At 40.2% G+C, this 72,089-nt stretch overlaps 1 protein-coding gene across 2 annotated transcripts; it reads left to right on the top strand.

Annotated features, from left to right (window-relative positions):
• Positions 1–3,408: 3,408 nt before the first annotated feature.
• On the top strand, positions 3,409–58,017 carry TMEM119 (transmembrane protein 119). Of its 2 annotated transcripts, none has more exons than XM_044068405.1 (2): positions 3,409–3,756; positions 56,216–58,017. In XM_044068405.1, exon 2 carries the CDS (start codon positions 56,241–56,243, stop codon positions 57,102–57,104), a length of 864 nt encoding a protein of 287 aa, XP_043924340.1. In that variant the 5' UTR covers positions 3,409–3,756; positions 56,216–56,240; the 3' UTR covers positions 57,105–58,017. The 2 variants fall into 2 exon arrangements, with proteins under 2 accessions (XP_043924340.1, XP_043924341.1); XM_044068406.1 differs by lacking the exon at positions 3,409–3,756 and adding an exon at positions 13,159–13,182.
• Positions 58,018–72,089: the final 14,072 nt, after the last annotated feature.

The raw sequence follows: 72,089 nt of genomic DNA on the forward strand, positions 1-72,089 counted from the left end.
TGGATTTTTTTTTTTTTTTTTGCTCTTGAACTTAAATTTGAGGGGCAAGGTCAGGAAGAATGGATCTGGCTTGAGAGCTAAGTCAGGGAATGGACTTTTTTTTGAGGGTTGACAGATCGAGGAATGGCATTGAACACTAAATGATCCAATTACAGCTCTGCTTAATGGTGTGGTTTCAGATAGCCAATTACCTAATCATTGAATAATATATGGATTAATACTGAATTGAGCAAATTTCTCAATAATCCCAATGGGGGGATAGCATCAAAGGCCTTGGCAAGATCCATGTAAACAGTGTGGATTGTATGCACCTTATGCATAGCCTCAGTAACCCTTCTGAAGAACTCAGCTAGGTTGAGCAGGCATGATATACATTTTACAAAGCCAAACTGGTGTGGTCACCTGTATCATTATTATTTCAGTAATATGCTCCATGGCCTTGTAAACAATACTAGCTAGACAAATAAACCTGTACTTCTCAGGGTCAGAAGAGGAGCCACCTTTATGTAAGGCCACCACAATAGCTACTGTCCACATCTTGGGCATGTAACTAGTGGACAGATTTGTATTAAACAGCTGATGGAGGAGTTTGCTTGGTGGGACTTGGCAATTCTCGGTGGATATGCAAGGATATTGCCAAGGCCAATGGAAGGTTTTTTTGTTTTTTTTTTTTTAATTATTTTTTTTTACAGTGTCAGAAGGAATTGGCCTACGGTGATTTTAGCAGACAAGATATAAGAAGGCACAGCAGGAAGAGTGGGGTGAAGATGAATGAAAATGTGTCCACTGGAGCATTAATAGTAGCTTTAGGGGGTCAGAGAAGGAGGTAGCACTAGAAAATAGATCAGTACAGATTTTTTTTCACTTTTAAGCTTCTTAATATAGCCGAAAATGGCCTTATGGTTGCCTTTTGAAATACTTGCAGACTTAAGTTCATAGCCATCCACAAAGTGTCCCGACCTGAGCACAAAGCAATTTAGAGGAGCGAAAAGCAGCATTTCTATATTTTGCCCTAGGAGCCAAGTTACCCAGAAATGGATGTGTGTTTGTGTGCAAGTGTGTGTTTCTGTGTTATTAAAATAAACTTGTCAGGTCAAAAATAGTCAGTAAAAAAAAAAAATTAAAAATCATGTTAAACTTTCATAGTACTCCAATAAAAGGTGGTATGCTGCTGTGAAAAAATTAGAAAGAGACATACAGGCTTGTAAATATGCAAAGCTCCTTGTTTTTGTGAGCTGTGGCAAGAAATCCTCATTTGGGTCATGAAGTGAAGAGATCGTCTCTGAGGATTCCCAGCAGTCTGTGAGCAGGAACTTATATTATTCATAGTTCTCAATCAAGTCAGGGGTTAGCTGAGTAGTTTATGTAACCCTGTTAATCAGCTCTCAGTGCAAGTATAACAGAAAACATCCTATCGGTTTGCATCGGTGAAGAAATTGCCACAGTCTGATATTTGGTAGCATAGAAAAAAACTCTTGGACAATGTATCTGAGTACTCAAGTTTACTGCATTGTTCCTTGGTATTTCATTTTTTTTTTCAAAGAAAATACACACTGTGAAGCAAGTTCATTTCCCAAGGATATTTTTAAAAGTAGCCTGTTGAGAAAGTGGGTTTTGTGTCAAAATTTCAGGAGATATTGCTACAGAGTTCAAACTACCAAAATGATTGCTTTGAACTTGGACCTAAAATTCCAAGCTGAAATCAACAAGCTAACGTTCTTTATAAAACTTAGAGATTCATAAGTAGGCTAACACTTGTGTGTGTGTTTTCAGTGCGGTTATCCTTAATATCTGAGTGAGTGTCTTGGTTTATTTCATTATATACATAAACCACAGTGACACAAAGGTAAAGGGTAACCTATAAATTTGTGTAAATAGTAAGGGAGTGTGTTATTTCTGACAGTAGTTCTCTTTCCCTAAAAAAAAATCTTGTTTGCTGCAGTGTTCCTTTAAATACTGTCTGGGAAAGTACATCTTAGTATGGTGATGTTGCAAGCTTCGGAGAATTTCATCTCTTGCTGGATTACTCTGCCTCTCACTGGTGTTTTCTAATTACCTCTAGTAACCTTATAGCAAGTTTTATCCCTAATGCATCCCATCATGTGCTTCCCATTAATATCATGCCCAGCATAGCTCCCACCCACCCCTAGGATGTGGAATATTGTTCTAACACCCAGAATGAAGAGCATTCCTGGTGAGGTACTCTTGGCAGGAATGTACCCCCACCATAAGCGTCGCTTTAAACTTTTATTTGCCTTCTTCTGAACCGTTATATCACTGCATGGCAGATCGTCTCATCTTTCATCCCCAGCCAGCAAGCTTGCAGCTTGTGATCTGCTTCCTCCTCTGAACATTTTTTTGGGAGCACCCACCACCATTTTATAGGTACATCTAATAAGCAACGTTTCAATTACCTCCATTAAAATCCACTTGTCTCTCATGCGTAGTGAACGAAGTTAATTGCCTCAGAAAATCCCCTATGCAGTGAAGGCACCCTATGAGGAAGCACTGAGCTGTATAAACGTGCAGATTTCATGGCTAAGAAACTGTGTCCACAGTCCTTTTCCTTCATGGACTGTGCTTTGATACTATGCTGATAAATGTGTCCTTGTTTTTGTGCCAGAATTGTGATTTGCAAAAATGTACTCGTGCCCAAATCTTCTTCCTCTTCAGTGTTCCCATGGATAGCAGTCATCACCTAACCTGGTACAATCATAACGCAATGTATTTATTCTTTATATTAAGTAGAAGTCTTCTACCTCACTCCCTTATATATATATATGTGTGTGTGTGTGTGTGTGTAGAGTGAGAGCAAAGCTCAACAAAATATCGCAGAGGCATGCAGTAATGAAGTAGGGAAGATAAATTGGCAATTCTACATAGTAACGCGTTTAACTGGGACAATCAGAAGGATGGTGGAGCGAGAGTAAATTTAAGGGTGCAGAATAAACTCTTTCACCATACGAAAGCAGCGTAAAATCGTTTTAGGAATAACCTTTACTGAGACTATAGGCATAATCTGAGAAAAAAAAGGTGCAATGCAGTTGTTTTAGTTACCTGTATTTGACTTTTGCAAAGTATTTCAGTTAAGGTATTTTGAACAAATAATTTGGATAAACAGTGCCAGTGTCTAGATTTGGCATCTTTAAGAATTAGATAACAGAAAGGTCCAGTGAAAACATATGCAGCTACCTTTGACAAAAAGTTTAATAGTTAAAGTTGTTAATTCTGTCTAGCCACTCTACTAGTGTTAAATCAAAGTCATTAGCTAGGTGTGAATGTCTTTAAGTCGTCACTGTAATGGGTTTCCCGATAGATATCCAAAACACGCCCCTGTCCTCAGATTTATGTCTGAATTAAAATACATTATTTAAAAAACTGCTCGGTGGAATGAGAATCAAAGAAAGAGAGGGGACAAAGCGCGGTGGAGCATCAGGCAGCAGCCCCCGCCCCGGTGCGCATGCCTGCTCCCCACCCCCACACTGCTGAGTTAATGAGAACCATATGAGTGAGAGCCTGCAAACTCAGTGGTTGTGTCCCACTGGTGAATTGTGCTTCATCCTGCCGCGAGCTTCTGTGCACTTTTACTGAGTAGCACAGTGTTGTGCAGGTAAAACAAGCTGCAGGGACAGCAGTCAGCGTTTCCAGCTTTTTTATAACTTGAGCTGCGAGAGAACCAATCTCAGGAGATTTCAGACTAAGTTTGTAGCATCTTAACAAAGAGAAGACTTCTTCAAACAGAAGACTTTATTAAGGGTAAGTGTTCCGTTGGTTTGGCACATTTAGTCAAGACCACTTTCTACATCTGATACAATGTGTGCAGATGGATTTGCTGCTGAGACGTGCAACGTGCACTTATGATGTAAAAGGAACTTATTTGTACCTTTGTTTTCAGTTCTCTAGCGTTTTTGACATCACGGTTATGATCAATGGGTCGAACTTTCTTTTCTTTTGAAACAGATTATTTGGAAATATATTGGGGGCACGACAATGGATGATGAGTTCTACGAAACAACTTCAAGTCCCTGCTTTCTTCAATAACAGTTTGGGGCTACTGGTGAAATTTAAACGTGATCATGTTGTACAGTTTTGCTCATTTATATTTTAGGGTGCTTTTTAAGTCCAGAAGATACGCCAACAGGAAAGCGCATTCGGTAGTTCAGAGCTCATTAATTACTATCCTGCAAAGGACAACTTTTTTAAAATACCAGTTCTGTAGCATACACTTTTTTTACTGATAAGTAAAATAGCATAATAGGTGTTGCATGGAAGCTGTGCTTTTTTTGAAGTGACAGACATATATACCCATGGAATTTGCTGTTCTCGCTTCATATCATCATGTGTGATCACAAGTTTCTGATGGAGTGAAAACTGTTTTCCATAATACAGTTATGGAGTGCTTGAGGACATGGCTCTCCACCAGTCAGGGACAAATCTCAACAGAATCTGGGACAAATCCACAAATAATCCGGGACAGTCAGGGATACTTTTTAAAATATCAGTACTATTAACTTGATACATTGACAGAATAAGAGAATGTGAATTAGTATACAGTTTCTGAAGTAAAAAGTCTCTAACTCTAAGTGCAATTCACTGTCTTTTCTTCAAAAGCCCCTGGTTTTAAGAGGGATTAGGAGGGACAGAGCTAAAATTTGAGTCAAAATCGGGGTCATTCATGAAAATTGGTGACCGTTGAGAGGTACACTTGAGGGAGAAGGAGTAACTGTATGTGTGGATGTACAGGAGTAGATTGACAGCCCCAGTGAGGGAAGAAATGTAATGTGTGTAGTTGACAAAGCAAATAGTTGTATTGCTATTTTATTCCTTTGTTGTGAATAGTCTAGACTATAATAGCTTTTATCACATGTTCTACTGTAGGGTTCTGGGTTTGTGTTGTTGGTGCTTAGGCAAGCAGCTTTTGTCATAGCATACCAATGCAGAACTTGTTGGTCTAAAACAGTATTTAAAATCTGTCCCTGAGGTTTGGGCCTTTGTTTCTACATTATCGTTGGCTTTGTCTAGCATTATTGTGCTAAGAGGTTCCAAGGTATGGAGGCAGTGGTGAGATAACAGTGTAGCATACACAGAAACACCTATAAAAGTATTAGAAGGAGCAATCACATGAGAATAGTTTTGTTCTGATAGATTTCCCTGAATTTGGTATTCATTTTAGTCGGCATAACTTAAGTTTAATCTTATCTGTATGTTTTATCTGTACATTTTAAAAGATGCTTTGCAGAGTTGTAAGGATGCTCATAAACCTTAAATTACTCTGGTTTAGTAGCATGTCTACCATGAGTATGTTTCACACTTGGTGGACTCCGAGTTACTTAGTAGCAAAATGCATCTGCTTCATTGGAATCAAGAGAGAACTTCTGTAGTCTGTTTGGAACCATGGAACACGTTTAGCAGAGGGAACAGTCCCAGGATTTGTATAAAAAGAAATTAACAACAGTGGTAACTAAGTGGAAGATGTTTTTAAACAGTGTTATAGTCGTGGAGTCTGTTATGTAATGAATGGGTGATACTGAGCGTTAAAATGTCTAGGTCTAAGTAAGTTAATGAATTAAAAAGGCTCAGAATCTTAGTAAACCGAAAGATCAGATGTTTCAAGTTAACTGCTGACAACAGCTGAATGCCTATGACTGAAAGGAGAATAATTCTTTAGTCAGGGGGAAACTTGGTATGCACTATATTATCCTGTTATTAGATTGCCACCGGGTGACAACTGACATCTGAGATTTTCAGGGTCTTTGTAAATATTCTGCTTATGTCTGTCTTCTGCGATGAGATTTTCAGTGTCTTTGTTTGTAAATGTTCTGCTTACGTCTGTCTTCTGCGATGGTTATAGAGCTAGTTTAACTCTATTAGTTCAGCACTTTAACTGCCATTTGTACATACCCTTGTTTATGTTTAGATGGTGACACTGTGCTTATGTATTTTTTTGTTTAGCCTGTGAAGCATGGCTGATGTTGGTCCTTAACTGGATGACTTGTTTACTCCTTAACCGGCTACATTGAGGTCCTGGCTGAAATGGGTTCTCAGTGGTTGTACTTTTCTTTTAACTCTAGTATGTAAGTTGCAGTGAACTTTAGTAAGTGATTTGTATAAATAGTGGAAGGGGCACTTTGTGTTATCTGACCAACCAGCTGGGGGTGTAAATATTCCAAAACGTATGTGATTGCTGTATTGCATTCAGCCATGTGATTGGTAGACACAAATGAAATGTTAAAGCTAAGCAGGGGCTGCTGTGGTACACATGGATAGGACCAGAAATAACACTCATGAAGTACTTTAATGTTTTTATGATAAGTGAACTCTCTAATGATCATTCTGTTTATGTTGGTGGGCCAGCCAGAGATATCATTCTTAATGTATTATTGTTTTCAATGGACACAGTATAATGCCAGGTCATAATTTTCAACTGCCTAGAGAAATGGCCCCGTATTCCAGTGGACAGCAGTAGTGCTTTGTCAGCTGTGAACTGAAGTGCCACTGTGCAGTAGCTGAGTGCTACAAAGAGGTTGGCAGTGAAAACTAGGGATAGGGACTTGTAGGTCTTGCATGGGTAAATCTGATGACCAGTAAGACAGGAGTGATAGTTCTGTGTCCATGCACTGGAGTGTGGTTTTTTTTTTTTTTTTTTTTTTTTTTTTTTTAATAGTTCTATAAAGGGCAATAATATAACAGAATAATCTCTCTAGTTTTTTATCGTATTTTTTGTAAATGTGGATCATCTAGGACCTGAACATTTTATGTCTAAAAATGACTGGTTGTCTGGCAAACTGTAAAGGATTTAGTCTGAGGGACCAAAACATTGAGCTAAACAGCCAAACATTTGCTTACAAGTTAGAAGGCTGGAGTTATGAAAAGTTTTATCCTGAAATCTTGGCTTTAATTATTTGTCTCCACTTGCAAAGTGATTTTGAACTAGTCACTTAACCATGCAGTGCTCCCTGGTTACCCCTGAAATGAGATATATGGGCTTGGTTGGTTTACCTGGTTAACACATGTAGCCCTGCTTAAAGATAAATGGGGGGGGGGGGGTGAACTTGGCAAGTTTTGTGACACTGCAAAAGGATGTATAGGGTGGTCATTACTTGCAGAACCTCTTAAAAGAGAGAATATTGTGTACTTAATTTAATTACTGAAAAGTTGTAGAAATTACACGTTTTGTTTATGTTCGTTGCCAAGGGATTTGATTCTAGTTTATAAAGCAACACAGGAAAACTACTTGTGGAAATGCTTAGGACTAATGATAAGAACAGATTATATGTCAGATGTGTCTCATTAGATCAGTGAAAAAGAACAATAAAGACATTAACTGTTTCCCTGGAAATAATGCACCCAAACAAACTATTATATTGCATTGTCCCAAATTGCAAACACATTTTACGGGGGTATTATGGGGGTTCATCCCTATTCTGGAAGGAAGTTATGATCCATAACCTGGGGTCATCTGACCCATGTTGTAACATCTACACCCCACTATGAGGTATTGCTGAGCCACTTCATCTCTGGAGTTCATATAAATGTATTCTTTGTGTACTACTTCTCTCTGTACACTGTTTTATTTTTGCTGAATATGTTAAGGTACTGATGTGCGTACAGATGCCCTCCTTAATCTTGGGGTATGTACATGCTGATCCTTAATATCTCGTGTAGTTTTATGAGTAGAGCACTGCCCTGCCCCCCTTCTCTTCTTGCTGCCATTGCTTGTGTTCTAGTAATGTATAAAAGTAGAGGTCAACAAGGGTACTGCATTGCTCGCCAAGCACAAACCTGTACATTTTAAGTGGCATTTGTACTATAGCTGTACGGGAATTAAATTAGGCTTTTAAATGTTTCACAGCCTGCCAAGTGCATGGAACAGTAATGCATTGGTTAGCATTGCAGCCTTGTACCACTTGGTTCTACATTTAGTTCTTGGCTGGGGTACCATTTAGGTGGAGTCTACATTTGTACTATAGCTGTACGGGAATTAAATTAGGCTTTTAAATGTTTCACAGCCTGCCAAGTGCATGGAACAGTAATGCATTGGTTAGCATTGCAGCCTTGTACCACTTGGTTCTACATTTAGTTCTTGGCTGGGGTACCATTTAGGTGGAGTCTACATGTTCTTGTATCCACATGGGTTTTTGCCAGGTGCTCTGATTTGTTCTTATATCCCAAAGACATAATGAACTGATGATGCATGTGTGTGTGCGCACACTTGCATTGAGTTTTATTAGAATGAGTTTCTCCGGATTCCACCCACTGAATTCTGGAATAGGCTGCAGCTTCCCCACAACCCTGAATGAGATTAAACAGGTGATCACAGAAGGAGTGGATAGCTAGAACTTTTGTGTCATGGAAACCATTAAAACTCATTTTATTTGTTTCCTAGTGTGTTTATTTATATAAAACACACACTGACGTGGTGTTTTATATAGTAAATACATGTTGCAGTAACTGTTTTGCACAATATACATTCTGATAACACTGCTGCTGAAATAATTCTTCATCCAGATAAGAAATGCTGTGTTTCTGTAGCATTAATTAATGGCTTATGTAAATTCTGAGGCTGTGTAAGCGTCTGCAATAAGAGTTTTTTGTGAGCTCGTATAGCAGGAAGAAAAGATGTTTGAAAGCAGGGAAAGCATTTATTATACATAGACTAGAAACTTGAACAGAATGGCTTCTCCAAACAGACAAAGTGAAGCCCCTTTACATGAAATAACACATTTGGGATATCCTAATGCTGAAAAGTCATGACAGTACAATATTTATTACCATCGTGTTTTTTTTCTCACCTACTTATGTAAAGTTATGATTTAAAAGTAATGTAAAACAACAGTTCCCGTTTTCCTCACTTGAAAGTTACTGTGGCATGAAGTTAGCAACAAACTGGAGAGGCTCGCAAGCTTAAGCAAAGTGACCTGCCTGTAAAAGGTTTCAGTTTGTATCCTGTTGCATTTTTCATAACATTTAAGATCTTAATATTCACATGTGTATTGTGTGATTTCTCAGATATGCATTTGTGCATGGAGGCATACTAACGCTTGATGGCTGCAAAGCCATTGCACTATTGGACCTTTTTTAAACACTAGAGTAATTACTAAGCTGCATCTATGTTTTTAAATTACTTCTGCTAGTAACTTAAACATATCTTGGGTTCATAGGTTAGTACTAGGTTAACTGCCTTGTGCGCCATTTTAAGCCTAGCAAATTACCCCTTTTGAGAATCAAACCATACACCTACAGTTTATAAGGTAAACACCTTGACCATTATGCCAGCCTTCCAACCCGTGTTTATGAAATGCCACACTGGCACAACACAGTGGTCCTACTGTATGGGAGGTACATCTTGTCTGTTCAGAAAGATGCTGGTAGCAGTGAACGTGGGATTCTAGATGTGAATGAATTATATAGCTGGGTAATGTTGTTGAGTAAAAATGGTTAAAAAGAAATGGTTTTCTGCAGAACTGATCTTTTATAGCAATATTACCTTGCATATATTCCCTTCATGGCATGTCTTGTTTGCAAAGGAGCACAGAGATAGTATTACAGTTGCTGAAGTTTTTGCACTACATAAGCTAAGCGCAGAAGTTCTTTGAGCAATATTTGTATTATTTGTGGCATTGTGAGCTTTTTCATTAATCTTATTATTCAGAGGTGAATAAGCTTCATCTGCTGAATACACATCTACATCTCTCCTGTTTTTCAGGAGTGCTTTTATTCATTTTGCAGTTCGGTTGTGCTTGTATCATATTTTGCTGTTTTTTTGCATTTGTGTAAGCACAGAAATTGATTATCTCTGATAAGTGATCAGTTTGAATACTTCTCTCAACTCCTTACTTGCCTCTGCCAGCTCTCACATATACCTGTGCTGAACACACGGCACTACACCCAAGATAGGATTTCACCTTGCCTTCCCCCAGTACCACAGGAAGGGGAGACCTTTACTCATATCTTTTAGAAGGTGGTGATTAGAAAATAGTTATCAGAGCTGTAAAGCTATTTAAAACAAGCCTATAATTAACTGTCCTTGAGATGAAATGTTAAAGTGAGGTCTCATCTGCTTGAGTTGGTGGAAGCTCGGGTAGATCACACTGCACCTATTAAAAAGAGTGAGGGAACTTCCCTGATACATGGGACAAATTTCTCGTCGTAGTAGAAACCACACCTTGGGTTTCTCTTGATTAGAGGCCACAAGCCTACCAGGACTAACCTCGTCAACAAAGGATAGATAGTATCTAAGCAGGTAGCAGGCTGTCCGTCGTAGCTCTTGGGTAGTATTTAAGCCTAATATAGCTTGATAGTCTTGACTGTAATGTTGCTAACTGAAAGCTTGTGTTTGTGCATTTTAGACCCGGGTACATCATTTTCTCTAGTAGTAGTCCACCTGACTACTACTGTCACATAGTACTAGAAAGGAATAATTAGTACAGATTGTTTCCACATTAAATATAATTATTCCCTGGTCTACACCTCCTGTTTCATCTTAAATTGCTAATTTCTGCACTGCAGCAATTTCTTTAAGATGACTAAATGCTCTACTTGTGTTTGCCTTTGCCACCCTCCAACTGAAGACCTCCCTCCTTTGTTGTTCCTAAGAGCAGTCCTTTTTACTGACAATCACTTCACCTTGTCCTTTGTACTGACCATCACTTCAATCCCCTTTATCTTCTGTGGTACTAATTTCAGAATTTTAAGAGCATTTTAAGAACAACTTAGAATTGTAATTATCCATATTATAATCAGTACTATATAAAAAGTTGCCATAATAATGCTCAACTACGTAAAACTAGTTCATTACACAACCACAGTTTTTTATAAACCTTGGCCCAAAAATTATAACAATGTTAGTGTTTCTGTTGCCTCTCGCATATCTCCAGTGACTTTTATATTAGTTTTCATTCGGAATAGTTTTTGAACTTGGAGTTCCTAATACACAGTTGCAAATTGTTTCATTTTTCAGAGAATGAAAAAAAAAAAAACCTGGAGTCTTCTCCAGCTTGGAGAGCAAAGGTCTGCAGGATGTAACAGAAGTGACTATTACGTGGGGGGGTGAATATTACTTGGGGGAGGGGGTGCTAAGGCAGCAGAGTTAATCCTGTGCTGCCACTGACCCATCTAAAATTAACAGACCTTGCATCAGCTACATAAATGGCATACCAGGTGCAGTCTATTCTGCCTAAAAACATAACACTGGTCCAGCTCTTAGCAGTTTAGTGTTTGTATAATCCATCAGAAAATGTACATATGGCCCCCTCACTTGGCCAGTTTACAGGCTGATTTCTGAATTCATTGTACCAGCATATAATGGAAAATGTTTTGTAAATAAATGTTTTAGTTGAACTTGTTATGGAGTATTGAGAGAGGAAAAACATCTTGCCGCAAGGTAGCTTGAGGGAAAAATTGTGTACACCTTTGAAGAAGTGTGCCTTTTTTTGCTGTTTATTTTTCTAGTGAGTAGCCTCATACACTGAGATAAACCCCTGGAGGAAGAGGAGGCTGGGTAAACCTCTGGATGAAGAGGATGATGGTAAATAAAATATATAATAAAGAACTGCAGAAAGTGGCAATTATGGGTGCACTGCAGGTACTGGAAGGGGACTCTCTTGCCCAAACATCAAAGATAAAAAAACAATAGTAATTTCTGGACCCATAGTCATGCCCTGACACAAGAATGGGGTCTGTTCCTGTCAGTGTTATAAACCTTAAACCTTTTGAAGAAATTAGAGAGCATATCTGCAAACAAGTAAAGGTCAAATAGATTTGACCATGGGGGTGTACATGGTTGTAAGTTAGTGTTTTCATTTAGGTGGTCTGGTTACCAGGAGGTAGAAAAGCATGGAGTATAATACTTTGCAGTCCTGCTGTATCTTTACTGTCATCATAACGACTGTCATGAAACAGCTGAACAGGAGAGAACCAGAGAAGAAAGAACTGAAGCTATCACCAGGGACCGTCTTTGTATCTATATTGCATTCCTTTTTCCTTTTTAATGACTGAGCTATAGCTTTACCAGCTTTGCCTGGTGTGTGCTAAAATACACATTTCTTATAATCTATTTTGGGAGTGTACTGCTAAAATCATGTAACATCCCTTTGGGTAATGTGACCAGACATATTTAAAATGGTTGTAAGATGTAGTTCTCATGTTACTACAACTGTTATTGACTACTCGGATGAGGTCTGCTGGTTTGCATATAGTTTATCAATCTGGTACCAGCCAAATCTTTTCTGTATTTCCTCCTGATTACAGCTTTTGGCTTTGTATGATTCACAGCTGTATATTTTTCTGAATCATTTCTTCCATTATGTAGCAGAACATCTGCAACATTCTGTAAGCAAACATACTTTCTTTGTGTCAAGTCCTTTTACTTTTTCTTCTCTTCAGCTTAGTGTCTTCTAAATATGCAGTACTTCTGAGTAATAACTATCAGACCAGAATTGCCTTTTGAATGACTGGGGAGTTTGGGAATGATTGCACTGTTACCCTTTGTGCTGCTTCAGATGGAGAAAGTCATACACAGTGAACCAAGCATGATCACTTCATTGGAACATCTTCCACTCCACATAAAATAAAATAAATCTCTTACTCTGCTCAAATGTAATTTGGGTGAGTGGATGGGAATTGACCTCTTCCCCAGTTTAGTGCTCGTTTCTCATGGATAGCAGCTGTAAATAACCCAAAGTTCTGCTTCTTCTAATTTAATGGTCACCGCCCAGCATCTTCTGTATTACAGCTTTACGTTTGTGACTCGTGGTGTTTTTAATGTGCTCATGTCTTTGTAGATACAACCTAAGGAATCTTATTTAAAATGGAGCTTACCAAGAATATCTGCTTTTGCAACTTTTGTAGAGAACTTGGGGAAACAAAAGGAAAAGATTAGCATGAAGAGAGCCAGGACATCTTAACGTGAAATAGGAATGCATTAAAAAAAGGAGAAGCTGTAATAAATTTACCCCCGCCCCCACCGCAAGTAAGACGAACAGGAGAGGAAACGTTCTGTCCCTTTGAGGCTTCAAGCAAGTCACATTTTTAAAAACCTTTTAAAAGTGAAAATTGATAAACAATGACACCCGTGCACAGATTAATAGAAAAGACAGCATATTAACATTTTTCATTATTAGTTCATGGTGGCATTACATGACATGAGATGGTTGTTTTAATGGTGCTTTCCCAGTAGGTGACGTAAGTATCGGACAGTGTTTTAGTGCCATTTTTGTGGCACAGCATAGTGGTATGTTTTTGACTAACAGTGAGATGTCATCTTACTAAGGTAGATACATTTTCTTTTTAAAGTAAATTGGCGTTCACAACTAGGTATTTTTTGTTTTGAAATTAAAATTAATTAGTCCTCCTGAGAGCAACGAGAAGGATAAGGGCAGATGGGTTGCTGTAGCAGGCATGTATTTTTGCATCCCTTCTTTAAAATCCGGGCACAAAATCAATTAGTCATTTTTCTTCTTTTCCAGCTGGCAGGCTAAGCTGCTAGTCTGTATTCAAGAAACTGAACTGCAGACAGAAGTACAGAGCATGTGGGGCAGTTGTATTCTAAGTTTTAAATAGGGGCCAGTTAATAGTGCTTCACTAATGGGACATTTTGTATCTGAAAGTATAGTTAATTATGCTCTGGATTATAGATACCTCAAATTTTGTTAAGTCGATCTTTAAACCAGACATGCATTTTGTTTTAATTTAGGCTTCCTTCAATAATTGTCACTTGCAACTGGACTTTAAGTTCAGTCTATGAAACACTGAGCAACAGTAAGTCATAGGATTTAAAATGCCTTTTGCATGTGGTTTCACTTGCATCCTAAGAAGAACTGAAACCCTTTTTAGTTTAACTGTATATACAATTTGTTCATATTTTTGCTTCAGATAAAGAACTTTTCTGCTGAAATACATAAAACTGTTGCACGTGTATTTAGCATTCTCTGCATAAGGCTATGTGTTAAAAATAACCTTTTGATAAGTCAGCTGTAGACAGGAAATACAACCACAAGCAGGAAAGAAACTAATAAAACAAACCAGTTCTGTTCTTGGGTTCGAACATTCGTCTTTCAGAAAGGGTTGGTTGGAGGGGTCACTAGCAAAAAGTGGCCAACCTATCATGTCCTTTTTGTTTAATTGTTATGCACTGCTGCTAAGTGGTAATGTTTTTAAGCTTTAACAGATGGCTTGCATAATAAATGTGTGTATATGTATGTGTGGGGGGGGTACCTCTGCTTTTCCCCTTGCACTGTAATTCACCAATGCCTCACTCTCTCTCACTCCACACTGATCTGTTTGTTTATTAATGAGTGGGAAGGGGACAGAGCAGATCACCTGGCTGCCATTGTGATTAGTTCATTTCTGCGATGAGTCAAAGCTCTGTAAGTTCAAAGGAGACTTTCATTTTGGCACACTACCTTTTAGGAGAAGAGAGATTATTATTGGCTTGTAATACTGCCCTTATGGATTTAAGAATTATGTGCTGTATTCAGAGGTATATGAATTTCTCTGTGTAGATCACTAAACTATCTGTATCAAGGTGATTATATAATGTGTGCAGTTATGTCACCAATGGATTCAGTAATGCATCCGGACTGGCTACGTTGTGCTGCCTGCTTGCCCATATCGTATTCCATGAAACGAGTCCAGCTAGTGCTAAATACTGTGTTTTGCAACTTTACAGATTGCTGCAGTCCAGAGCCTTTTGTGAAGGTAGGTCATTTGAAGGTCAGATTGCTGCAGTCTAGAGCCTTTTGTGAAGGTAGGTCATTTGAAGGTGATCAGAATGTATTTGAAATAGTTATTTTGCTGAAGATGCTCAGTGCTTTCTGACTTTGTGGGCCTCACTTGTCCTCCCATTCCTAGATTTGTACCAGGAATGCAACGATATTTTGAGTGCATCTGGCAAAAAATGCTTATATTCTTGTGGTATTTTTTAGCCCTTAAATTTGTGTATGAATAAACCAGTGGTGGGCAGAAAGGATATGTTGGGACATTTTTTGTCGCTGCTATCCATGAGATACTTTGGTGGTAGACAAGTGGTGAATTTATCAGTCCTCCAAATTACATTTGACTAGATTAAGATAAGTACTTTGCTTTATGTGGAATGGAAGACTGTTCCAGCAAAGCAGTATCCTCTGTGATGCATACCTATCCCTCCAATGTATCCTTTCTTTTTTTTTAATTTGTCCAAATCTTTTGCGTTTCTGATACCATGATGGGAATGGACCCCATTCCCAAGTCAAACTATAATACAAGTTCATGAAATTAGTATTGTTTCAATGTTTCATGTTAGCCAGAAGTGCTCTTTGCAGCACCTGCAATGTGCCCAGTAATGATTCTTTCTGCAATTCACATGAAGTTGCATGTATTGCTAACATATCTGAGTACGATTGTAAAGGGTATCCTTCTTCCACATTGCCCTCATTTCTGCCTGCAAATCCTGGTATTTTAAGACTTTGTGTGTCTGTCCATAACGGTCTATATTAGAACACAGAAGTTTCAAAACTTCGAATGTTCTAATATCGAACCCTATTCAATGAAAGTTGAAAACATTGAACATACAGAACAGTGAATTTTTTTCCTAGGGAAGAAATTTGCTGTTCCAAAACACACACACACACACACACACACACACACACACACACACACACACACACACACAACTCAAGCATACCAAACAAACGGCAATCCACACACGTATACCTACCTTAACCCTACACTAAACTATACATACACCGCTATCTACTTACCTTAATCCAAACCCTAAGGTCTGTCACTATCGCACACTCGCCTCACCCGCGCCCTAACTTCACCTACCACGCCCTAATCCTCATGTCCACACGCTCGCACACTGACCTGCGCCCTAACCTTAATCTCGCCTAACCCTCACGTCCACACAATCGCACATACCTAACCCGTGCTGAATCGCACACTTACCTGATCCCTACCCGTAACTTTCCACCACAGCGCTGAAAATACCGAAGCAACAGAAACGGACAACTGAATTCTTTCCCTAGGAAATTCGGTTTTCTGTAGCTTCCATATTTTCAGCTTTCGCTGAATACGGGTCGATATTAGAACATTCAAAGTTTTGAAACTTCGATGTTCTAATATAGACCCGTCCATAAGACACTAATCACTGGGTGTAGCAATTTCAATGATCAATGCTATTTTTGTCTTCTATTTGTGGATTACTATGTCTGGTTTTCTTGCATCTGTTTTTTTGAACTATTTGGTATTGGGTGATCCCATGTGACATAAACTTCATCATTTTGTATAATGCTTTGTGACTCGTGTTTCAATTGTTTTTCAGCTACTTTAGTATTATAATGTTTGCACAATCCCCAATACAACAGTCTTGCCCCATTATTATGCCTTTTACTTTTAGTGTACATTTCTTCTGCCATTAGTGTATCAAAACTAGCAACAAGATGTGCAACTGTTTCCAATTCTCTTTTACAAAACCTACATTTGTCTGTTTCTCCCACATGTTCAAGCGACTTTAAACCAATGTGTATGTAGTTCATTATCTTGGGCCACCAATGTTAGCCTTTCATCATTTGCTTTAAATTCACCTCTCCTTAACCATCATGAGGTTGCTCCAAGAGTTTTCTGTACTTGCAGCTATATTTGTGCATTTTTCACATTTCTTGCCTTCTCATCCAATCCTTCACCTTGTATATTTTTTTTAAACTTTCACTATGTTTGGGTCTTATGAGATCAGTAGATATGTATGCAGTCCTAGGGCTGAAGATCTGTACATGTAATCAATTTCGAGGAGGCCCATACCTCCTCCAGAATGGAGAATATATCGTCATTATTTATCTGCACATCTAAGTTTTTCTGTCTGTGCTGCTTATCATTAGTTTATTATATGCGATGGTGCATGATATATACTGTACATTGCTTTTTATCACATCTGTCTTTAAGTATTTTTCTTAATCTGTTCTCTTCTATACTGTTCTAGCAGTGACCCTTTTGTCTTGCTTTATAGTTTTCTTTGTTTGATGCTTCTATGATGGCATTTGCTTTCTTCCCTTCCTTTCCCTTACTGCCCTGTGTTTTTATGGTAAGACAATTTCTGTGAACAGTCCTAATTACCGTGTTCATTTGTTTTAACAAACTTCTAACTTTTGGTTTTATTGACTTTCTGTAGTCTATTTCTTTCATTGATGTTAATATGTTTGTCCATTTCTGTTAAATCAAGCAATCTTCTCTTAGATCATTCTCTTTTAAACAGAGGGCACATTCTGTAGAATGCCCACAGGAAATGGAGCACAAAGAAAGTTCCAGAACATCTTCTGTGACATATTCTTTTCAGTTTCATCCTGTCATCCATTGCTCTTTCATATGGGAACTCGCTGGCCTATCATTGCACAACATTGACTGTGTCAGAATTGCCACTGTTTCCTGTTTCTTCCCTGCTGTGCAACTCCAACTGAACTTTTGTACTGGTTTCCTGTGGGTGACTCGAAGTATCTTCATATGGCAACTGATCAGATGTTTTCTATTCCACTGGTTTCTCCTTAATTTGGGGATCCATGGCTCTATCCTGCTGTGGTGTTTTGTCAGAGTTAGATTTTCTGCACTAAATTCTTCACTTTGCGGGTGATCTGTAACATCTCCATTGCTAATCCTTCTGTTTTTCCTCTTTGTTTTCATACTTTGTGAAATTTTCCATATCTGGGTGTCTTTGCCTGTGTTTCTCTTCAAATATGCTCTTTTTGTATTGATTAGTTTTGCTTTCTCCTTTGCATAAATATTGCACCATATCAGATCTATCTTTCTTTCCCATGTCCATAGTTCTTTTTTATACCTCTAAAAATCTCTAGATTTTATTCTTTATATTTTTGCACTTTTTTTCCAAATGGCCCTAGGTTTCTTGATTCTATGTAGTGTTTTTCATAAATCTGTTGCATTAATAACACACATTTGTTCTTATTTGAAGCTTCAGACGGTTTTTCTTGTGCAACTGTTTTTCTTTCCTCTATTTTCTCTCTTAATCTTTATGCGTATCTTGTGTCTAGGAATTCTGGGCTTCTTGCATAATGGTCACAGTACATAAATTTCTTTCTTATCCTCCATAGTCCACTCTATCATCTTTATGGCTTTTTTTTTTTTTTTTTTTTTTTTTTTTTTTTTTTGGCCTGTCAGTTTTTGTGGAGTATCCTATTATTGTATTGTCCCTTCTATAATGGGGGGGCATCCTCCCCCCTGAGCATGGCCTAGCCCCATTATAGGAATTTTTCTGTGTCTTGAGGATTGTAGTCCTGGCAACAGTGCACCTACCAGGATTGGGCACTTTTTTATGTCGGGTGTTGTGCACACAGCTATCTTTTATTTTTTTAACTTGCTTCTTTCCGTGATTATATGCTGTATAAAACAGTCTATATATCAGTGTCCTCTTGGTGTGATTTTGTGAAAATAGGGTCCACCCCGTGAAGGTACTCACCAAGACACAAGGATGAATTTGCTTCCAGCAATACTACTATGCTTGCTGATTTTATCACCTCTCCATTGCCTTCCAATGTGTCCTGTTTTATGCTGCAGAAGATATTGAGATCCCTTGATTGGCTACACTACCATTAGATTTACAAATGTGTAATAGGACTGACAGGATATGGTCTGTTGAGGCTTTACATGAGGCAGGAGTCTCCTTTTAGCAGACAGTATGATAGCGAGAAGAGTATCCAAAGCTCTGAGATGGTCTGTATAGTTTTTTTTTTTTTTTTTTTTTTTGATTTTTAGGTCCTTGATATTTTTAGTGAGAGCATTTTGGTCTGTCTAGTTGTGACAAGTGTTTGGATAGGTACATAACAAAAGGGGCATTTTATTCACTGATCAGCCTAATGAGAGAATGATTGATTACATCATTGGACCTGGATACAATACCTTTCAAATATAAGCTGTGCAATGACAAATGACTTCCTCACAATAGTAGATTCATGATGATCAAAGAATAGTTCACAATAGTAGATTCATGATGATCAAAGAATAGTTCACTGTCAACATATGATCCCAGATCCCTAACTACTAAATCAGTTTTGAGGTGTGTTGACAGTGTGATAATTACAAGGGCAGTCATGCTCGTCAAAGGATACTATAGTACATTTCATGACATTTAGTCTTATTCCATGGTTTAATACCAGCTGTTTGTCTGAGGAAAGGCCCCATTTGAAGATCTTGGCTCTCCTCTGGAGAGCTTCTAATGGCATCAAGTTTACAGTCCTCTGCAAATCCATGGTTTAATACCAGCTGTTTGTCTGAGGAAAGGCCCCATTTGAAGATCTTGGCTCTCCTCTGGAGAGCTTCTAATGGCATTAAGTTTACAGTCCTTTGCAAATTTGGTCAGCTATAACTCCTTGGTTTAACAACTGAGAAGTAAATGCAAAGAGGAGTGGCCCAAGAACCGAGCACTGGGGTATGCCACTAGTGACAGGTATTTCGGAGGAGGTAGGTCTTCCCAACCTTTTTCCTGGGTTTGCTATCCAACTAGTTATGCAAGCATAAGCATTTCCATTAACTGTGAGGGTTTATCTACCATGCCTTAATATGGGATGGTTTTGAATGCCTTTGCAAATTCTAGATATATGGTGTGTACGTATTTTTGTCTTGAACCATTACTTCAGTAACCTTCTCAAAGTCATCACAGGTTTATTAGACAGGATATTGTTCCAAATGATGCTGGTCAGGCTTGTGGGTCTATAATTACCTGGGCCAAGTGATGACCCACATACACGGAGATGACTGTTGCCATCCTCCGTCAGGCACAAAGCTGCTACTGAATAGCCTCTGTAGGGGATCTGACAGTTTTTGGGCCAACCAGTAGGCAACCTTGTATGTTATCCAGTCCCAAAGAAAGTAGTGTTCTTAGCCATGAATAGTGAAGACTTGTTTTTGAGAGATTTTAAGGGGGGGGGGTATAAATATGATTTTGTGATATGAGATTATGAATCCTAAGCTAAGCTGTCCACTAGTAGATTAGCTATGCCTCCTGGGTCTGAGTATGTGACATAATTTACTATTAGCAAGCACAGTGCTGGGCATAGTTTCAGAGATTTCAAATCTAGTTAAGGAAGACCTTATTCTTATCCTCCACGTGGGTGTCAATTTTTCCTCACGTCTGGCTTTTGTGGATTTGATCGTAGACTGAAATTTCCTGTTACATTTAGCAAGAGTATTTTTAGCATCTTGAGCCAAATCTATTTTTACATGCAGGAATTGTGTTTTATTGTAGAGCCAGTTTATGTTGTTTATTCTTAAATTTAGTGTCTAGGAGACCGATGCATCTGTGCAGCCTTTTATACATGTAAAGGATTACATGTAAGCAGTGAGGCCTTGTAGTTTGAAGGGGGAGTTTGAATTTAGCTAGGTCATCACTTGGTTTTAGTAGATTAGCCTTTGCATAGTTTCTAAATACTAAGGTATTGCTTTTAGTCTTGTGGTGAATGTGACTGATTTGTAGTACAATTTTACTTGGAAGGAAGTGACAATTGGTGTAGAGCAAAGCTGACCCATATTGGAAAGGACCAAGTCCAAGATTTTATCACCTCTGGTTGGAGTGTAAGTTAACTGGTCATGAGAGTTTGTATAGATGAACTCCAAAAATTTGTGGGCATACACGTTTGAGGGTATACAAGTTTTTCAGTTAAGGGAGGGGCAGTTGAAGTCTCTTAGGAGAATGATGTTTGGCTTAATACATAGAGACTCCATACTAGTTGGGTAGGATGTGCATGGGCTGAGGGGGAACATGGGGATGGGGGTCCTATGGTTAGCTAGGATGTGATAAAGGGTTTTGTTAACAGTTGTCATGAAGAAATTACAGGTCACTATTTTGTCTGAGTCTAGAAGTGAAATGCATTAAGAATATGGAGATGCCACCGCCTTCAGTGCCTTTATGTAATGCAGTAGTTCTGAATGTATGGTAGGTATTGAAACCCTGCACAGACTGGGGTCCTGTCATTGCGCTTGAATCATATCTCTGACAATGCATATATCAACGTGCTTGTAGGAGTAGATTTTTTTTGCTTGTTATCCAGATTAAGCTGAATGCCAAGAAATGTATAGTTATCCCCTTTGGGGAAAAACATGTACCCATGAATTACCACATAAGTGGCAGTACACTGAACGTGTGATGAGGGACTTGGGGGACACAGGTGGACAGTGGTCTCACCTTCGATAACCACATTGCCACAACAGTCAGGAAGTCCTTCTTCTATGTGGCACACCTCATCACTAAAGACTTTTCATCCAGAAAAAAGGTCATTATCCCACTGTACTCATCCCTCATTAGACTCATTATAGAGTACAATACCCTGTTTGGTATGTACCTCACAAGACATCTGCAACAACTGGAAAGGCCACAGAAATACCTCACTAAAAGGATCACAAACCTAAAGCAGATGCCCTATGCTGACAGTCTAAAAAAAAAAAACTCCAGCTGTACTCTTTCGCATATTGCCTACTCGGAGGTGATCTCTGCTTAACATACAAGGCCATGTCAAACCCAGAGCTATTGGACATGCTACACTTACAGAAATCCCAATCCCTCAGAGCCACACGCTCCAGGGATGTAAACCTGGTCATCACAATGAACAAAACATGCTGAAGGGATAGGTTCCTCTTCAAAAGGAACCTTGACGATTGGATGGGAGATAAGAAATTCACCCCAGAGATCATGTCAGTTGCCCTGCTAGACAGGGGACCAGGGAAGTAAATATTCAGGGAAGAAATAGCCAGGGAATTGTATGGCTATGCTTGTACAGGCCCTAGGGCCGATAGCCTAGTAACAACCTATGAACCTTTTATACTGGAAGTTTTAGAAGACTGACATTGTGTAAATGAGCCCTATGGGGTGAACAAGGATTTTAGTTAATATACAAAAGTCTTGGGGGGGATAGGCGCAGGCCATCCCTGGCAAAGCAATTGGGAATGTTAACCATCTGTTCCCAGGCTGATATATATTTTGTATCCTCCTTGAATAACACCAGAAGCAAGGACAACTGCTGAGGTAAATCATTTGTTCATATTATAACATCATTATTGGTGATGGCATTTGCAGCATTCTACCAAGTTTCATACCCGCCTCAGTCACACATTCTGAAAGCCCCATCATGTCTCTTTTGTAGTCCAAGGAGGTACATCTCAAGTTATTTATACCCACGTGCACTAGTGGTGCAGGGACTTGGAGTGGATGTGTGATATGGCAAATCTTGACACTTGATAGGCATCCGACTGTGAACATCCTCTTGCACAGCCTGGTAAATGGTGCATCAGTGTGTCTCACTATGCATTCTCCAGTGACTAAAATATTGGACTGTGTGGTGGTTGCCTTATGGGCTTTTGATCTGAATCGGTGTGTGTTTCATTATTGATGATGCCTCTATTGTGTTTGTGATCTTACTGAAGGTACTTCTATGGGCTTTTGAATCTCGTGTGTGTGTGTTTCATTATTGATGATGCCTCTCTTGTGTTTGGGATCTTACTGAAGGTATTGATGATGCCTCTATTCAGTTTGTGATCTTACTGAAGGTACTTGGTTCTTGGGTTACATTTAGGAGGCCTTTGTGGTTTAGTTACATTAATCTAAGAGGCTCATTATATGTAGGTTTTGTGTGGTGTTGTGTAGCACTGCTTATTTGCCATGGCTTTGTGCGACAGCTTTGCTTCCAATAACATAACTACATGTCAGTTTGTTGAGAGTGGTTGTCCATTTAATGTAAACAATTGTCTCAGGATGGCCATTTCTACTGAACTGGCTATACACAGTTGGAAAGTGCAACTCTGTGTTTCCAGGTGCTTACTAATGTTGTCTAAGGGGGTTAAATTACACCAATGAGGTTTAGAGTTGAACTGTTTGAAGTCTGTGCATGAAGATCAAAACTCCTCTTGCTCAAATCGGGGTGTCTTTGTGCAACTACTGAAAGAATTTTGGGGTATACTAGTACATGTGGCTAGAGAATTTGGTTTGAAGACCAATACCAGGTGGGTAGTAAACTGTTGCATGTCTAAAGCTGAAGCCTAGATAATGTACCACTGCTTAATTCCATGGTTGCAGATGAAACTGGAAGATTGAGTTAACTAAGGTTCCTAAGAGAGAATTCGAAAATGAAAGTGTCTGCACAGCATCTGTCAAGTACAAGATAGCACTGTTGTGTGAAGAATGCCACCACTCACTGTTTTAAACCCGAGTATAAAAGTTAAAGGATCAATAAGAAAGAAGTTAGAACTCTAACAATGTCCACCTCTCAAAGAGCTACAGGTTATTTCCTGCCACCAAATAACTACCATTGTTCTCAGCGGGTTTATACCCATGCTAGAAAAACAACCAAAAATATGCTGCAATGTAAAATTACATTGTAAAAAGAAGGAAAAAAGAGTTGAAAATCCACAAGGAAAACACTTGTTTAGCTAGATGGTGATGTTTTCCTTTGTTACTTAATTGGATAACACAGGATAACAAAATGAGGGATCCATTAGCTATACAAACAGCCAGGCTTTAATCTGCCTGATGCAGACTGAAACAACCCAGTATCAAAGACATTTACAGAAAGTTTAATGGCAGTGACTCAATGCAAGAAGGCCTACAGATGACTGCCTTACATATGTATATGTACATATAATGTGTGTTGTCTGTATACGACAGACGTAACCACACGTGTATGTGTGTATATATGTGTGTGTGTGTGTGTGTGTGTATGTATGTATATATATATATATATATATATATATATATATATATATATATATATATATATATATATAAGCTGTTGTGTAGCTAATGCTTGTAAATGTTGTCAGAACTCTGCTTGCACCTCTGGCTCGGGACATGACCCTTGTTAGAAACTGTTCTGTCACTATAGTTAAATATGCAAGAGCTGCAACTGGTAGTGTGGCCTCATCCAGTATTTTCATAAACTACCAAATAGTGGTGTGTTTTTTTTTTCTCCTGGCTTGTAACAAAGGTATGTGAGATTGTATTGTACTGTGATAGAATGGTCATGTGGGGGATTACAGCAGTCATCTAAGTTCTTGCATAATTTATTCAACTGACTCAAAACCATTTCATAGAGTAAAATGTATTTGTAATTTACCAAATAAAAGGGCCTATCACAATAACTGAGGAATGCCAAGTCCCTATTATCACAGCTACACAGGTAAAAAACTGCACTGTCCAAAGCCAAGAATACAGCTTCCATGGGACCTGGTAATATCCCTGGCTGTGTTCTACATGAATTACAAAGTGAACTGGCACCACATTTGAGTACCTGTTCAATCACAGCCTCATTTCAGGCTTTGTTCCTACCGAAGGGTGCACTGCTACTGTCATCCAACTCCACAAAGGGGGAGTGACTACAGATTCTGGGAACTACAGCCCCATTATTCTGATGAGGCTGATATGTAAGGCTGTGGGGCATGTCGTCATCATGGACCTTCTAAATAAGGACATGGGGAATCTTCAAACTCTGGACCCCACGCAGTTTGGGTTTGTGAAAGGTAGATCATGCCTGCTCAGCCTGATAGACTTCTTCGAGTCTGTCACCAGAGCTGTGGATGAGGGCAAGGTAGATGTTCTTCATCAAGATTTGATTACAATGATTAGAGGTTCTATGCCCAGCTATACCTCCTGTTCTGGATGTGGTGGAAGATGTTTTGAGTTGCAGGATTTAGTTCATGTTTCTGAACAGGTATCCTCATGTATTTCAGACATTGACAGTGTCATGGGGAACTCCAGACATAGATGGTTTGTCTTTCTCTTCCATTAAGATTCATGCTGCAGCAATTTCAGCTCACTATGATTGTGACCCACCATTGTTTAGTTCAGTGCATACTTTCTATGATTTGCCATCCTCCCTTACCTCTGCTTTGGGATTCTGTATCTTTTAGTCTCTTCTGACATCTGGGGCAGAAAGACTGAGGATAGATATGACGCGTCATGCGCATTTGTACCCTGAACATCTACATTTATGGTAGGTACAAAACTGTACTTTCACATGGCCTGCCTAGATCTTGCTAAGGCCTTCAACACCATCCCTCACTCAGGAATCATAAGCTCTCTTAACTAGGCATAAACCCCTCTGTCATAAGATGAGTTGCCAACTGGCTCACTGATAGAACCCACACTGTGAAAGTAGCGGACTCCAAATCTGACTACCGATCAGTTACAAGTGGTGTCGCACAGGGATTGGTCCTAGGTCCTCTCCTGTTTGGCATCGACTTCTCTGAAGTTCAAGCCAACACAAAGGGAGCCATTATTGATTTTCCAACTGATGTAGACATTTTACAAAAAGGCCTCACTAACACCAATGACTGGTGCCAGAACCATGACCTTAAGCACAATGCTAAAAAGTGCATGGTCATTCCCTTTGGGAAAAATTCAGTGCCCATGAACTGCCACATAGACAGTAGCCCACTAAATACTGAAGGTGTGAAAAGAGACCCGGGGATACAGGTTGACAGCAACCTCTCCTTTGAAATCACATTGCCACTGTAGTCAAAAGTCCTTCTATGTGGCGCATCTCATTACAAAAGGTTTCTCATCCAGGAAGAAAGAGGTCATAATCCCTCTCTACTCATCCCTCATTAGACTTATTATAGAATACAATTCCCCATTTGGTATGTACCTCACTAGACACCTACAACAACTGGAAAGGCCACAAAAATACCTCAGTAAGAGTATCTTAGGCCTTAAGACACATGCCCTATATGGACAGACTAAAAAAAAAAACTCTAGCTGTACTCTCTCTTATTGCCTACTTGGAGGCAATCTCTGCTTGACCTACAAAGCCATGTCTGACCCAGAGTTTGTAGATATAAGAAATCCCAATCTCCAGGGACCTAAACCACAATGAACAGAATATGCTGGAGGGACAAGTTCCTAACCCAGAGACTTCCCATACTTTGGAACAAACTTCCCATTCACGCCAAGCAAAGCATTTCACTGGCCCTCTTTAAGAGAAATCTTGACGAGTGGATGGGCAATAGGAAGTTCACCCCAGAGATCACTTCAGTGGCCTTGCTTGACAGGGGCACTGGGAACTAATTTTGGGTGGCATGATGCCATGGAATCTTTTTGGGCTAGGCTTGTATAGGCTCCAGGGCCGTTAGCCTAGTACACACCTATGAACCAGGATAATCACATTGTAATTGTTCTAATATAAACATTAAAAAGTGAGTTTTACCCCCTACAGTAGTGTTGCTATAGTGGTGTAGCTGGTTTGTGTCCAGAACCACAGGCAGTGCATGTAGCATTAAAAAGTAATGTATACAATGTTAAGCTTTTATCCTCTGATACTGAGTAGATTTTTATCCCCAGACACTGAACAGCTTCCCCAGTGCACTGGTTTATACTGAATATCCATGGAATGGGGGTGGAGTTGAATGGTAATTCATAGCTAATTTGATCTGTGTACCAAGGCTGAAATAACCCTGAGTTACATTGCTAGACACGGGGAAATTTAGTTGCAGGGCAAGCAGGCAATTGCTTATTGATTCTATTACATACATACAGGCAGACATAGACAGTGGAGTCACAATGTGTTACTATTAATCTTTAAAATCCTAGAATGCTGTAGAGGTAAGATTTATTAGCTGCCGGTGTACTATGTTTCTGTTGAGACCAGCATTGGGCAGCTTATTAGCTGACAAGTAGTATTTTGTAGTATACAGCTATACATTTTGCCAAATTTTCTTTTACCTGGCCTACAGTTTGTTTTGCCAAATTTTCTTTTACCTGGCCTACAGTTTGTGTAAGATGACAGAACACAGGTTTGCCAACAAAATTAATGTGTGACTACAGGGGAATATTTGTCTGTGTTACCCTGAAATCACTTGTCTCAGCTGGTGTGTGTAATTCTAGATTACTTCTGCAGAAAAATCTCAATTGTAAATCTTGGCTGAGGTGGCAATCAATAGTTTTAAATCTTAAAGTAAAAACAAATACAGTTTATGTACTCTACAACTCATGCAATTTTGTAAGTGGTAGTAATGAAACAAAACTGTATAGGGAATGAAAATGTAACCTTTTATTGAACTATTGATTGTTATACAGTGTTACTTTTTATTTTTACTCTTGTGTTTAAATTTCAATGATTGCCATCTTGGAGCTAATGTTGAAAGATGACGCAGAAGTAATGGCTGAATAGCAATAGTTATGATCAAAGATAATGGCTATTGAGGTAAAACATCAGTACATGTACTTTAAAGTTTACCATGACAAGGTTGAACCAGACTCCATCGAATAATGGAATTACCGGCCCACTTTCGCTAAAGCTTATCATAAATCTCAAAACGGGCTTTAACATGGGTCGAGATGAGGGCAAGATTCGTACTTCAACAATGTCTGGCTCGACATTGTCAACTGTTTGGCCTCCGGACTTCGACTGAAGTGTGTTTGACTGAACCCACATTGAACGTCTAATGCCAAACCGTACTTTAACATGTCCCTATCATAATCCTGAGCTCATTTCACTGAAACTCAAATGATCAACCCCATTACACTGAAACGTCAACGTGTATAAAGTACGCAATTGTGTCATTTCTTATTGTAGGAGTTATTAGCAGAGTGAGTGTAGCAGTGTGTGTGAATTGCGATTTGTGTTGTACTCGCAGATTTGTCGATGTCCTTGTTTGCTCTTGAGCATGGTTTGGTTTGGTATGTTATGTGCTATCATGGGGTTAATGTGTATATATAAGTAAGTGGTTAATGTGTGTATATATAATGTGTGTATATATAAGTAAGGGGTTGTAGGGGACTTGAACATCTGAAAAACATATTGCACGGGGACAGTTCTTGTGAGATGATTTTTCACCATTTGGGGTTTGTGAAATGAATAACCACAGCAGAAGTCCATGGGGGATGAAGACAATCTTTTTTTTTTTATGGTTTACGGAGCTGGTGGAGTCTTGTCATTCAGCTGTGATTATCAAGCCTGCCTGAAACTGTGGTGGATGACATCTTCTTGGTAAGATGTAATTGATTCTGTTCTAGGACTTTTGCATGCTGATAGGTTTGTGGTTTGTCACCTATTTTTAGAACTAGCCTACACTGTGCTGCAGTGAACTGCAGATATGTTTCTGCAATTTATGTAAACTGGATAGCCTGAAGATTGTCAGTAATTTATTTTGAGGTGTGTTGCTGGTAGTACGCTAAATCTAAAACTATGAATGGGGTACAAAGAAATGTGAACTACCAGTTATAACAAACACAGTGCTTAGAATATTGTCAGCTAGCTCAGCATACTGAATTGTGGACCCTTTCAGCCATAACCCAAGGCAAATGATTTATTTTAGTATAACTTCCAGAAAATGGTAACATGAATTCTTGAAAGGATAATTATTGCAAGAGTGAAATGATAAATTAATTGCAATAGTGACATGATGATAAAATAGTTGTATGATTTTGAAGGAACAGAAGTAAAATGAAGTAATGTATCATTAATAGGCATTGCAGAATACTGTGGTAGCATCATGAAAGAATGATGCATTTAATACATTCTAAACTTGGTGTTGGTATCACACCCATAGCAACTTAAATGTGAGAACTGCTATCATCATGGTAGTCGGAAGGCCCTCCTTATAGGGTGAAGCAGGGAATTTCCTATTAGCCCAAACAGTACTGTAAATCTGTAAATGTTTGCAACTTGTAGTAGTACTGAGCTCTGTGAAGAACTGAGGGGATCACCTTCAAGTCTATTTTCCTGTTTGGGAATTCAAGGCTGCTGTTCTAGCTCTATAGGTAAGTAAATGGGAGAGTTTGCAACAGAGTTTTAGTTGGTTAACTACTTCCTATAAGCCAGTTAAAACATGTTGTTGGAATGCTAAGGTGTGTGTGTGTGTGGGGGGGGGGTAGAACCTCCGTATGAAATTTGCTTTACCTGACTGTTAACATTGTTTGGGTTTGGCTCAATTGTTTGTGTGATGTGCCAAACAGCAGTGCTGCTGTATTGTTTGAATTAATTTCAAAAATGTATTTTAAATTTTGTTATTAGCAGCACATCAATGACAGACTCAGTGCCCCTCCTTGTAGCAGTGCCCCTCCTTGTAGCAAAGAATACACCCCCAGTTAGGAACCCCTTCTCAGTATAGCTGCTAGTTGTGTTACAAGTATGTAGATGGCATTGTTTTAAATCCCTGACTGATGCCATGTGGCTTGGTGAGCAGACAATATAGTTGTTACCATGTACTTCTGTGTGTTTATAAACCTTCTCTTTTAAATGTCTTTGTTGGTGTACTGAGGTTTGCAATGGAGCAGTAATTACATCTACTGCATTGGTGAACAATTTAGTGCTCAAAGAAAAATAATCTACTTGAATTCAGTTCTCTCCAGTTGAGGTATATAAGAGGGGAAATAATTTAAAAACATTTTTGCTCCTTGTCTGTCTACCAGCAATTTTGATCCCAGTTACATCTGTGGTTGCAGCTACTAGGTGATAAAATATGTTGGGCTAGTAAAATTATATTTAATTTTCCAAAATTCCTTTTGGGAGCCAAATCCTCAATTTCTATTGTCTGTTTTGTTCTAATACAGTTTGCTTCTGCTGAGTTAGTGGCTGTTCAAGAATTTCCTGCTTAAGGTTCAGGAAGTTTTGACATAGGTTGGAAGGCACCTTGTGACCTTTACACTGACCATGCTTTGTCCCCTTTCACTTACTTATTTTTGTTTTAACTGCACTGGTAAGCCGTGGACACACATTGCTTTGCAGCCTTCTGAGTCTGAGGGTGAAGAGCCTTCCATGGATGCACACTATTATGCAGGTCTGCCAATACGACTGTACCTTTTTGGAAAATATGGTCTTCATATTTAGGCTTAATACATTCTTCCTGTATAATGGTGTATTTTCCCCCCTGGTCTGTTGTATAGTTTGGGAAGGGAAGTGGAAGAGGTGCTGCACAGTATGGACCCATTTGGGGTTTGTGGTGACTGTTAATAGATTTATCATGTCAAGTTTCACCATTTCCTTTCAGCACTGTTAGCCACAAAGCCCAAGGCTTTATGATTTACACCAGCTTGGAGCTCTACCTCATGCTGACCTTTTCATAAATCAAACCTGGAAAGATTCGTGACAACTCCATTGGTACCTAGCACATCACTCAGAAGTTGAGATCATCTCTGTCACCCCTCACTTCCCTGACCTCATTTTGCCACCTGTTGTAGGCACTTCCTTCTATCCATCCTTCAGGATCCTACTCTGATAATGCATGCTGGTGTTCCACCATTGTCTTAAGTTTTGGTCTAGATGTCATTTCCTCAGCTGCCACATGTTTCTGCCAGTCTTGATTGCTTTTTTCAACTATACGCCATCAACCTAAGCCATAACATTACTGTGGATTCACATCTAGGAAACTTTCATCTTCCTTAATTGAAATGCAAAACATAATAAAGTACATAAAGCTCACCATATTGCCCCCTTAAGTATCACAAAATAATACCAATCCATCATTTTTCCTGTAGCAGTGCAGTGCAGTGCACCTCCCTGTTGTATGGGCTCAGCCTCTGTATCCCTAGTCTCAACATATATTAGGTTCATAGGTTCGATTTCTCTTGAACAATCATTGGTCTGATAAGTGTTGCCCAATTATTTCTCTGGTTGCAAGCCACAGGAACTGGATTATTTTTTCAACAAATTTCTAATGAAATGAAATCAGAGTAATTATCAGAGTGGACATATAGAGCAGGGAATATAAATGTCTGTCCAACTGCCTAAAGGGTGGGTCAGTCTATAGGTGTGTGCATACCTCTCAACTGTCCAGATTTTCACAGAATGATGTCCAGATTTGTACCTCTTATTTTTGGTCTGTTCCTCATAAAAAAGTCCCTAAATAATGACATACATTTGAGTTTCAGATGTCACATCCTCCAGAAAATATATAATAATGCGAAATCTGTAATTCTAGCAACTTTATAAAGGTAATATTTAAAATCTGTCCCTATTTTTGGGCCTTTGTCCCCCCATTATTTCTGGCTTTGTCCAGATTCCTTGCACTGAGAGGTTGAGAGGTATAGGTGTGTGCCACTTGGGGATGAGATTACCCTAAGTAATGCATGCAGCGACTTTGTATTGACTGTGAATTGTGTACAAAAAGCTTGAAAGGTGGGACATAAAACAGATTTCACTAAAAGTCCGTGGAGATGGTTTGTTTATTTATCCTTTAGACTGTGCAAGTCGCACTAGGCTAGTAGCATTTTTTCAGGTGTGACTCGAGGTGGTATTTGTACTACTGGGGAAATTTAGAGATCCAAAATTAAAAATGCAGATGAAACTGCATACCTTTTCAGGCTTGCAGAATTTTTCTGGAAAAAGTGTTTCCCTTTTCTCTGAGCCATTTTCAGGTTCACATCTCCATGATGTTCTTCATACCACATTGCTGCAGTCCTAACACTTGGGTAGTCCGCTGTCCCAGTCGGCCCGAATACCACGCATTAGTCTGACGTCAGGGTACAAACATGGTCCAGCAGAAGCAGTTTTGCAAGTGCAGGTTGGCGTTCTGAGATTTTCAAGTCGGAGTTTCGCCTCAGTATTTTACGGATGTCAGAAAAAGTGAATAACTGTATTTTGTGGGAAAACAGACCCTCATAGGGATTACCATACCTTGTGTATACCTTGCTTAGGGTTGTTGGCTGTTGCTCTTATTTAACAACAAACGACGATGCGATGAAGATTAGATTGTGCCAGGTTAGTTTTGGGCCAGAAATTTCTTTGGAATCATTACTGCAAGATGTGACCTCCGGAAGGGGCTTCTCAGGTAGCTGTTCTTCCTTCCCTTCCTAAGGTGGTTAGGCCCTCCCAGGCCAGGTTTTGTTTCAGGAGTTACCCCTAGTTCTGCAGGGTCTGTACCTAAGAAGCATATGCTTAAGATGGCAGAAGATTTGATTACAATGATAAGAGGTTCTATGTCCCCTCCTGATAAGAGGCCTAGGGTGGAACCTGAGCTTGGGAGTTTTGAGCAGTGTTCGGATGCTTCTGAAGGCTTGCAGGAGTATTCCTTACTCTGATTCTGATGTAGATGATTCTACTCCTCTGCTTTCTCCTCAGGATTTTTTCATTTTCAGAGACTCTTCATTCCATGATTGAGCATTTTAAATGGGAAGGTCAGGATTTCTCTGATTCAGAAAAGGCAGAAAAGGCTTAGGAATTTTGTTTCTACCCCAGCATAGGCCTTTAGCTATACCTCCTGTTCTAGATGTGGTAGGGGATGTTTTGCAGAGGCTTCTCTGAACCCTGACTCTTTGCCTCCTGCTCCAGTTAAACCGGATAGATAGCTCATAAGTATCTTTTTAAGGGTCCTAGGGCAGACCCAGAAACTGTTTCACAGGGGCCTAAAGGTGTTAAGGCTTCTGTTGTTAAAAATCCTGTTCCTCCAGATAAAGAGGCTAGGGCTTTGGATAGATGGGGGGAAAAGAAAGTATTACTTCTTCCACTTTGGCCATGAGAGCTTTGAATTGCCAGTTTCACATGTTGAAATACCAAAATTATCTCCTTTCACAATTAAAGTCTAAGGTAGATGCTTTGAGTGTAAAGAGTTGCAGGATTTAGTTCATGTTTCTGAACAGGTGGGTAAGCATTCTTTGCAATGTGGTTTTGGTTGAGGGATCAGAATTTAGCTGAGCATGTGAAACAAGGATTTTAGATGCTCCTTTACAATCTGATGTGTTGTTTGGTTAAAGATTTTTGCAGGTTCAGCCTCGAAATTGGCCTACCAAGGGGTGGACATATCCTGCTTATGATTCCCAGTCTTAGAGGCAGAGCTCAAGGTTCTTAGGCCTAGAACAGGAGTTCACCTGCTCAGTCTTCTGGTGAGGGCAGGAGTCCAGACACAATGAGCACCTTTGGGAGGAAGGTTGGGACTTTTCAAAGAAAACTGGAGTTTAATTACCCAAGACAGATGGGTATTGGATATCATTCACCACGGTTACAGGTTTTATTTCCATACCTTGCCTCCTTTCAAAGGCATGCCAGACATTCCTCCTCAACAAAGGAAAGAGGCTCACAAGCAAATTTCTCTGTTGGGAGACCAATTTTGGATCTGTCTATCCTCAACACTTATCTGGACATTCCCAAGTTCAAACTCTGCTGGGCAAAGATCACTGGATGGTAACTTTGGATCTCAAGGAAGCTTACCTTCATGTTCCTATCAGACTAATTTGCAGGAAATTCTCATTATCAGTTCTCTGCATTGCATCTACTGCACCCAGTATTCACAAAGGTTCTGGCTCCAGTGATAGCTTTCTTCAGGCTAAAAGGAATACAAATCTATCCTTATTTGGAATTGATCCTCTGATTGGCTCAAGGAAGGAAGGGGCATTCAGCATTTGGAATTGTGATAGCAGTAGCTAAGATGCCTAGGGTATTCTGTAGAACGAAAGTAAGTCCAGTCTACCCCCTCTCAAGATGTGTTTTTTTTCTGGGTGTGAGACTGAATACAGCAACCCAGATGGCGGACAAACAAAAATCTTCTCTCTTACTTCCATCAACTATCTCATCAGTCGGGCTGACATTCTGGTACTTCATGCCCAACTGCTGCATATGAGGAAGCTACAATGGTATTCAAAAATGTATGGACACAGCACTGCCAGGATTTGGACACTGTCATTCAAATAATACCTTGCATTCAAAGGAATTTTGTGGTGGGCTCAGGAATGTCACCTAAACAAGGACTATGCCTCAGACACAGCTGGGGAGCTCATCTGAATGGAAAGTGGATACAAGTTTGCATTACTGGCTTCAAAGGATTTACTTCTTCCAGGGCAGGTGTTGATTCTAACAGACAACACAACTGTCATGTGGTACATCAACAAACAAGAGACATAGATCTGTTCGGCTTCCACTAAACCACCAGCTGCCAAGGTTTCATCACACAGCCTGGAAAGTGGATGCTCTTTCTTTCAGTTGGAAAAATCTTCATGTGTATGCCTTTCCACCTCTGCCTCTCCTCCCAAAGGTACTAAGGATGATTTTAATAGCTCCAGATTGGCCTCCCTTGCTGAGGTCTACCTTTGATTCCCTCTTGGGCTTCTCCCCTGGGAAAAGACCTGAAAAAAGAAAAAAGAAAATGCTCAATGTCGTCAAGCTTCACTCTCTTCATCTAACAGCTTGGCATATTCTGAACCATAGCAAGGAGTCTCAGCTTCCTCGCCGTCAACAATTTGATTAGCAATGATTATGAAGCCAGAGACCTAAGGAGAAAGTGTGGCGCGTAGGAAAATGGAAGAAGATTTTTTTTTGGTGTGTGCAGCAATTTGGATGTTTCTTCTAGGCCAAATTTGGTGTAGCTCTTCAATATCGGTTTGTCTTTCTCATCCAGATTCATGCAATTTAATTCTCTCTATCACTATGATTGCACCATTACCTGTTTTCTCTTTGTTCAAGTAATTTCTTAGAGGGCCTCAATTTTGTTGTGAAAACTCACTCTACACTCTACTGCATACTCGCTCCTGCAACATTATGAATTTGTCATGGAGAGGGCTTTTTGTTTCTGTTACATCTGCAAGAAGGGTGGTATCTTTGCTTATGGTATATATGTTGATTGTCTTTTCTTTTTTTTTATATATGGGGGATTTTTTGTACTTCAATCCTTCCTTTATGCCTAAAAGTGGTTTTCTAGTGACCTTTAAACCAAACTATTCATTGCCTACCTTTTATGCAGATCCCCCAAAAAGGGAAAAAGATTTTTACACTTTAGATGTACACAACAGGCAGTTGTGTTACTATTTAGCAGACTAAGGATTTTTAGGCAGTCTCAGCAGTTGTTTGTTTCTTTGCTTTGAGTTCTCAGGGCAAGCCTGTCAAAAAACAACTTTCTCTAAAGGATTGGTTTTGCATTGCATTTTATTATTCCCATCATGGCAAGGAGATTCCAGCTGGGATTAGGCCTCATTCCACTAGGGCTACTGCCACTTCCCGCATTTGATGTTAGAATTACCACTGCTCCCTCCCTCCCTCCTCCTTCCCTCTGTGTTGGGTGTGGTTGGTTGTGTCTTGTAAGAATTTAAATTTGTATTGTATATATATATATTTGGAGTGTGTGGTGTGTTTTGTTTTGGTTTAGCCCTTTTAGGGTCTTCTGACATCTGGGGCAAGAAAAGTTTCACTAGTTTCTTGGATATGCAATAAACTCCTATCCAAATGTTAAATTTCCTTAAAGACTAGATTGATGGTAGAATAATGTAGATGTAATGTGCAGACTGTGTATTGCCTCAATCAATTATTTCTGTTTTTCTAATTGAAGATTTCCTTGGGGGTTGGGAGGTATAGCAATAGCATGGACTCAAAACTTCTATACACGTGGGTTAGGATGCCTCCTGGCTGTTTTGGTTAGTAACCTGTGTCAATACTTTATTATATTTCTTATCTTTAGTCCATTTTTAGTGTGGAGCTTAGGTGTTTTAGACCCTCTGGGCAAGATTACATTTTGTGTTGGCACCATTTTACCGGGTTTTACTTTGGATTGGTTAGTAACTTTGTAAGCTACAGGCCCAATGGACTTCTCATTAACATTGGGAGTACTAGTGGGAGGAGTGTTTTTAAGCATGTGGCAGCTGTACAGGGAGGAAGTATGTGTCCGCTATAGAAAGGATGTCTGTATGGAACAAGTGGAGCCCCATATCAAGCTGCCCAGGCTTTGTGAAGAGGCCACTAAGACTCTTGTATGGATCTTGAGGCTGTTTGTACCCATCCGTAAATGCTCCATTTGGAAATGTACTATAAGGAAAAAAATCCAAAAGTACTTTGTTTGGAGTCTATCAGAAAAGGATCGATGAAGATGGTTCTGCAAGTACCACAATTATAAAATTTATCTGTAAAATGGTAAGAATTGGAACATTAAAGTTTTTAAGGTTCTACTTTTTCAGAAGATAGGCTTAAGTCATTTACAGTCATGTCACAAACCCAGAATGCTAGAGAATGCAATTCATGTGAATTAATAAAAGGAATTCCAGTGGAATTCAGTCCTTTTCATAAGACCCAAAGATTCCCGCACCCCCACATAGGGTGTTTTCTTAAGGCATTCCCCTCCTTTAACATAAATCGCGTGGCTGCACTACAACGAAATGGGAATGTCCCCATCTGCAAAGAGTGCAGTGCTCATTCAGTAAGGTTTGTATGTAGACAAACTGCATATTAAAAGATTCACTAAATGTATCCTAATCTTCAATGGCAGATGCAGTTACTAGACATTACACATTCAGTTACTATGTATGAAACCTTCTATTTTTTATCTGCTACTGTTCCGAATTCTCTTCTATCCACTAAAAGTCAACCATTATTATTGTTTGTATGGCATATACTCTAGTACAGTCGTCAGGTTCATCCATAATTAGCTTTTTTTTTTTTATTTTGACTGCTGGTAATAGTTTGTACATGCTTACGATGTTAAATATTTAGTGAACAGAACACATATAGACTATGGTATAATACTGTTCAATGTAAATGTTTAGTGAACAGGATGCATATATGCCATGGTATATACTGTTCAATGTAAATGCTTCAACAAAGTGAAGTGAAGAAATTCTTCTGTTTCTAAATGAGCTACATGTCCCAGTTTCTACTTGTCTATTTCACTTTTAACCTATCTATACCTTCTCAGGGTTCTTCATAGAAAAGTCCTACAAGAAAAAAAGCTGTGTGTGTTTCTTCTGGGCCAGCTGAGGCATGGTGGATGCCCCGAAGCCTGGTTTCAAAAGGTGCACAGAGTCTGACCATAAGCTTTTCCTGGTGGATGGCCACACTCTCTGTGCGTGTTTGTTTGGGAGTGGCTCACCTCCTCCAGTCCCCCTGTCCTATTTGCGCTGGGTTTAACCCCAGAGCACTTAAGGACAGGCAGGACAAACTGATTAAGGGCCTGTTGCCGTCCTCTGCTGGGACTGACTTTCCACCTTCCCCTACTAAGAAAGCAGCGGCTGCTACTTCGTCTTCCCCTTCCTTGGCTTCTGGGACTCGCCTTCCCACCAAGAGGCCCAGGGGAGGGGATAAGGTCAAAAAGGACAGTCTCGCAAGCGCTCCCCTGACTGCTTGTCGGAGGTCCCCCCCCACCAAAGGTTAAGCCTGTTGCACCTTGGCTCAGGTCCCCAAGGTTCTAGTTAGCCAGTTGCCCCTAGGCTTTCCCCCCACTGGCTCGCTCAGCCCACTTAGGCTCTGGGTAGAGCGGGAGGATGTTGCCGATTGGAAGCAGAGATGGACAAAATGATGCTGAGGGTTATCTGCACTCCTATCCAGATGGGAGTCTTGCCAGGGTCTTCTCCCACCGGAATGGGCACCTTCCAGCCAGTATTTAGACCCATCACTCCTTCTCCGATTCGACCTGTGGTGTACCCTGTATCTCGATGCAGGCCAGTAGAGTGTGTGGGATCAGACTAGATCAGTTCCAAGCTCTTGGAGTCGTAGCCTTGGGGTCAGATTTGAGGGAGTGCTCTCTGCTCAGAGCTTGTCTGAGAGTAGCATTCCCCTCAGTGTCTCAGCTCCAACTCCCTGGTCGAATTTGGGGGAGTGGGTTCTGCTAGTTTCAGTCCAGGAGGTTCATTCCCCCTCAGCATTTGACGTGGTGGAGAGGGTTCTCACAAGGTCACGGCCTCTTGACTATTTTGTCTTCGGAATCTGTCCAGACCCCCCTGGCCTTGAGTGCAGGTTCGACCATCTTGCCTTCTCGGGAACAGCCCATAGCTGTTCCAGCCTTGGAACAACCCGCTTGCGAGCCCCTCCCCCCACAAGCATACCTGTAAAAGGAGGCATTTGGACTCCCCACCCCCAGAGTCCCTCACAGAAGACACTGACCTGGACTAAGGGGAAGGTTCCCCAAGATCATCCCCCAAGGATGTCTCCTTTTGGAGATGTCATGGAGATCCTCCAAAGAGGGGGGTGGTCCACCCCAAAACCAACCTCTTGATGACTCTGTGTTTCTGGAGGCATTCGACTTGAGCCTGTCTACCTCTTGGGTGTCCCTTCCTGTTGATCTACTTGTGGATTTGATAACATCTAGGGCATGGAAGGAGCCAGACACCATGGAAGGAGCCAGACACCATAGAGCCAATACCCAAGCACAGGTCTTAAGCCCTCCCATGGACAAATTACACTGGTACAAGGGGTCCCCTGTAGATCCTATGCTGGTGGTGGTGGCCACCAAGAAGGAACTCGCCCAGGAGAGTTCCACAGTCCATCTGCCTGACCGAGATTCAAGAGCATTGGATTATTTTGGGAAGCAAGTTTATGCTTCAGCTTCCTTCTGCATGAGGGTGCTGAACTACATGGTGCACGTTATTCAACTCCAGAGAGATTTGGTCAAGGAAGTCACAGAGTCTACCCCCAGGGTCCATGTCTGCAGAGGACAGAAAGATGTTCACATGAATGGCACGCTAAAATCTGTAGCCAACACGTCTATGCGTTTTCTCTCCCATGCTATGGAGAGAGTCGCATGGGTGGCGGGGTCAGACATTGCCATCTGGTGTCACCCCTGGCTCCACTTATGTCAGTTCATGGAGCCCTTCAAGGTGTGTCTTACCAATGCCCCTTATGATGATTCTTCCCTTTTTGGGAAGACTGTCAGAGAGACTTTGGTCCAGAGCGAGAAGGATGGGAAGACGTGGTCTGGCATTGGGGTCCATTTCTCACCGCCACAAAGGTCCTTTTCCAGGAAATAGTGAGGCCAGAACAAGATGTGGTCCTGCAAGTCGCTGGTGTTTTCCCGGGATGCTCAGGACTCACGGGATATGCTAGATGTTGCCCTAGATGCAGAGGGGGGTCCTAGGAATTTCAGGTCCCGAGATGCAGAGGGGGGTCCTAGGAATTTCTGGTCCCAAGAACCTTTCTTGGATAAACCCAGACAGCAACCCTGAGAGGTTGCCCGGCTGTCAATCTCTGGAGGCAGTCTGGGGTTGTCTGTTGCTTCACCCTCTAGCATGGGAGTCTTATCACTACAGATCAGCAAGTGCTGTGAGTCGTATCCAGAAGATATTTTGTTCCCTTCAAGGATCTTCCCTCATCCAACAAAGCCCTCCCGGACATACCAACCATGCAGCGGGAGGAAGCAGCAGTGCAGGCAGATTCCCTGCTAAGAAAATGAGTCGTCAGCCAGTCTGGATACCTGGTTTATTTCCTGTGAGTTTTTTGGCACAAAAAAAAAAAAAAGACAGGGGACCTCAGACCAATATTGATCTGTCCCAATTGAACTGGTCGGTAACTAAGACCATTCCGGATGGTCACAATTCAATCTATCCCGCCTTATCTGCAGGACAGAGACTGTACATGCTCTCAAGATGCACAAGCGCTCCTGGAGGTTCCTTCGCTTCTGTCTGGGAGCCAATCATTACCAATTTTGAGCCCTCCCCTTCGGTCTCACTACAGCCCCCAGATGTTTACCAAAGTAATGGCAGTAGTAGCGGCTCACCTGAGGCTTCAGGGCATTCAGGTCTTTCTGTACCTGGAAGATTGGCTCTTTACTGCCCCCTCATAGCATCTACTATGTCAGGCCAGGGACTCCTTCCTTCAGCTAGCCAACAAGTTGGGCATTACGAACAATATGAACAAGTTTACTCTTCATCCGGTTCAGATTCTAAATTTCATTGGGGCACAGCTGGACAGAATGCAATCTAAGGTGTTCCTCACCTCAGACAGGATACGCAGCTTAAGGTTGCACATCTTAACACATTCTTCAGACCCATTTACCAACAGATCTGTACAGTCTGAAGCTGACTGCTTGGCTGCACCAGTTCCCATGATTCTTCTGACTGCCGGTCTGTCATCCCCTGTTAAGCCATTCTGGTGGTGGCTCATAAATTGTCCCCCAGAAAAGTTTATTGCAGTAAATGGAAACGTTTTTCTATATGGGCCATTCAGAGGTCTTTGGACCCTTTCACTGCACCACTTTCGGCGGTTTTAGATTTTATAGCTAGCATTTTTCATCAGGGTGCTAGTTCCTTATTGGTGAAAGTTCATCTAGCTGCCATTTCTAGCTTTCATGCTGGGGTAGACATGTCTTCGTTGTTTTTTTCTAAACTTTGTAAAACTTTTCTCAAAGGTGACTTTTTCTTCTTAGACCCCCGGTTAAGGACCCCATTCCTCCATGGGACCTTACTTGTTGTTGCAGACGTTGGTTTCTTCTCCCTTTGAGCCTGCGGCATCTGTGGATCTTCGAATTTTGACCTGGAAAACTGCCTTCTTGGTTGCCATTGCATCTGCTAGAAGGGTGTCGGAGCTTCAAGCTCTTTCTATCAAAGTCCGTTGCATGATCTTTCACAAGGATAGAGTGTCGCTACGCACTAACCCATCCTTCCTTCCCAAGGTAACTTCAGAGGCCAATATTAATCAGATTATTAATTTACCAGTATTTTTTCCGAACTACAAGAACAAAAGGGAATACAAATTATATTTACTGGATGTACATAGGCAGTTGAGGTTTTTATCTGCATAGGACTAAACCTTTCCTCAAGTCTGATCAGCTTTTTGTGTCCTATGCCAAGCCCTTGTTAGGTAAACTGCTTCAAAAGTGACTATTGCTTGCTGGATTTTACAATGCATTGGCCAAGCTTACTCAGTCTTTTCCAGGAAGAGTGAAGGCTCATTCGACCTGCTCTATGGCTACATCAGCAGCCTTTTTTGGTCTAGGGTCTCTTTGGATATTTGTTCAGCTGCTACTTAGGCCTCATCTCACACCTTTAATTTCTCATTATAAACTGGATTTGGTCTCTAGGAGTAGAGCATCCTTTGGTTCTGTGGTGCTTCGGAATATCCTTCCATGAGGGCCTCCCAAGAGTTAGGTAGCTGGGGTCTCTGTCCCACAGGTTAAAGAACAGAAATGAAGTACTTACTACTAAAGTTAGAGTTATGTATGTAACCATAGTGTTTCTCAGTTTTCTACTTGTTGTCTCCCCCCCCCCCCCCCCCCCCCTATCCCTTTGGGATAGGACATGTCCTTTATACCCCCCCCAACCTTATCCTTTGGGATGGGACATCCAGTTATTGCTGGGATTTTTGGTTCTGCCAGGGCTAAAGTTCTTTTGTAATGTTTGTATTGGAGGATAAGGTGTTTGGTCGGGTACCTGATACCTGTTGGGCAGCAAACTCGATCTGAAGGGAGACAGGGCCATTATGGGTAAGGGGTGGAGCTTGGAGCTGTAGCTAGAAAATGCGTCCGTGTCGGATCAGAGGACCCACAGGTTGAAGACAAATGAAGTACAAGTAGAACTACTCAGATGGAACGTTATGGTGAGTACAAACTTCTTTTTTTTTTTTTTTGCACGATCATGCATTTTCTGAACAAGTGTGAAACTTTAACATCTGGTATTATTAACTGATGAAAATTAAGTAAAAAAAAAGTCAGTCATGATGAGGTGAGAGTTATGGAATGTGCTACAACATGCACCTCAACCTATAGTGTGACATTTTAATCTCATTTTGAGGAAAGGAAACATTTAGCTGACTGTACTAGATGACAGATGCAGTAGTAAAACTGTTTATAGTTTAATGCTTAAAAATGTTTGCTTGCAGGACTAAGCAATCAATCAAAACTGGCATATTAGTATTTAAATTTATCATTTGTGATATACGCAGTATGGATAATGTAACTTCATCTGCAAGAAATTGTAGTGGTTTTAAATACTGTACTAGTTTAAATAGCTTCTGTAGTTGATTAAAAAATCTAAATGTGAAACTAACTTGTAAGAAACCTAAATGTTCAGGTATTCATCCTCTATCATGTCATACTAGCTGTTGTAAACACAGTGACTTACTGATTTAAGCTTTCATCTACAAAGGATTTGCATAGGGGTGTGATTATCAGTTGAAGGTTCCCCTATTATGAGCTTTGAGTATGAATGATTGTACATCTGATTCAAATCAAAGAAAGAAGTATGATCTGAACTTGCAATGTATTCAAATAATTTCCTTGTCAGAACTTTGGCATGTACATACAACTCAGAGAGCGCCTTTGCAATGTAACAACCAGGGTGCTGCCATTTTGATGGTTTGCCACTTGACCAGAATTTGACGAGATGAGAGATATGAGGAGGCTGTTACACGATGCGAAATTAAAAAAAAAATGGAAGTGAGGGAAGGAACTCAATAGAAAATATTAGAGGTGGGGTATTAAGCAGGGTCTGATACTTTTCTAATGTAGGCTATATATAATTTTATATAGGTGGGGTGGTAAGTAGTGTCACAAAACTATGTATATGACTGGGAGATGCTAGTAAAAGTATTCATGTATTAGTGAAGACTGGGGGGCACAGAATTCTGTTTGAAGAGAAATAGTGTGGTAATATGTCAAACGGAAGTTTATTGATTAAGTTTTAGTTGAGTTTGTTCTGAATGGGTCTGAGTGGTAGTGGGGTGTGGCTCCATAGTTTAGCTACACTATTTGAATACAGGGAGTCACCTGCAGTATTCTTTAATTTATTTATAGCGATTTAGTGAAGTTGTGGTAAGGGCTGGGTAATTGTATGGCTTGTAGAGACGTCTGTGCATTGTAGTTAACTGAGAGAGCTAGGTGATGTGGTAGTACTAACCAGTTTCGTTTAATTATATTTTTTTGTTTTAGTATAACACTGCTCAAGTCTGAATGCTTTGTGAGACTTATCCAGTGAAGATTGGAGCAGTATGGATGACGAATGTCAGTAAGAAAGTAGAGGGTCTTCATTATGTGGCCATGTCAGTGTGGTAGGTTTTTACTGTGCTTAGTTTTTGAGGTGTTTTTAAACACGTGATATGTGGTGGTCAGATTTAACTGGCCATCTGTGATGACACCTGGTCATTTTCACTGGCTTACTACATCTATCATAGTGGTGTTGGCAGAGGCAGTAGTGAGTAGCAATAATGGCAGAGATGTGTTTTTGGGCAAAGAGCAGTACTTAAGTTTTTGGGGGGAGGGATTTAGAAGTAATTGTGAATTACTTAGCCATGTTTCAATTGATAAACAAAGGATTGCTGTGTAAGGTCTTGGAATTGAGAGTTTTAGTGGGCATTGATAACTGGGGATAATTAGAGCATGAATGACTATAAGCCTAGTAACCTCCTATGATTCTGTAAGGATCTCCCATGTAACCCATAGTTTATGTTTTTTCTTCCCCGTGTGTGTGTGTGTGTGTGTGTGTGTGTGTGTGTGTGTGTGTGTGTGTGTGTGTGTGGTGTTTTATAGGGACAGCATGACCGCGCAATGACCGTGCACACACATCAGTATGTTTTAGAATCTTACTCTGTTCCCTCCATAGTTCTCAAGTGTCTAGACTTTTGCAGAGTGTCCAGATTTTTGCTGTATATTGTTTAATCTGTTCCTCATAAAATTCATGGTTTTCTGGCAGGCAAGTCATGGAGGATTGATCAAGTCCGCAAATAATGACATACATTTGGTTTCAGACTTCATATCCTTCAGAAAATGCATGTGGACACGTATCCTATTATTCTTGCAACTTTCTATGTTTTATAAGAGTAATGTTTAAAATGGATCCCTATTTTTCAGCCTTTGTCCCCCCATTATTTTGGGCTTTGTCCAGATTTCTTGCCCTGAGGTTGAAAGGTGGAGTGTGACTACTTATTACAACTGAGCTGTGTGCACAGGTGGCAGATGAGGATTATTATTCCGGTGCTATACGACTGAGCTGTGTGCACAAGTGGCAGAAAAGGATTATTATTCCGGTGCTATAACAGCTGTGGAGGTGACATTTGCTTTCTTTTTTGTTTTCCCCTTAGCTAGCCCACACAGTTATCACTCTTATTTTATTTTGTCATTTTGTACAAGCTGTATCCATAACTTGTAGATTTTAGCAGCTGTTTATTAGACCGTGTACTTATCAGGTTAACGACGGTCTAGAGAATCCGTCTGCTTACTTTAGAAGATCCCCTTTCACTGGCTTCCTCTAATGATCATATGACAAGATCCCCTTTCACTGGCTTCCTCTAATGATCATATGACAAAAATGTATTTCATTTAGAAAATTCCATAAAATACTGAGTAGTTCAAAGATTTTTTGACACTAAAATAATTCAAAAATGCATATTGACCTTTTAATTTTACCTAGTGTATAGAATGTCTGTAAATTGCTTTTTATTTAAACAAATGTAATGCATATTTACTTTTGCTGACTTTCTATGCATTTATACATAATTTTTTTAATGATTTCCATTTTCTGAACTGCATGCAAATGGGGGGTTGTGATTAGGCCACAAATGCGGAGACCTTGTGGGATGTTGGATTTGTTCCGTTTCTTTGTTAAATGCGCAAAGAAGCAGTAAAATTTTGTCGAGTAATCGGTATCTGTAGAATTTTCAAACGCAGATTTGCTGTCTAAATTGAAACAATCCCATCATGTATGTTTCACATTAGATTACCTTTAACTCCTGCAATTCATATTGGCAGACATAAAACTACAGTAGCATTACCTTTTAAAATGCTGCCAAGAATAAGAGTGATATTTTTGTGATCCACAAACATTTAAATTTTAATATGCTGGCTGTAAGGAATGAAGGACTGGACAAGTGAAGCCTTGACCTGAATGGTGAGCTGATATTTTCAGCTAGTTCTTAGCAGAGGTGAGAATCAAACCTTGCACCTTATGCATGTGCGACAAATTAACCACTGTGCCATATGACTTTATTTTTGTAATCCTTTTTAATGCGGTGTGTAGGATTATTGTACCCTTCAAGCCCATCTCCAGGTTTGCCAATAATGAACAGAAAGTGGAATTCTGAGTGTCCATTACAGCCATCCAAAACATGTGACATAGTAAAATGCAAAATAATCCATTTCGGAGCATTATTGTTATCCTCCCAAGAAGTACATGACAGGAAATGAGGGAATTCTGTAGGATTAGTCTGAAGTGGACCCATTGTGATGTACCGCATTTTAATGCTTGGTCTTGGTTTTCTCGATGAACAAATAGCACTGTTTGTTTATATTTTAAGCAATTTTAATGAGTATGCACTTGTCTTCAATTTATGCAGGAGCTGCAAATTATTTCTACACCTAACTAGAAGTGTCTCTCTTGGGCTAGTCCAATTTCTTGTCTAAGAGCTGTACATTTAGGCTGTTTTTCAGTATGTTCTATATAGTGGCATTTAAGACCTTGGTCTTTTGCAAAAAGCCGGATAAAAAGCTTTCTAATTCACTTGCCTGATGACATTAATAATTAAAATTACTTTAGCTAAAAGTGTTCTACTAAAACAGTTTTAAGGGAAAATATTCCAGTTAACTGCAAAGTATATGGTGTCACACTATTTGATTTCAAATCATCCCTATTAATGAGACTGTTAAAAATCCATGTATAGGACAAGTGGCTATTTCATGAGTGTAGGACAATCCAGCATTATATCAGTTGTATCTTATTCAAAGTGATCATCAGTTTCTGGAAGCACATTTTTTTACCTTTTTCCCAGTTTTTCTTCAGCTCTTCTTTTAAGATCTGTGAAGTCAGTAACACGTGCATCTTCTCAACCATAATTTACTTCTGAAAAACGACCAAAGAAAAATCATTGAGTAACAGCTCTACTTTATTAAAATTTAATAAGTACAATCCAACTTCTCTAGCGCCTCGGCTACAGCCTTTACAGAGTAAAAAGTATTAACTAATAAAAAACAGTATATATAGAAAACATATTAATTAATACAATTAAACAATTAATCAATTGTTACAGATCAATTTAAAACATTTAAAGCTACAGTAATCAAATAAAACTTTGCCAATTACATTCCTTGTTCAATCCATGTGGATTTGGTTTCTTTAGTAGTTTATTTAATAATTTACTTCTGTTTTAGGTTTCGATTTCAATATCGAATCTTTACTTGTTTGGGAAGGATATCTCTGTTCATTTACCAAGTCCTTACTGCAGAACCCCAGTAGTTCAAGGGTTGCTCACAAACTGAAGTTCTTCAAAGCTAATGAAACAGAAGTATTGATACTTTACTTTATGAATCCATCATAAGTTCCTTCAGGTCACGTGATGCCTTCCAGTTATCTTTGGGTGTTCATCTCTGTTGTGTGCGATTTGTGTGAGGTCTGGGCATTTTTGGGAGAGGACCAAATATCAGATGTTCTTATGTCCCATGTTTAACATGAATGCCTGTTTAAATTAAGCAATCTGTATCACAGTAGCCTATGCCAAGATAGGTGCAGAACTCAGCTGTAGTGAACTTGGGTGCTTGCCTAAAGTAAAAAACTGTCTAGAATCCTGACTCTGATGCCGAGGTCTACCCAGATTACCTCTCTGCTGTTATTTTCATACTGTTTTTTGCAGGAAGATAACACATGAAGCGATACTTGTATTTTGTCCTATCAATCTGAAATCAGACTTCTTGTATGATTTGGCAAGTCCTTAACCCAAATATCAGCTGCTTCAATGTCTGAGGGTAGTGTTTAGAGATTCCAGGAATTGGAACATTCATCCATCACTGCAGTGGTGGTGCTGCGGTAGCATTGTCGCCTCACAGTAAGACGTTGTCATGTTCGATTCTCAGAGCGTCTTCTGTGTGGAGACGTACGTGAATGGCCGTACCTTCTTTGAAGGTTGTGCGTCAGAGCTGGCAACTTGGCATTGTAAAAATCTACTGCCAATCATTAGCAGACGGGAGTTCCGCTGTGGCGACCCCTAACCAGGAAAAGCCGAAAGACAACAAGAACATTTATCCATCAGTATAGTTGTTGGCTATGCATACTTACTGGAAAATTTCTTAGGTTCATAGCTTACTACTAGGCTAACTGCCCTTGTGGGCTGTTTTAAGCCTAGCCAATTATGCCATCTGAGAATCGAACCTTGCACCATGTGTTTGTGTGAAAAGGTAAACACCTTGGCCATTATGCCAACCCCCTACCTTGACCTCGGGGTAAAATTCCTGACATTCTGTGTTTATCAAATTAAGTTTCTCAGCTTAGCACTTATGTTTTATTGTAGCAGTTTTCATGTCAGAGGCTTAGTACATTATTTTCCTGCAGGTTAACACCATGTCATATTAAGATGTACAAGCCCAAAGAAATTAAATTTGAAACAAACTCCATGATGTCTGTATTGCAAGCTAGTGTTTTTCCCCCCTAAAACTTGTATACCACCAAATGCCATGATAATCACTGTACTGAATTCATTATCGCATAAAGGAATGTACTCTTGATTGTGCACACATACATATTCTACACTAGTATGTATTTTAAACTTTTCTAATTTTTAAACTGTTCTAATTGTTATGGTGATGCTTGAATCCATTATATTTGGCACAATTCTTTTACTCCATCAGGTATAAAGGAAAATCCTGTTTCGGGAAGACACTACAGGTTATGAAAAATGCCTTTAAGTATATGATAGTGAGAGAATGTGAATCGTGTAACCCAGATAGTGAGAGAATGTGAATTGTATAATCCAGACTGTCATTATAGTGGGTCCTGGTCATCAAGTACAATCTCTGACAACAGTGGATGCACCTCCAGTTAAGTCCCCAGCAGACATGCACCCAATTTGCCTATGCCAGTCCTGATTATTTATGTCTTGTGCCCACAACACCACTAACCCTAACAATATGTTCACCTAATGGAGACTACCAGTGGTTTCACTGTGAATCACTGACTTCATTTAAAGCTGCTGATTCAAAATATTGAAAAAATGCTTGAAGCACATAAAGGTACACAGTTTTAACTTTTAAGTGTTTTTGCGGGAGAGGGGGGCAAGAATCCCTGCAACTCCAAAACTTTATCCAATTCCACTATCTCACAAATGTGAAGGGAGAACTCTCCCAAAAGAAGAGAATATGTGCCAGTGCAGTTCCTAAGTGTGCACTGGCAATGAGCCCACCCCCGTTAGGGGCCGCCACAGCGGAGCTCCGGTCCACTAATGATTGGCAGTAGATTTTTACGGTGCCATGGTGCCAGCTCGATGCCCAGCCTTCAACAAAGACATGCCCATTCTACGCATGTCTTTTGAACACCACTTGACCACGGGGAAGACGTGCAGACTCCACACACAAGGCGCTCCAGCCGAAAATCTAACAGGAGAACCTCTTGCTGTGAGGCGACAACGCTACCGCTGCACCACCGCGGCTCCTACTGGCAACTATATTTCCTATGTGGGGGGGAGCTGTCATTCTGTCGTGGAATGTTTTTGCAGGCAAATTAAGTTCTTAAACAACTGTAGTGGAAACATTGCCAGATAGTGGAACACAACACACATTCTCAACCATGCATCCCATTGGTGTATGGGCTACACTGATCCCTTTGTTAGTAATTACCATTTCCTGCCCTTCTGTCATCATAATCAGTTTCTGTGGTGACCTAGTAATTCAAGTTTCTGTCAAAAACTGAAGTCGACCAATACCCATCATTGATCAGACTCTACTCCTCCTTGCATCCAAGAGTAGATATCCCCTTCCTACAACCTTTCACATCCAAAAGCATTAAGCTTCCCTTTACAGCCTCCCCTTTCCAGTTAACAGTCTAGTCACTTTGGTAAAGCTGAGCTTGGAGCCTTACAGCAGTTGGCAAGGTGTTGTAGCAATGTCCCAGCACCACATCTAATCTGCAGCTAGTCCCTTTTGCAGAACACCCTGGACTTTCCTCCTGCCCGTTAGCTGGAAATGGTTCATTGTTTCCTGCTGCAGCTTATTCTTCACCTCATCTTTAAACCCATCATGCACAGCCTTTCATTCCATTAGCCAAGGTTTGTGACTAGAGGTCTGGGATGGTCATCTTTCTCCATCCACAAATACATTTTCAGTGGTTTAAAGCCAGACTGAATTGGAGGATAAGTGCTGCAGTGTATTTTATTTGGATTTGGTGTTTAGATTAGCAGTTTTAAAATTGTAACCCAATACTAATGTTTGCAATAATTCTCTATTTTAATAACTTGGTACACTTATAACATTTTAATGATTTGAACTCACTTTGTGTGACACTCATTGTTTCCATCCATTCACAACCCTTTTTCCTATTTTTGCACATGGGGTTGGGGTGTCTCTTCAACAGTGACAATCCTCTAGCACCAAGGCTAAAACCACCAGGTGGCTAGACTTGCCATGGTAGTTCTTCCCCCACACTCGCACGCACACACTCACACCTATGGCCAATTTGGTGTGTCCAATTGACATACTGCACATCTTTAGAATGTGGGAGGAAACTCTCTAATACCCAGAGGAAACCCACATAAATACAGGGACGACATGCAGACTCCACACAGAAGGCATCCCAGCCAAGAATCTTACTGGGGTCCTCTTGCTGTGAGGCGACACTATCCCCTATCTTACTGTACCACCCTAGAAAAAGCCAAACGACTACCCACACGCTCCAGGGACCTAAACCTTGTCACCACAATAAAGAGAACATGCTGGGGTGATGTCCCAGAGACGTACCATAATCTAGAACAAACTACCCATTCATGTCAAGCAAAGCTCCTCACTGGCCCTCTTTAAGAAAAACCATGATGACTGGATGGGAAATAGAAAATTCACCCCAGGGATCACATCTGCAGCACTGCTTGACAGGGGCACAGGAAAATAATTTTCTTGGGTGGCGAAAGCCAGGGAACCTTTTTGGTTAGGCTTATATAGGCCCGAGGGCTGATAGCCTAGTATCTAACCTACTTTAGCATCCCAACTCTACAAACTACCCAAACTACTCCCATCTCTACAAATTTACTCCTCTTGAAGCTAGACTTCACAGAAAAAAAAAAAACTCCTCATACAGCCTGAGACACTACTCACAAGTCCCACCAACTGCCATTACCCCTAGAACCAAACTCCACACCATAGCTCATGCTTTCTTCTCTCAGGTACCTACTATTTGGCAAGCTCTCCCAGTCAACTTTAAGAAAATAAACCCTTATTATATATTTAAAAATGCAACTCAAAAAGCACTTCATCCAAGCCAAATGTTCCTGCTTCAACACAGAACCCATCTCCTTTTCAAGTCTCTTCTCTGTCAAGATTCACTGAAAACTGAGCCACAAACTTATGTATATATTTTGTACATTGCATTCTGCTTGATTGTACACTGCACTGTGCTTGTTCATTGGACTGTATGTACAGTTTTTCTATGTAATTAGTCTGAACTACTTTGTTATTGTTTAGATTTCTGTATTTTTGTTTGAAATGTTTTGTATTGTACCCAGGCTGTGCCTGAAATTGATCAGTGCACTAACCCGGTAAACAAATATACAAGTAGATTAATTAAGATGGCAGTCAGTTTTCAGACTGAGGGCATTCCTTTTTAAATCCGGAAATAAGATCATAGAAGGGCCTCAGGACCAATAGCCTAGTAACTTCCTAAGCCTTGCCAAGAGTTTAGCCCATGTTTAGACAAGTCAACGCCGAAAGCCCCTGTCCAGCAGGGACACAGGTGGAATCCCAGGGGTGTATTTTCTGTTTCCCATCCAGCTATCCAGGTTGTGCTTGAAAAGGGATAATGAGGTACTCTGCTTGACATGGAGAGGGAGTCTATTTCACAGATGAGGAAGTGAGTCTATCCCACAGATGGGGAGAGTCTCTGGGGCACAAATCTGTCCAACATGTCCTATTGATATCCTAGACCAGGTTGGGGTCATGCTTGCAGTTTACTTGAGTGGAGCTTGACTTGCAGATATGCAGCAGTCCCATCAAGGTGGGGTCTGAGATTGCTTTGTATGCCAGAGGTCACCTCTGAGGAGTCTATATGAAACTGAGTAGAGGGACAAGGGACAGCCTATCCGTGTAGGGTATATGTTTGAGGCCCTGGATTATTCTGGTGAGGAACCTCTGGGATCTCTCCAGCTGCTGCATGTGCTTTGCAAGGTACATAAGGGAAGAGTACAGGAATGTTATGACCTTGTCCCTGGATGAGATGCCCTTCCTTATAAGGTGAGCCATGTAGAAAGCTTTCTGTACAGTGGAAACAACATGGTGGTCAAAAGTCAAGTTGCTATCAACCTGGGTGCCCAAATCCCTCACGACTGATTGATTGCGTGCTTAGGCCATTGTTATTAATGTGATTAATATGTGGTGACATCACTCCTCCCCAAAGAGGAGGATGATGCATTCAGCTTGAGGCCATGTTTCTGGCACCAGTCATTTGTTTGGATGAGGCCCTTTTGGAGGATGTCCACATCACTTGGGGGAATTGATGACAACACCCAGCTTGTAGTCATCTGCAAACTTGGTCAACCCATTGGTTTTGGCATGCACCTCAGAGAAGTATATCCCGAATAACAGAGGCCCCAAGACTGATCCCTGAGGTACAAGCTAGATACTGGTCTACTGCTTTGAGGTGTCTTTCCCCTATTTTGATTAGGTAAGTTCTATTAGTGATCCAGTTTTCTATCAGTCTGATAATGTATGGATTGACGCTTAGCTGAGAGAATTTATCTAGTATTATGCCTGAGTTGGGAATGGTGTCAAAGGCTTTGGCCAGGTCAAGGTAGGCGGTGTGCACAGTCTTCCCCTCATCCATGGCTTTGGTGACTGAAAGCAGTTGACCAGATTTAAGAAATGACCTCCCCTTGACAAAACCAATGTCCCTGTTAATGTGGTCCATGATAATCCGTTCCATGGCTTTGCAGATCAGGCTAGTTAGGCTTATGGGCCTATAATTTCCAGGATTAGTGGATGCTCCACCTTTGTGTAAAGTGAATGACAGTGGCTGTCCTCCACTCAGCTGGGACAAAGCCGGTACTCAGGCTTTGGTTGAATAGGATACCTGATGGTGCTGCAAGTTTATGCCTGAGTTCATGTAGGATGCAGCCTGGGATGTAATCTGGTTCCATGGAGGCTGTATTTTTTGCCTTTGAGTGGGCAGTGATGACCTGTTTCCTAGAGATAAGGGGAGGGAGGCAGGTTCTGGGGATGTCCTGATTTACTGATTGGGGACAGAAGGGTGAAGTTTTTGCTGAATCTGTCAGAGTAGGTTGGCTATGTCTACAGCATTTGTGTATGTGGTGTCCTTGACCACCAGTTCTGAACCTATCTGGGTGCTTCCTTTGAGATTACAGACCTGAGAAGAAGGCCTTATGATTGTCTCTAGTAAATGTGGCCAAGTTGGACTTGAAGTTGGCTTTAGAGGAGAGATTGCTTCCAAGTGGGCACCTGCTCCTCCTTTGTCCTGGACAGCAAATTTTTCCTTTTGTTATATAGTTTTATTGCAGATGCCCACCAGTCAGGATCTTCCCTGCAGAGGATGATTTTGTCCTGTCAAGTATTCCTGATTCCATACATCTATACAAGTGCTTGTATAGTACTTTGATGCCAGTTCCAACAGAGGAGAAAGGGGGCTGTGAATCTGTTTATACCATCCCTCAGGAGGTTGTGATCAGCTTTGGAGAAATTTTTTGTTTGACTCTAGCTAGAGGGAGGTCAGGGGAGATGCTGACTTTGAAAGTGACCACTTTATGGTCAGATTTTACCAGGGAGGATACTTTAGGGGAGCTGCAGTGGTTACTCATGTTGCTTAATATGAGGTCCAAGATATCACCTCTTGTGGGGGTATTGACTAGCTGTTCCAAGGCATTTGAATTGATAAAATTGAGGAATCTCTGGGCATTTGCATTCTGGCATGCGTAGTTTTTCCAGTCTATGGTTGGGTAGTTAAAGTCACCCAGGATCAGAGTAAAGGGTTGAATCTTGATAGATTTGAAGAGGTCCAGATTGGTTCAGTGGGAATCTTGAGTCAAATTTGGGGGCCTGTAGCGAGCTATAATTTGAGTAGGGGTCTTGTCAATGGTTAACTGCACCTGGAGTGTCTTCTGTGCGTCATACTGTTTGACCAGCCTGGAGGTGTGTGTGTGCCTTTAATATATATTGAAACTGCACCTCCTTTGTTTTGCTGCCCACAGTTTGAGGTCTGAATGTATGATAGGATGAGTAACCAGGTAAGGCTGGTGTGCTCTCCCCAGGTTTGAGCCACATTTCTGTGACTGCATAAATGTCAGCATCTTCCAGGGTTAAGAATGCTTGCAATGAGTGCAGTTTCATGTTTTGACTCCTAGCATTTAGCAGCATGACCTTTAATTTGCGTTTTGTTGAAATTTTTGTTGTTTTGTCGACCTCAGGACTTCCTAAAACCGGCACTGTGAGGGAGGCTCAGGACTTCCTAAAAAAGGCACTGTGAGGGAGGCAAGGACCTTTGCCAGAAGCCCATTTGAGACAGATGCAGGCCATCTCTAGCAAAGCATCATGGTCTTGTCAGTTATATCTTCCCAGGCTGTCAGGTACTGGATTCCCCTTGGAATGACACCAGAAACTAAGCCAATTGTTAGTCAATCATTTTCTGTATGCATTGAGGCATCATTCTGGGTGAAGGTAGAATGCTGCTTAAGGCTAGGGACATACCTGCCTGGGACACACATTCAACGAGCTCATTCATGTCTCTTCATATAGTCCAGGGAGGTACATCTCTATTTGTTCAACCTAACATGGACTATGACAGAGTCATAACTCTACCTGTTGTTGAGAGACTTGAGTGCATGTGTGATATGATGGATTCTGGCACCTGACATACAACTAACTGTGACTTTCTCCTTATCTAGCCTGGTGAGAGGCACATCTGTGTGTTTCACAATGGAGACTCCTATGACTAATATGTTGGGTTTATGGTTATGCCTTTGTGGTTGTGAGACACAGGTGTGTGGACTGAGTGGTATATGTTGTGCAGGGTCTACTTTGTTTGTTTGGGTATGTTTTTGTTGAGAACCTCAACATATGTGGGGGTGTGTGTTGTGAAGTTGTGGGTGGTGGTTGAGGTGTAATGATTGTGTTGATAACCTTCTCTGTTCCATATATACTGGCTTGTGAGGGAGAGAACATAGACTCTAGGTTCTTAATGTAGTTGCACCTCACAACCTGTGTTCCTAAGTGGTAATAATAGATGGTTGTCCGAAATACATGAGGCAGTTGCTACACTGTCTCAGGATGCCCATATCAACCAGGCTGGCAGGAGAACCATAGGAAACTGTCCATCCATATATGTCAAAATCTTGGGGAGAGCTAAGGAGTAGGCCTAAAGCCCAAGTGCTTAAACCAAAACTAAGAGACTTAGAATAACACAATTTAAACAGGCTAAAAACAAGCAGTAATAAGTGCAGCAGAAAAGATGCAATTGAACACTTTAGAGAACAAGTAGCCAAAAAAAGCAAGATGAAGTAACAGAATAGGAGGAGGAAACACAAATACTGTAAAAGCATAACTTTTTTTGTATAGAGTGGAAAGGGAAAAAGGAGGAACAGAAGATCTAATTCAAGGTTAAGAAACTAAGGGGGTTGGCCTTCCCAAATGTTCTTTCTGTATTTAGAATGAGCTAATGGGACTGGAGTGAGAGGAGTGTCCCAGATCAAATTTACAATAGGGGCAGGCAACTGCAAAGCCACCAAGTTTAAGAACAAGACAACAGAGAGGGAGAGTGGGGAGCTATGCTACTAGATGCATTATTTTAGGCAGAAAACACTACAGAAATGTTTATCACAACAGAAAGACAGCAGCGAGAGACTAAATGAAAGTTTTGAACAGAAAAAGGAGCAAGGAGACTCTAGAGAATGCTTTTAACTGCAAGCAAATCAGTTATATGATGCACTCCTTGGCAGGAAAATCAGAACAGCAAACAGATGCTTAACAAATGGAGAACCATTTCCAATCAATATCTTTTAGACAGTGAAACTAGCTAAAAAAGCTTTACAAAAAGTGAGGCAGTAACCAAAGTGGCCCTGTAAGGCAGACAGTTTGAGAACTGTGCCTTGTGAGGTAAAAATAAAATGTTCATTAACAATTATTCGAGAATTCTAAAGCGTTTTGAAAATCTGAGAATATGTAAGAACCCACTAAATTACTGAGCAATAAATTTCATTTGATAAATGCATGTTTGTAAACCTAGTAATTTGGGAGCAGGACAAGTTATTTGGTACAAATGTGTCGGCTACTGCTTCAAATCTACACACAAATGTGGGACTGATTTTACTATGTATCGGCAGTGCGGTAACATAGTCACCTCACTGATAGTAGCTCTATGGTTTGGTTCTTGGATGGGGATCCTTCTGTGTGGATCCTGCATGTCCATCCTGTGTTTGCATGTTTTTTTCTCCAGGTTCTTCCCACATATCAAATACCTACAGTAGATGTGTGATATGGAAGAAAGTCCTTACAACCTACTTCCATTACCTGCTTTCAGTTAGCTCTGAATAACTTCATGGGCTCACTATAACAGTCTGATGTGACTGGACAGCACCGGATGGATATTATGTCAGATTGCTATATTGTAGAATTCTTCTTACTCAAATACTGTCTTGCATATGCTAAATAGTATGGGTGTGGATGGATGCAGACAAAGGGAGCCCCCTATTTAAAAAAAAAAAAAAAAAAAGTTGTGGTTTATACAAGCAGTTCAGCACCAAGTTGTTTGTGTGTGTGTGTGTGTGTGTGTGTGTGTGTGTGTGTGTGTGTGTGTGTTTCAACCCTGCAGGGTTAGTTGTGACCTTGGAATTGGTATAATTAAGCAAGGGGTAGTGGTGTCAAAGCCCCTCATATGAGGAAGAATGCTTTTGAAAGATATTTTCACAAGCTGAATCTTCTTTTTTGTCCAAAGTTTTGGCTACTTGAAACTTGAGCAAAAATAAAAGAAAACTGTAATACGTTATATACTTAGCATTCTTTTTTTTTTTCTAAGCATCTAAGTGGTTGAATCCTTAACTGCTTGAAATGTGTTTAAGTATAGAAGCTGTCCATATAGTTGTAGTAAAAGTTAAGCCACAGCATGGCAATGTTAGCTTAGGGGGGTAAAGTCCTAATTATGGACCAGGTGACCCAGTTTAGAGTAGCTGCTCGGGAGTTTGAAGTGTAGTAGGGGATGGTTGGATGTGAGCCTATTCATTCCTTACATTGCCCTCCCTGATAGAAGCTGGTGACTTATAAAAGGGTGTGCCCTTAATTTTATCTGTAAGTATGGATCACAATAAGTCTGGGTGAATACAGGAGTACTCTATAGATGGGGTGAACAAAGAAAAGGCAACAGCAGGAGCTGAGAAAAACACTTCCACAATAATTCCAGATTCCAACAAGTTATAGTCTGTTTTGCCGGTGTTTTTCACCACATTTTTTAGTAAATATGTTAGGGAGTGAACTCTCAATCATTGCTACTATATTGTAGCATTAAAGTGAATATTGTACATAGCCAACAAGTCTGTAGCGAGCACTACTTAAGTTCAAACAGACTTTTTGTCATGCATTTTACAAGATTTCATTAGTGATCATCAAATGTATCAAACCACAGATTATTGTAATTGTGCCAGATTACCAAACGTTTTTTTTTTTTTTTTTTTTATAGATCACCTTAAAATTGTGGGACAAAGATGGCGGTCACATTTGTCTTGGGTCTCCTTTTGATTTTAACCACCCAAAGTTACGAGGAATCGACCACAGAAGGCAGTGGATATGACTCAACGACTCCTACTACGTTTGAGCAGGACAGCACTCTCTTTACATTAGCTTTGGCTACAGATATTCCAGTGACCAACACAAATGGCACATATATTTTGAATTTGTCATTTGAAACCATCGTGAACTTCCTTAAGGAACACATGTTTCCAATTATTGTCATTGGATCACTAGTGCTTTTGCTAGTATTCATTATCTGTACTGCAGTGATATGTAGTCAGAAGAACAAAGCATCAGCGTATTACCCTTCCTCCTTTCCCAAAAAGAAGTATGTTGATGAGAAAGACAAAATTGGAGGGAAGAAAACCTTGGATGAAATTCCTGAAAAGAATAGTGATGCACCCAGTGAAGAAGCTATTAGCTCTACCAAACAGCTGGAAGCTGACATTTTAGCTGCCACCAGCAACCTCAAGTCCCCAACTAAGGAACAACAAATGGCAAATGGAAAAGAAACTAAACTTGAGATTATAGATGAGACGGCCACAAAGAATGAAGTTAGTGAAGCTGCTAAAAATGTGCCAGAAGAACCATGTACAGAAGCAGGAGAAAACAAGTTGTGTGCCTCTCAGGACATTATGATGGAAAACCTGCAGCTGGACAAGGAGAAAGACACAACCGAACAACAGAAAACCCAAGATACCAGTCCAGCACCTGAAAACGAAAATGTAAAAGAGGAAGTTGAAGCCAATGCTCCTTCCACAGAAGCTGCAACAAGCCAAAGTGATCAGTCCACTTCAGATACTCAAGAAAATATCAAGGATTCTACTCCATCCTGCTAATGGATAGCAGATGACTGTGCCTTTTGTATTACAAAACATTTACCCAAGCTGTTCATGGCATGGACCTATGCAGCTGATATGAAGTATTTGAGGAATATTGGTGGTGTCACTTTCTGCACTTGCTGTAATGACACAAACAGCATGTAGCACAATTGTATGCTTAAGTGCCAAATAACATAGTCCTGGATGCTGTTTTCTGTAACTCTGCATCAAAATATTTTCTATTTCAGTACACATGCACAAAATATTTTTGTATGTGTTTTATGGTATTTCCAGCATTGTGTAGACCACTTTGCAGGTAAGACGAGATCATTCACTAGTACGTATATTTTGTATAATTCTTTAAGCACGAAAATAAAAAAATACTTTTCAGCTAAAATGAAGCTCCATTTTGCTCTGTTATGTTTTACCTGTAATCTAGTGCATTGTTCTTGTACACCTCTGAAAAACTATTTTTATGGTAAGATTTTATAATCTTCCTATGGAAATGATTTTTATGTATACTGTGTGTTTATACACACACAATCCTATGTCTGGAAGTCTGCGGTGAAAACTGAGAGGTAACTGTTGCATAAGGTTGTATTTTAGAAAATTCATCTATTTGTATTTCATCTTCATTTTAAAGTGGGGGCCTAAATTTATATCGTTACAGTATTAAAAGTTTGATTTTTTTTTTCAATTAAATTTATCTGAACAGCCATGCTGTGTTTAAAATTTTACATTTTAAACGCCAGCACATATTAGGTTAATTTCAGTATTACTGCTTAGAACGCATTTATCATTTCACTGTATGTTTTGTTTTTCATTTTATGTAAATATGCTTTTTTTTCTCTTGAATGTTTTATTGCGTTTTCATTTCTTAACCAATCTGTACCAGAGTCTCTATAAATGCATTCTGAAATCAAAATGAAAACTGCATTCCTTGTGAGTTAATTCAGAATAATTTAATCTGACCATGGTATTTATAAACTATGACCTCTACACTTCAAAGAGTTTGGTGTGTGTGTGCTTGAGAGAGTGTGTAAGTGAATGTGTGTGCGTGCAGCATATTGTATACTAGAGTAGTTTTCCCTATGATGCATCAAGTCTCTACAAGTAGATATCAGTAATGCAAAATGGCATTTTTACAGCTTAAAGCCACAGGAGTACTTATGTCACATCTGATTTAGAATTTCAGATCTTTCTAACCCCGGTCTTAATGCATATATACATTTCAGGCATGGGCAATAGTGCCCTTCTAGCCTGCCAATGGACTTATGTCCATATATCAAAAAAAAAATCTTATGGCAAGTGATCAGGTACAACTGATCCAGACAGTTTTAAAACACACAAACATTTTTATTGCAAACACACAAACATTTTTATTGCAGGGGACAAACCTACTTGTTAACTGTATATGCCAACTTCAAGACTGTACAACAATAGGGAAAGGATTCCTCTATCCCCATTGTACCATGGTCTCGCACACATTTAAAAAGCCAGTATGTGTGAGCAGCTAATTTTTCAGTCACACATGCTGTATAAACACCCTACCAATATACCAAAACAGTCCTCCCCAGAAGGTGTCCAGTCTCTTCTTAAGAATACCTAAACTGGTGCATGCTTTTGGTAGTCTGCTGCAGACATCAGCTGCTTTCTGAGAACTAGTTAGTTTATCTTTTATTCCAATATAATCTCCTATCTTGGTTGTCCAGTGCTTCTCTGTTACTTTATGATAATCCCAAGCATTCCCAGAGATAGTTGTCTCTAAATGCCCTTGTTGTTGTGTCTTTCGGCTTTTCCCGGTTAGGGGTCGCCACAGCGGAACTCCGGTCCGCTAATGATTGGTAGTTGATTTTTACGTGCCAAGTTACCAGCCCTGATGCACAACCTTCAATGAAGGTACGCCCATTCACGCATGTCTCCACGTAGAAGATGCTGTAACTGAGAATCGAACCGGACAGCGTCTTACTGTGAGGCGACAACGCTACCGCAGCACCACCACCGCGGGTGGTCAGCTCTTGAATATGTATATGAGATACTGTACAAATTCTTGTATTCTGATCTTTTTCAAAATAACTTTCACATCCATAGATGTCTTTGATAGGTTTCCATTGTACTCTTACAATTTACTTATGCTAGCTTTCTTACAAGATTTCCATAATGTTATGCCATACTCTAGTTTGGATCTAATATAATTTACAATGATTTCATCATTTCTGATTTCGTAAGTCTTTCTTTTTTTATCATGCCTACAGTTTTATAGCTAACATTAACTAATTGGTTGATAATGGCTTTATTTTATTTTTTTATTAATTGAACCCTTCAGATTTTATATCATTTAAATTAATCTACTGTCCCAAGGACTGTGCTATATGAAATATTCACTCTTCAGTTTGTCCCCAAATCTCGTATGCCAACATGTTTTTATATGCCTATTTGGTCAATTTATTTAAGTTCTTTTGTAGACCTGACCTATTCTTATTAGATTATCAGTTTTCCCATTTTCAAGTCATCTGCATAGAGACTATAGAATACCTCAGATGCAAAAAGATAAATCAAAAGGATACAGATGAAATAAATATGGGCTCAGGAAGAGCCCTGTGAGACCTCTTGATTGTAACCTAGAATTCCTTTGCCCCTGTCAAGCAGTGCTGCAGAAGTGATCCCTGGGGTGAATTTTCTACTTCCATCCAGTCATCAGGGTTTTTCTTAAAGGGCCAATGAGGAGCTTTGCTTGACATGAATGGGCAGTTTGTTCCAGAGCATGGGAAGTCTCTGGGACAGGAATCTATCCCTTCAGCATGTTTTGTTTATTGTGGTGACAAGGTTTAGGTCCTTGGAGCATGTGGTTTGGAGAGATTGGGATTTCTTTGTGTAGCATGTCCAACAGCTCTGGGTTTAACATAGCTTTGTATGTTTGGTAGAGATCGCCTCTGAGTAGGTGATAGAGCTGGAGTTATTTGAGACAGTATGGCATCTGTTTGAGGCCAGTAATTCTCTTAGTGAGGTATTTCTGTGGCCTTTGCAATTGTTGTAGGTGTCTTGTAAGATGCATGCCAAACGGGGCATTGTACTCTATAATGGGTCTGATGAGGGATGAGCAGAGAGGAACAATGACCTCATTTTTTTCTAGAGGAGAACCCTTTTGTGATTAGGTGTGCCACATGGAAGGATTTCCTGACTACTGTGGTGATATGGTTATCAAAGGAGAGACTACTGTCCACCTGTGTCCTGAGGTCTTCTATCACACTTTCAATGTTTAGTGAGCTACCGCCTATGTGGTAGTTCATGGGTACTGAGTTTTTCCAAAAGGGGATGACAGTGCACTTCTTGATATTGAGCTTGAGGCCGTGACTTTGACACCGAGCATTTGTCTCTGTGAGGCCCTTTTGTAGAATGTCTACATCATTAGGTGATTCTATTATGGCTCCCAGTTTGCAGTCATCTGTGAACCTTGTTAACCAAAGACCTTCTCTGCTGGCCTGCACTTCAGAGAAGTAGATGCCGAACAGGAGAAGATGCAGGACCGAACCCTGTGGTACTCCACTCGTCACTGGTCTGAAGTTGGACTTGGGAGTCTGCTACTTTTACAATGTGGGTTCTGTCAGTGAGTCAGTTGGCCACCCATCTTGTGACATAGGGATTTGTGCCCAGTTTAGTGAGTTTATCTATAATTCCAGAGTGGGGGATGATCTTGAAATCCTTGGCGAGTTCAAGATAGGGTGTGTGCACTACCTTGCCCTTGTCTACAGCTCTAGTGACGGCTTCAAAGAAGTCAATCAGGTTTAGTAGACATGATCTACCTTTTACAAACCCAAACTGAGTGGGGTCCAGGGTTTGGAGGTTACCTATGTCTTTGTTTACAAGCTGCAACGTTCCATGGTCTTGCAGACCAGGCTCATTAGGCTAATGGGGTGGTAGTTTCTGAGGTCCGTGGTGGCACCCCCTTTGTGGAGTGGGATAACAGTCACTGTGTGCCATTCAGTAGGCACATAGCCTGACCTGAGGCTATGACTGAACATGGTACTTAGGTGAGGTGCCAGTTTGTTCTGTAGTTCATGCAGTACGCAGCATGGGATGTTGTCTGGTCCCATGGATGCTGTGTTCTTGGCTTTGGACTTGTGATGTTGGCAATATTCAGAAAACAAACCAGGGAACCAGAACAGCAATAAACACAATCCACGAAGACACGAAGCTCCACCAAAAAGTTTAATGAACAACAGGATGCTACTCAGGGCTAGAGTCATACCTGCCTGGGCTACAAGATCTGAGAGCTCCTCCATGTCTCTCTTCATGTAGTCCAGGGAGGTACATCTCAGGTTATTCACACCAACATGGACAATGACAGAGTCGTATTTGTACTTGTTTTGGAGTGACCTGAGTGCATGCGTTATGTGGCAGATCCTGGCTCCTGACAGGCAGCTGACAGTAACTTTCTCCTTGTTTATCCTGGTGAGTGGGACATCAGTGTGCCTGATTATAGTCACCTATGACTAGTGTGTTGGATACATTGTTTTGCCTTATGGGCTGAGGTTGAGTGGCGCACTGATTTTTGTGGGTTGTGTCATTTGGGTAGTGTTGGGGGGTGGTGGTTGTCTGCATTTCATCTTATCAAGGTGACAGAAATATCTTGTAATTTGCTGATTAATATTTTTATTTATGACCCCTTGAAAGGCTGATATAACATTGCACATTCTTTCTTAAGAATGGAGGGTGGCCTAATGGTTAAGGTGTTTGCCTTACAAACACAAGCTGCAGGGTTTGAGTCTCACAAGGGATAATTGGCTAGGCTTAAAATGGCTTGCAAGGGCAGTTAGCTTAGTACTAATCCTATAAATCTATAATATGACTTTTTTACATTGGTTCCTCCCATCCATGAACTGATGGGTAGGGTTTACCTAAACATGACTCCCAACCAACCAACCACGTGATATCACTACCGTACAAAACCTGTCACTAATCCCAAAGTAATGCAGAATAGAAGTTAAACCATTTTTGCAAAGGGTGCTTCAGGCCATTATGCAATCAATGTTGGTGGAGCTGCCCCCCACAAACCTCCTCTGTAAATATGATACTTGACATTTCACTGACTTCTCTTCTGAGTTCATATGACTTTGAAAATAGTATTTCTAATACTCAGGAGTGCGGAGGGACAGCAGTCTCATTGAGGGTGCAGAAGTTACATCCCTGCAAAATACATAATCTGTTACTGTCTACATACTAAACTATACCACAGGAGCCCATTAGGTAGGGATGACATGGCTTATGATAGACTGTACACATTATCTTTAGTCTTGTTACATCAAAATAGACCAAGTGGGTATACATGAAAGAGAAATCCATGTGTTTAACCACTGGAGGACTTCAAGGCTGAAGTGCTATACGTACGTACGTGTGTGTGAGTGTGTGAGATTGCACAGTTCTCTCATGTAATCTCAGAGTTAGTATATATAATTAGCAGGGAGTGTGTGCAAGGGTCTTGCCCCCTCCCCCATTGTTCTTTTTTGGAGTTAAATTTTGCATGTGCTGATGTTTCTCAGCACATGTGTACTAGTATGTTAACTTTGGTATTGTTGTTGACATTTTTGGTTAAAGTAATGTGCGTCTCTGCTGTATCTATAAACATGTATAGAAATACTTGAGAAGCGATATTAGATTCTTACTATCTTCTATCAAGCCACATCACTCTCTGACTGTACCAATAGCTAATTAATACATCTATTTAAGACCTACTTGGCTGTTTTCAAGACTGTCTTGAATATGCACAACATACATGTGGATTGTAGCAAAGTCTTAACAAACCCAGTAAATGGCAGATTATATGACTATATGCCTATTTGCTTAGGGCTGAATACTGAAATTTGGTTTGTTAGCAGTTGGCCATTTGTGTCTCGGGGGATGGAATAATCCACTGCAAATTCTTTAAAATCAGTTTGTAATCAATTAAGACACACACATGCAAACTCCTCTTCTTCTTTCGGCTTTTCCCAGTTAAGGGTTGCCACAGCAGATCACCTGTCCGCTCATGATTGGCAGTGGAGTTTTACGGTGTCAAGTTGCCAGCCCGGTGCCCAACCTTCCACAGAAGGCACACGCACTCGTGCTTAGGGCCAATTTAGTGTGTCCAGTCCACCTACAGCATGCCTTTGGAATGTCAGAGGAAACTCACGCGACCACAGGGAGGACATGCAGATGCCACACAGAAGGCACCCCAGCCGAGGATCGAACTGAAAAACTCTTGCTGTGAGGCGGCAATGCTAACCGCTGCACCACCACACCCACCCACATGCACACTGCTAATAGATATTATTGTACAGAAGCACACAGGTTTTTTGTTTTCCAGACTTGAAAGTAAAGCACACAGGCTAGAACAGATTCAACAAGGCTGAGGTCTATTAGATGACCAGTTGTCCAGTACATGAAAACATCAAGTCCTAGCGAAATCAACTGTCAAATTATTATACAGAATAAAAGGATCAGTAATGGTTGTATGGGTGAAAACTGTACTAAGTCAGTTCATTAATTATTTTTTGGATTTCTCTTCTTGATTCCTGGCCAGTCAGACCACCATCACCTTGCTTTTGGGGATATAGACTCCCAGAATTAGAGTTGCTCTTGATTTAGCAACAAGTGCATAAATGCCCATTGAATCTTTCCTTAAAGTAGTGCTCATGCGCTAAAGCTGTTCAGTGACTGGCTACAGTCTGGTGGCAGGTCACATGGGGCAGTCCATATTTATATCACAAGTCAACAGGTTAACACATGACTGGTCAACAAAATGTTATATGTTAATTTGCCACCTCTTATTTGGATAAAGGTATGCTTCTCCATCCTCTCACTTCTTAAATGTCTCTTGGTCACACACTTTGTTGCAAAGTTGTGCTTGGCTATTAGTCTCTGAGCCATGATTTGTGTTAGCTGCTGGCAGTGTATGGTAAGGGATGGTGAGTGGTGTATCCTGATGTGGTGTTTGATTAGAATTGTCTTTTGGAGTGCAGTTAAATCATGGCAGAAATGTTTCGTCATCTACCAGAGAATGATTTGCAAACCATGGATGAACTGAACTGAAGCACTGAGTGATTTGGGTATGGAAATAGATTCATAGTTTTGCCTGCCTTTACAGCTGAAGTTTATTTTTAATGAATGTTTTGCAAAAGGTGTAGCCAACACTTCCTTTAGATTGAATAAGTGGGTAGGTGATTGTAGGCTGTGTATTGTGGAATTCATCTGGACTAAGACTCCCCCAGTTTGTTAGCAGACATGATGGGCCTCAGCATTTGTATTAATGATGAGAGAGAAGGAAAATTAAGTTTAGAATGAGAGCTGCTTGAAAACGGATTATCTTTCCAATGGAATTGACAAACCTGTACTTATCAAAAGATCTAAATTCTGAAATTGAAAACTGAGGAGGCTGTGACTCTAGGAAGAAATGTTATACAGTGATGGCCTTATTTCCTGAATGAGGAACTACAGTGTAACTAGTTTATACGTAACCTCACAATAGTTTATTCTGGTATGAACGTTTATAAGGAGACAGAAAATTCCAGGTGGCTTTTCCACCTTCTGAGTTAAAAGCTGACGAATACAAGATGCACGTCATTCATTTCACATAAACAGTTTGATATGCAACTTGTACCAAGATTCAATCTTGAAAAATAAACTGTATGGCAGGAAACTAGCCAAATATTCTTGGCAAGACTGTATCTATTCGCAAACTTTGCTGTTGTGACAAAAATCCATCATGGAAAAACTGAGGTAACAAAGGGAGACTTTAAGATCTAATGAAATGACAACTCTGATGTGCCTCAGCTGCAAGGGTTGGCCACTCACTACTTGGCAGAAGGTGCCAGTTACAGATGATGTGAAGGTGTAGTTGAGTGTTACACAGCATACAGAGAGGTTTAACTTTTTGAGTAGAGGCAAACTTACTTGTATTATACCCGAATGGAGACCCCTAAAATGTAGTCTAGAACCAAGAGAAGGCATTAACTTTAGCAAACTACCATCCCAGTATCAACACTGCTATTTTTTAAAGTTCATGCCCGGTGCGTCCAAGTTGGGACATTAATTTGGGACTGGGTTGCATGGTCCCACATTTAATTTTTGTCCATCTTGCTCAGAACTAGTATTAGCCTGAAGTAAACCCTGCCAGCTATGTTGTATATCTGCTGCTACTCTACCTGTTCAAGTCAGTCACCTCCCATTCATAATGAACTAACCTAGAATGATCCCAGAAATGCAAATAACAGGATGAGTGGATAGAGAGGTATGTTGCCACAGGAGAGTCTACTTCAGACTTCTCTGCAAAAAAGCCACATTTCTAGAACATAGACATGAACCTAGTGCTCCAGAATTAAAGGGAGAAGGTGTATGGGAGACATGGGAAGCAAAACAATCAAACAGAGCAGTACACTAGTGTAATGTAAAGATGAATTAAAACAAAAAGTACATTTTTTTTTTTTTTTCTGAAAGAAAAAGAATCTGACAAAACAAGTGCATTAAGTATGGTGACTGAGAATAGGAGAAGGAAGGAAGGGTAGGCTAAGTTTGACTGCACAGTTTACATGTGTTTAAACTCATTAGCTGTGCTTTTTAACTCCTCCTGAACCTTGGAAATGAGCTACTATCTCTGAAGGAAAAAGAGGATACTAATTTTAAAATGGGTAGGGAAGTAGCAAATGTTGGTCGGTATTCCCTACTAAAGGAGATGTGTCATCACCACTGGGTTGTCTTTCTTTGAATTGCTGTATGATCAACAGCCTAAGGGTTTGCTTGAGGTGGCTAAGGAGACTTGGGAGCAAGAATGTTTTTACTATACTATACTGCAGTATCATAGAATGTATACTATACTATACTGGGTTCATGTCTACGGATCGACAACTTACTATATCGACATCCACTTCACTGACATCTAAAATACTCGACACCGCAAATCACAGACATTTAACAGGTAAGAGATTCAAATTTCGCTAATCATGCCTACCATGTTTTAGTAAGTATGGCAGTGTTATGCATGTCTGGTAGGCATGATTAGCGAAATTTAAATCTCTTACCTGTTAAATGTCCGTGATTTGCGGTGTCTATTATTTTAGATGTCGGTGAAGTGGATGTCGACTTAGTAAGTTGTCGATCCGTAGACATGAACCCACTATACTATACTGCAGTATAATAGAATGTATAGTATAAAGGCAAGATGGTGTCATTACTATCATGCTAATATTGTGATCAAAAACAAAGTGAAAAGATTGAGAAATACAGATAGCTAGATGTTTTTCCCTCTTCCCCTATATGGGATCAAAATTATCTAGCAAGAGCCAGACAAAGTATGAGAGGGAGGTAATAAACTAAAAATTTCACCAACTAAGAAAAAGAAACCAGAGAAATATATTGCATGTTTATCTCCTTAACCTTGGAATGACCAGGTATTGCAGGCAAATCCAACCCTAGCTGCTCAGACAGGTAAAAAGCAATTGGAATAAATACAGCAGAGTTTTCAGCCCACTACCTGAACCAGGAGGTTCCACAACTGACCTACAGAATTTTTTTTAGTAGTGGCCAAAACACAGTCATTCATTACTGAGCTGGTGAAAATGAGTCTTCAGTCTTACAAAGGCCCAAAGGGCATTGGATTTTGCCAGCCCTGGGCATTACAGAAGAGTTCCATAACTAGTGGACCACAACCAATGTGCATTTATAATGGCTCTACAAAGCCTTCCACAAATGCGGAGCTATAGTCTTGAGGATATCTTGGAAAAGTAACAAAATTAGAAGAATTATGCATTATTTGTTAATTCTTCAGCAGTACCTCTTTACTTGACACAGTGAGAAGCAGGGACCTGTTGTGGCAATGCTGGTATCCCAGCTGTATAGTAATAAATATAAAACTCACAGATTGATCTCTGAGAAGGGCCAATTACAAATATTTTGATCAGACTTTGTGTCTATCCCACTGACTTGCACTTGTAGTTCCATAGCTTTTAGAATAACTTATTATGGCTCTTGTATGTTCAACAAGCACACTTCTGATTATTAACCACTTATTCTTCACGTGAGTAAGGTATCACGTGAAGTCTTGCAGAACAATACTACAGACTCATTATAATAACTGTTGCCTATACTGGCCATAAATGCAAATGTGTTCTTGTCATGACCACAGACTCGCAACCTGGCTATAGAAATTCTTGATCCCTTTTCTTAAATCTGATGCCATCTCTGCTGTAAGGACATGTGTAACCAATGCTTGGTGGCTTAGCTCACATCTTTAGTGATCAAACACTTTGAATCAAAATGTGAATGCCTTTTCCATATACACAAAGGAGCTCAGAGCAGTAGTTTTCACTGTAAAAGTACTAGAGAAATCCAGGTATCCTCCAAGGTAGTACAAACGGCACATCAGAGTAGTTAGAAGGGGTTTAATGCTCATCCACATGTGAAGAGAAGAAGTGAACATGTGGGAATGGGCTGTAGACCAGGTAGTCGGTATGCGGGCAGTGTGTGTACCAGGCAAATAGAATATTTTCTTTTTACCCCTGAGAAAGTCCTTGAAAAAGGCTTACAAATGGCAAATAAATCTATTTTTCTGCATATAACCTTTCTCTGGTACTCTTAAGATCTGTCTTGCACAGACTGCACTGCTCATATTCCAAAATTTTGTTCACTTTGCTCCTATGTCTGGAGGATTGATTTCTCCTCCATACCTTGCAGATTTGACATATTTATGTAGTTTTGTCTTTCTATAATTTCTTCATATCAAAAGGATGTTGGCCATTGTCAACAGTTACTTTTGGTTAATAGGTTCATAGGTGTTTTAGGCTAACGACCACAAGGGCCTTCTTAAGCCTATCCATGCATCCCAAATCTAGAAGTTCTGGCACCCTTGGTAAATGTAAGCAGGGCTTAGGGGATAAAACATTTACAAGTAGGGACCTGGGATATGAACCATTTACAGGTTGCCTCTGTCCATTAAAGACATAGGTGCCAAGCCAGGGATGAAAATTAATATCTTTTTACAAGATTAGGAGTGATTGTCTTTGGCTACTCAAGTTCTAACTAAATAAATGTTCCACAAAATAAAAACAAGCTCCTGCATACCCACACATCCTTCATAACATATTAATGCTGCAGTCCCACAACTGCAGAGAAAATGGAACACACCACACAAAAGGAATCACTATCAGTAAATTGCACCAACAGTGATTCTGTATGGGGGACATCATTCACGGAGTTTAGTATTGGTGAACATAAATGGATAGCTGAAATGACTTCCATTAATACTCTGACTGATAGGGCATAAAGTCAGTTGTCTTGGATTAGCTGACATAAGAACCCACATTTTTTTCAAATAGTATTGCCTCGTAAGCAAGACTTAGTACTTTGTCCAGGCCTCAAGATTACTAACCTTCACATCTGCAGGATTTTCACATAATTCAAAATTAATAACGTCAGCAGAAGTGATTCACATCTTGATGGAAGTCAGAAGATCCTGGATGAAGCCGTTAAGTGATCAAATATGAAAAGTCTTCTATTGTCCATGGCTTGGGATGATGCTGTTTTGAATCTGTCCTTGGTTCTGGTCTTAACTGCATAAATGCCAGAGCTAAGCACTTCATAAATCTCCTGATGAAAGAGAATGGCTGAGGATTTAATGTTTTATTTGTTCTGAAACTTGAATACCTTTTGTGATCATTTAGTAAGAAAACAAAAGGAAGCGTATCTGATCTCTAAGGAAGCATATCTGATCTCTACTGTAAAGCAAAGGAAGTAATGCCTTTTGCAGTGACATTTTTAAACCAAATTTTAAAACTTGCTGAGAGAGCTTAATCTAAAATAGGGAGGTAGTGCCTCTACTTTTTGTATGTTGGTAACTCGTTTGATTTTATTTTATTATTAAAATAAACATTTTTTGCCACTAACCAGGAAATTGTGTTAGTTCCCTACGTAACGTGTGCTTGGTGTTTTTGATTGTTGGTATGTTACAGATATTGGATTAAACACTGCTTGTACCCTTGTAAATCAATTAAATTAATGACAATCTTGTTGAGAACTTTTTAAAGCCTTCCCCTAAGTGAAGTTTCCCATGCTGTAGTCACTGTCTAGAATTTGCTGTAGTACAGCTTTTGGTAAACATTATGTTGGATAACCAACTTGTTAATGTTCATTGTTCGATGCTGATCACAGCTATGAAAATAACTGAACTTTCCTCCTGCAGTACACTAGTTTCTGCAATGGGTTTTGCTAAGCTTAATTTTTTTTTTTTTTTTTTTTGGTTCTGCTCCACTGTAGGGTGAAATAGAAGTCTGTTTCACAGGTGATATAGATATGCCTGTATTTGCTAATTCAGCAGGAGTATTCCATAGATACTGGTGAGACGGTCGGTGTTCTAGTAAAATATCTGTCTTGATGTCATTTGGGGAGGATTTAATTCCAAAATCTATGATATGTCCTAACTGTTTTTATTCTGTCTCTGATGCCCCCCCCCCCCCAAATATAGCCAAATCTGCATTCCCCATTCGTCAAATTTGTCTTTACTTCTGGCATCAAAATATGCCAGGAAGGATGAGACAAAGCTAGGAACAGTAGCTGTTATTCTGCAGGAGCTGTCCAAGATATTGGCCTTTATCATTAAGTAAATGGTTTTGCTAAGTATTGCTCAGTTGGGGTTAATAAACATACATAAGTTACTTTTGATTCATTCTTGTGGGTGTCTGATGCAGTTTGTATCAGTATAGATAAATGCAGATTTCTTCCATCCCCATACCAAAATCATCAAATGTACAATGGTGTACCAAAAATTGTTTCCTCCTTTGAATGTGATCACCTTTCTTCAGAGTGGCCCAAAATTATTTTGTCACCTCATGCCAAATGATCGCTGATACCTTTAACAAATGGACTTTTCTCTCTTTGTACCCCTCTTTCTGTAGCGGTATATCTCTCTCACTTTTGATCATGTCCTCCGTTTTTGCATAATGCTTTTCTCTTGTTATAGTTGTGAGGAGCTACTTGCAGTGGGGTGATGCAGCAAAGCTGCTGCTTTTTCTAAAGCAGAATGAAAAACTGAAGGTAGTACAGGGTAATACTAGGTTTATACAATGTGCAACCAGCCAACGTAAATGGTGAGTGTTATGAGAGCCAGGAGATTCGGATACTGATGGAAAGCCCACAGGTTATACAGCTTCAAGGGTCTTCAAAGAAATATCTAGGATCAAATATTAATACACAAGGTACTTGCTAGTTTTGACCAAGATAATGCAATAATGCATTTGCACACTTTTTATTCAGACTATAGTGACTAGGATTTTGACAACTAAGAGTGGAAAAATGGTACCACAAAAGAACATATCCATTACATGTCTTGCCTCGGAGTGAAAAAGATGAATCTGAATACATTTAAACTGATTAAGAACATTTGTTGGAGACAAAATCATTGCCATCCTGTGGTAGATTTCTAGTCTTCAACTATATGTGTGTTGTCATGCCTGCGACTGCAGTTAAGAAATTTTACACTACATTTCCACCAGTATATTTATCAACGACGTTTTTTGTTTGTCTTTTCCCAGTTAGGGGTTGCCACAGCAGAACTCCGGTCCGCTAATGTTTGGCAGTAGATTTTTTTTTTTTTTTTTTGTGCTGAGTTGCCAGCCTGACGCCCAACCTTCAGCGAATGCACGCCCATTCACACATGTCTTTTGAATGCCACTTGACCGCAGGGAGGACATGCAGACTCCACATAGAAGGCAGTCCAGCCGAGAATCGAACAGGAGAACCTCTTGCTGTGAGGCAACACCGCTACCGCTACACCACCAAGGCTTAAAATATTTATCAACAATTTAGCTAAATGCAAAATGCAGGGCTTACTTATCAGCACTAAATAATACACATATAAATAGCCTGGTAGCACCTCTAAACATCTGTAGGCAACAGTCAGAGACACGTCTGATGTAAAACTGGGTACCCTAATATTACGGGGGGGGTGGTGGCTGAACTAAGGGTTCTGTTTGTGACTACACTGCTGGCAGCTACAGCATGGTTGGCAACCCTACTATTAAATGGGCAGCTAGAGGTAGATGCGATCTAGTGACTGTTGAAAGGCATCCATCTTGGTGAAGGAGTGGGGAGATCAGCTTGCAGTACTGCATATAGGCAGGTAAACTGTCCCCCATGGGGCTGTCAGACCAGCACAGTATCCCAAGAGGGTGAGCTCTACCAGCCTGAAGCCTGGCTCTAAAAAAAAAAAAATAAAATGCAGTTTGACTTGATATAACATGCATGATCTGACAACACAGCTCAGGGAGAACTAGTGCAATTTAAAACTTTATATTGCTATGTTTCTAATCTGCACGCTTTTACAGCAAATATATTTTATTAAAATGTTGGTAACAAATGACAAGACTTGCAGAAAAACACAAGCACACAGATATGTATTGCAAAATGAAGTTACAATTTCCTTACAAAGTTAATTCCAGCTATAGCTATATTTTAGGGCTGGATTCCAGTGCCTCCTTTCTCACTCACTAGGTGTAATACTGTGATTTCTCTCCTTGCTGTACCCAAAGTTCCACAGTGGGTTTCTTTCCCCACTATTTTACAGATATTTAGATTGTTATAGTTGCACTGTGATCCATTTGCTTGCTTGCAATCAAGGAGAAAGTGAGTTTGGATAAATCTGGTACAATTATAAAGCGTTCTCCATGTGTGTCACAGTATATGTTGTCTATGAATACATGGTTTATCTTTGGCATTGTGCCTTCAAAGCATGCAAGAAGAGGCATGAAAACAATGCAACTGTGCCTCACCCAGCCTCTAAATTTGTTTTTGTGAACGGCAGAGGGCTTTGTGTGTCACACTAACTGGAATTTTGCTTTACATAAGACAACACTACACATACCATGACTACCTCTTAAGCTGTACCGTAATGTTTTCAGTATAAAGATGTGTACATCTGTATGGCTAGGTGACTTTGTGGAGTGCTTGTATGCTACTGGAATAATCCTGCCATCCAGGGAT

The sequence above is a fragment of the Protopterus annectens genome, chromosome 4.part0 (genome assembly GCF_019279795.1).
Source record: "Protopterus annectens isolate FY-2018-M chromosome 4.part0, PAN1.0, whole genome shotgun sequence".
Classification (NCBI taxonomy): domain Eukaryota; kingdom Metazoa; phylum Chordata; order Ceratodontiformes; family Protopteridae; genus Protopterus; species Protopterus annectens.

Excerpts from the sequence above, each read along its gene's own strand:
- TMEM119 (XM_044068405.1), top strand. The coding sequence starts at position 56,241 with ATGGCGGTCACATTTGTCTTGGGTCTCCTTTTGATTTTAACCACCCAA.